At 36.9% G+C, this 72,089-nt stretch overlaps 1 protein-coding gene across 6 annotated transcripts; it reads right to left on the minus strand.

Annotated features, from left to right (window-relative positions):
* Positions 1–9,166: 9,166 nt before the first annotated feature.
* On the minus strand, positions 9,167–36,651 carry LOC149208311 (uncharacterized). 6 transcript variants are annotated; one of them, XM_089396003.1, is made up of 3 exons: positions 36,441–36,648; positions 24,519–24,788; positions 9,167–9,425 (listed from the first exon to the last, which is right to left on the minus strand). In XM_089396003.1, exons 1-3 carry the CDS (start codon positions 36,522–36,524, stop codon positions 9,411–9,413), a joined length of 369 nt encoding a protein of 122 aa, XP_089252129.1. In that variant the 5' UTR covers positions 36,525–36,648; the 3' UTR covers positions 9,167–9,410. The 6 variants fall into 6 exon arrangements, 5 of the variants coding, with proteins under 5 accessions (XP_089252129.1, XP_089252125.1, XP_089252126.1 ...); XR_016252729.1 differs by lacking the exon at positions 9,167–9,425 and adding an exon at positions 18,140–24,367 and having other exon boundaries at positions 24,519–24,837; positions 36,441–36,635; XM_089395999.1 differs by lacking the exon at positions 9,167–9,425 and adding an exon at positions 18,140–19,573 and having other exon boundaries at positions 36,441–36,651.
* Between the last annotated feature and the right edge of the window lie 35,438 nt (positions 36,652–72,089).

Below are 72,089 nucleotides of genomic sequence, written 5' to 3' on the forward strand. Positions count from 1 at the left end.
AAAATTTGCTACATCCTTCTTCATGCTTGCCCAAAAGAAAATTTGTTTTAAATCAGCATACATCTTTTGGACTCCCAGGTGAGCCATATATGTTGCACGGTGAGCTTCTTTCAAAATGAACTCACGAAGCCCATCTTGATCTGGAACTACAATCTTTTTCATGAATCTCACCATACCATCGTCATCATAAGAATACCCTTCTACCTTGTTTTTCTTAGCCCCCTCCCTAGAAAGAGAAACTTTAACTTCCTTGCACCATTCATCTACATCTTGTGCCCTCATGATGCGCTCCCGTAAATCAATCTTCAATGGAATTACTGAAAATATTCGTGGTCTTCGACTGAGTGCATCGGCTACTTTGTTCAATGTACCCTTGATGTAAGTTATGTCAAAATCATATTCACTTAGGAGTTCTGACCACCTTCTTTGCCTAGCATTTAGACCACTTTGAGTAAATATATTTTCAATTCAAATTTTTTTCCCACCAGATAATGTCGCCAAAGTCGTAAGGCATGAACTATAGCTGCTAGTTCTAGATCATGGGTTGCATAGTTTTCCTCATGCGTCCTTAACTTCCTAGAGGCATATGCAATCACCCTACCATCTTGTGATAATACCGCACCCAATCCATCTTTTGACGCATCGGTACATACTATGAATGGTCTATCCATATCTGGAACCTTAAGTATCGGAGCTGTAGTCAAACATTGTTTGAGCTTGGAAAATGCTTTCTCACACTCATTTGTCCAATTAAATCGTACTCCCTTCCTAAGCAATGAAGTGATAGGGATGGCTATTTTTGAAAACCCCCCACAAATCTCCGATAGTATCCTGCCATACCCATGAAGCTACGCACTTCATGCACATTAGAGGGTGTTGGCCATTCTGAAATTGCATCGATCTTTGCTGAGTCAACAACAATGCCTTCACTGGAGATAATGTGTCCAAGATAATGGATTTTTGATTGGAAAAAAGAACATTTGGACATTTTTGCATAAAGTTTATTTTCTCTTAAGCATTGTAACACCAATCTCAGGTGTTGCTCATGCTCTTCTGGGGACTTTGAATAGATTAGGATGTCATCGAGGAACACTTGTACAAATTTGTCCAAGTAATTCCTAAATACACCATTCATCAGACTCATAAACACTCCTGGGGCATTAGATAACCCAAAAGGAACAACCACGAACTCATAATGACCAAAACGAGTTCGAAAAGCAGTTTTGGAAATATCCTCTTCTTTAACTCTAAGTTGATGATATCCAGATCAAAGATCGATCTTGGAGAATACGATGGCTCCCTTCATTTGATCAAATAGATCATCAATGCGAGGCAAAGGATATTGATTTCTAATAGTTACTCAATTCAATTGCATGTAGTCAACATAGAGCTGAAGGGATCCATCCTTTTTCCTTACAAATATCACTGGAGCTCCCCAAGGTGAAACACTAGGTCTAATCATACCCCTGTCCAATAACTCTTCAAGTTGTACTTACAACTCACGAAGTTCAACAATAGACATTCGATAGGGAGCTTTTGATATAGGTTCGGTACCAGCCTTTAGCTCTATGGAGAAGTCAATCTCCCGCTTTAGAGGTAAACCAGGAAACTCCTCTGGAAAGACATCGGAGAATTCTGAAAGGAAAGGATATTGTTCAAAGGATGAAAGCTCTCCCTCATTTAAAGTCATTACAGCATACATTTGACATCTTTTCCTAAGACTTCTCTTCATCTGCAAGAATAAGATAAGTCTTAAAGAAACAGGTCTCCTTTCCCCATGGATAACCATAGATTAGCCCTCATCACTCAAAAAATGAAGGGTTTTTCTTTGACAACTAAGCACAGCCCAGTGGGCTTCAAGCCAGTCCATCCCAATTACCACATCATAATGACCAAGTGGCGTCACATAAAGATTCACATTTGTGACACACACTCCCAAGTCTAAAGGGCACTCTTGCACTAAGCATTCAATCTTTTGAGATCACCCTAAGGCCATTGTAACCTGATCAAAATCATTTTGCTCTATCGTCACTAATTTACATTTCAATAAAGCATTAAGAGAAATAAAACTTTCAGTTGCACCAGGATCAATCAAAATACTAACAACCATACCATTTATATTACCTGATGCTTCAAGCACTGTAGACTGATGCTCGACCTAGAGATTTTGCACAACTACATGAATCCTATGGGCTCTACCCATATCTCTAACAGTGGCTTGTTCCTGCTCTGATTGTGCTTCATTCTTCTTTTCAGGGCAATCTCGCTCATAATGAGGTCCTCCACAAGTCCAACATCGATTAGTGGGAGTAGTTTTCATAAATTTGACCCTTTTATTAGGTGATTCTTGAGTGCAAGCATTACTTTGTTGAAGATGTTTCCTTGGGTTATTTCTTTGGTTCTTAAAAGTATAATTCTTTTGAAATCCCTGATGATGTGAACCACCTGACTTATGTCTTACATAGTAGCCTCCCCTTCGAGGAGGTTTCCCATGGAATGATAGATTTGGGGTTTTATCCCCCCCTTTGTTCCCTAATAATTCTTCCTTGGCTATTATTGCTTGTTGCACTACTTCATGCAACATAGTAGGCCTCAAAATGTGCACCTTTTCCTTTATAATAGGATTCAATCCATACAAAAACTTGTTTACCTTGAGGGCTTCAGTATTTAGATGGGTAGCATATCTAAGAAACTCCATGGATCGTGTTTTATATTCAAGGATTGTCTTAGTTCCTTGCTTAATATCATGGAACTCATTCAATTTCCTCTCCAAGTATTCAACAGAAAGGTACTTTTCTCGAAATTCCTCTTCAAATCGTTCCCATGTCAAGGTAGACATGGAGTATCCCAATTGGGATTCTAAGTTCCTCCACCTTAATAGTGCACTCTCCTTAAGTTGGTATATAGCCAACTTTGCCTTTTGGTTGCTAGAATAATTCCACAACTCAAAACATAGGTGCATGTTTTCCAACCAAGATTTTGCTACCTCCCCTTTGGTGGTACCCTTAAAGATAGGAAGCTTAACTTTTTCCAACTCTCTATGTACATCTCCATCAGATGGTATTTCTTGCCTCTCTAATTGAGATGAAGAACCAGGCACTGAAGGATTTCCCCCAACCCTACTAATCAAGACTTCAGTCATCTTTTGGAAAGATAACATCATATCCCTTACTTCCCTGATGGATATTTGCTCAGATTCTTTATCTTGCGGAGGTGGAGATGAGACTTCCTTCCTCCTCCTTGATGTTCTCTCCATGATTACTTAACCTGACCAAGGAAAAATTTAGGTAAGTAAATAAATATCAGCAGGCAAGCCCTAGGTCCTAGAGTTTTAACCTGCTCTGATACCATATGTTAGGTCCCACCTTAACAACCATCAGTATTATATTAAGGCTGAGTCAAAATGCTATTTAAGTTTAAGTTTTTAAGACGTAAAAGTTAATGCAAGGTTATATATCTATATTTTTAGTTTTAGATGGTATTATTTACACTACATACTAATTTCTACTAACTAACTAACCCATGGTAATATTAAACTTCTCATTAAGGCCACAGGGTCATGGTTCCTCAAGATCCAAAACTTACAACCATAAGTCTTAAAATCACATTTAAATGATAGAGTCTTTAGTGGAACAAATAATATCAATATTTACAAACCACAATTTCCAATAAGCTAATTGTTCATTCTATTGCAATTAAGAGTGTTTAAGAGTGACTAATTTGATTTTGTTCTAGATAATATGCCTATGAATTCTTTGGTAAAACAAAGGGAAGAAAAACAAGATAATTCAACTTCTAAAGGAGTGGTTTCCAATTATTATGAATTCATATGTGAGCTAACAATTACAACATTTCACCTAACCAATTTTCCTTCCATGGATTTTTACTTCAATGGAACCATCCTGCTTATTCTTTGAGATATCTCCAAAACACCTTGGTTGCAAATCCTAAATTTACTTAGTCATTTTTTAGACAATTCGTAGATGTAATTAGCTACAACCATTGAAGCATTATGTCAAACAGTTTGCAAGCATGAAATGTATAGCCCTTGAGGCATTTTTTCAAACACTTACAACCATAACCCTTAAGGCGATTTCACCAAAATTAACTAACATGAATCTAAGATTACATAATTTCTTTTTCTTTGTCAGTAATGCCAAGAAGTGAACCTAATACATAAGTAGAACTGTCGTGCATCTTGATGGCTGCATATACAAAAATTTAGGCACATAATGGCTATAAATATTTAAGAATTTTTACAAATAGCTCGCAGCGATGTAGCTACAGCCATTGGGAATTTTGAACAACGGTTAACAGTCACAAAACAAGCTGCTAACTATTAAACTATCAAACAAGTAGTCACAAGTTTATTAAACTATCAATGTATTAACCATTAATACTTTAAAATAATAATTCCAAGTTTATATAACAGACTGATTTCATAAAAAGAGATTACCAGGTAAATCACAGCTACAAAAAGAAGCAGCAAGACAAACCACCAGGCAACAGCAGCAAATCTGTAAAATATAGAAGATTACAAAACCGGATTCTGAAACTCTGTTTTTTGAAATCAACGTTGGGGCGACATGGCCATAAGGTACCGATACTCCCTGAAGTTAAAATAAATTGAGACAAAAATTCCCAGAAATGCGGTTATTTAAAACCACAACCAAAAACAAATTTATACTATCTCATTTATCCCTTTTGTCAAACATATATTCTGAAAACTTATCTACAGCTGTAAAAAGAGAAGGAAACCCCAAATTTGTGCTATTAACATGTTTTCATAAAACTCATGGCAGCCTGAATGCTTCAGCCATTAAGACATGATGTAAATCAAAGACATGATGTAAATCAACTTGCAATGAAACTATACAAAAAAATCTTACATAAAATACACTACAGTTATTGCAAAATTCCTTTAGCATTTATTGTGCAGCATTTGATATACATCTAAGTTTCAGTCAACAATCAGATAAGAAAAACCATGTAATGAACTACAAAAAGAAACACAATATAATGTTGCCAACATACCTAGCAGTGAATTTATACAACTCAAAAAATGGGAGTATGCTCCAGCTTCAATGAGAGTATGCTCCAGCTCCAATATCCTTGCCAACTCATTGTGAACCACCCGGTTTTCCTCCCAACCATATCCAGGAAGAACTTCTCCCCCTAGAACCCCCGAGCTGCAAAAGCTCACAAGCAGTACCAAAAGACAACAGTAGAGAGATTTGCAAGGCAAACTAAGGAAGCAAATTTTCACTTCCTCTCAATACCACTCATGGCCAACCTCAATAGCTAGAGATCTTAGGATTTTAACAATAATTTCAGATTTATTATGGAAGCAATTGGCTACTCTCCATATCTCTCCCTCTCACTATTTTCCTCAAGTCTCTTCCACTCTTGGCCTCCTAATCCCCAAGTGAGAATACATGAGACTCATATATAGGAGGAGCAACCAATTCTTGTCATAAAGGAGGAGTAATGTGCATGCATTGGATTCCATTTAGAGGAGTGTAACTTATGCCATTAAGGAGAGGTATGCATGCCTTAGTTAAGGAGAGTGTAACATATGCATTAAGGAGATCGTAAGAGGAATATTTTATGACATATTTTTAATGAGTGAAAAGGAATATGCCATTCTTTGATGAGTGCATAAAATAGAGTATAATGAATTATTTAAGAGAGAGAGAGAGTCATGAAGGAGATGTGTGAATTGATTGAGGAGATAAAATTGACTTGTAATTCCTTTTTAATAATAATATCAGTCTCGTAAAAGATATTAATAATATTGAGTATTCAATCAGGATTGAACTATTAGGATTGATTAATGATAAGTTAATTCGTTTTTCTTCAACTCTGCTTGATTACCAATTTATGTAAAGTTATTTACTATTTTTGGAAAGTCGTGCTTGAGATGCTGGACATGACTTTCTATTTTTAGAAAGTCATTCCAGAATTGTAAGGATGAAATTTTATTTAAGGAAATTCATCCACGAGTGGTATTTTTATTCTGGAGAATAGGGATTCTGCACCCCTATTTCATGCATCTCCGTGCCTTAGTAGATTGAGGACTCCGCACCCTGATCTACTCCAAAGATCCAAGCTTCCACAACTTGATCTTTTTTAAATATTCAAGACTCCACACCCTAAATATACAAGACTCCACGTCTTTATCTTTCTTGGATTTAGGACTCCACACCCTAATTTCCATGCCCTCTCATCTACTATGCTTTGAAACTTTGTGTTTCTCCTTATGGTACCGATTGTGAGCTTTTCCCCATCTGATGGTTCGCTGGTAAGGCCTTGTTCAAAGACCTGCACACATTACAATCTCATAGATCAAAGGAATCAAATGAATTTCATAATGAAATTTACTTAATCACATTTTACCCAGAATGGTGCATGGCTTCCACAGTCATTTTGGTTTTGAAGAAATGACTTCCATAGTCATTCATAATTGAACATCCTTGTTGGAAAATGACCAGGTACCCTACCACATCCTGATTGGTACAATATAAGACATATATAATCACACAAATCATGTATCATCCATAAATCATAATTAACAATCTATTCCGCATAACTGTGAGAATCCATGGGTATATGTGTCTCAATCTTGGATCACCATCCATGTCATACACCTGCTTCATAAATCAGATACAAACAAAAAAAACATATGTATAACATTTTACTTAACCAAAACCATCTAATACAGATAATCAATGATGCCACATATAAGAGGAAATATAACTATATAAAACATTTTTCCCAATCCAGTGATCAATCTATCATACATAAACATAAAAGGAAATATAACTATGTATGTAAAACGTTATTCCTTAATCAAGTGATCAACCTATCATACATATATAACCCTTGATAGGAGTAACAAAACTATACTAAAAAAATAGGACACTAAATCTAAAGTTGAATGAATTAACTGGAAATTTATCTCAGAATTTGTTTAAGTACACTCTGTTTTGAACAGTTGATTATTTCCATGTTTTCTTCTGATATCCGGATCTGAGAATCCTTAATTGCTCTCCCATCCCAGTTGACCTCTTTCACTTTCTTCATAATCTGGCCTAAGGAACCCTTAATTTCTCCTTAGATCCGATTGAAAACCACTTCACCATCTAGCCTTGAGATCTGAAGTAACTCTGCTATCTTGCCTTGTAGACAATGTTTTTAGAACTTGATCCAGTCCTGTTTGCTTGACATTTGACCCCATAGCCCAATGGTAAAAGACACCTCTCTTTTCATCTAAGTAAGTGATCCCACCACCAAATCCAAATCAAAACCCAAGTACAATCATAACTAGCCTAAAATCAAATAACTAAACAAAGTTAAAACATAAAGAGAGAGCCCTCTTTGAGCATTAGGAAGGCTAGATCCTAATCTCCAAAGTAGCTTTGTGGTTACCTCCAATCATTTCTTTCTAATCAAATCCAGAGAAATATTGGAGTGATAACATATGCCACTGGATTTTACCACCTACACCATGAGGAATTTTCCTGTCTCCTAGTCCCTCAGGATTTACCGCAATCCAACTTGGAACACAATGCCCTAAACTGAAACCCACTCTCCAATATTTACCGCATATCCCAAGCCCGGGATTACTAGGCCCAACAGAGAGAAAACCACCTCTTGGCTTTAACGTATATCTTTCCATTCACCAACAAGGATTCCTAGGTCCACGAAGGCAACACAATCCTGGATTACCACAACCCACGGTCTGGCTCAGGGTCACTAGGCCAGTGACTTTACCATGATCCACAGTCTGGTTCAGGGACCACTAGGCCATGTGCTCTATCATTCGGAGATCCACCCCACTCAACTTCGAATCCATCCGGAAATCCAACTCAACCAAAACATGAGAACCCCATCACACCATGGCTATTCGGAAATGGCAAGGCTATGATGAAAAACACTGTTACACCTGACAAAACTCATGCCATGATAAAAAAGAACCACATGCAATGCCATGCATGCCAAATATAACAAGGAAAATACACATGAAATTCGATACCTGCAATGAAGCCAGTTGTAGTTGCTTGATCCTGCCTTTCCCTGCTTGATCTTTGCTTCCTCTTGCCTTCTTTGCCTTTCTTGCTCCAATGCCACAATTGCTCCAAGAAAACTCTAGGAGTCCAAGAGTGAGAGAGAGAGAGAGAATAATGAGAGAGCTCCAAAACACAACTGAAAAAAGGTTACCAACTGATCCTTAGAAGCCTTTTTATGAATGAGGCATCTATTTTCTTCATTTTCTATCATTTTCCTTCAATTTTCTCCTCACATGAACTAGTACAAAATGGCTAATTAATTACTGAAAAACGACTAAAATTGTATATAAATGACCATTTTTCAGTCGCTGACCAGTAGTAGATAATTTACAGTATCTTATAACACAACCAATTTTTAGTCGTTTTTATCTATGTCATTAATTGGTTGTCTCGATTTTATCGTCTAGTAGTATATTTAGTCATTAATTGTCACAATTAATGACCAAATATACAAAAAATTATATTACTATATGATAATCCGAGAAAACCAATTAATGACCAAAATGTTGGTCATGTTATAAGATACTATAAATTAGCTACTAATAGTCATATATATGCAAATTTTAGTCATCGTTTCAAACCAATTAATGACCAAAGAAATATGACTACATTTTGGTCGTGTTATAAGATACTGTAAATTAGCTACTAATAGTCATATATATGCAAAATTTAGTCATCATTTGTAATCACAAATTTATCATTTGCAGTAGTCGATTATTTTTTTTTTGGTAGTTTCATATTCATTAATTTAGTAGTTTATATTTATTTCATTTACTTTAATTAATAATCATTATAAATGACTAATTTAGTCATATATTCATTTTATTTGTGTTCATCATTAATCAATATAAACTACTAATTTAGTAGTTTCAGATTGATTTTATGTGTTCATTATTAATCAACTTAAATTAATTAGTATGATTTAAAAAATGTCTTACAATGTGCATGTTCATCTAATATGAAAACGCAAAGTTGCATATGCCAATTACAATACTAAATAATATCAAGGACAACTATAAATGATTTCAACCACATAAATTATATTATATGAAATGTTAAAGTATTACAATATAAGTTTCCAACTTAACATTGGTTGGACTACAATTTACCCATGAAATTATATATCATCATTTCAAAACATTATCATTGTGTTGTCAAAGCATTGCAGGTGAATTCAACAACTCTGAAGACTTGACCATCAGTCTCTATGTGTGTTTCTTATGCGGGATATTGGCTCTAAGGGTATCACTAGACCAGTTCTCTTCTCTCTCTCTCTTTCCATTTGTCGCTCCAGTGCTATTTATCTCCTCTTTCTTCAATTCCTGCTTCTTACCATCAATATTAAGTTCTTTTTTTCTGAAAATAAAGAAGATACAATACAAAGTGTAAGACATGAGAGACAATGAACACTAAATTATAAACTAAAGTAGGCTATAAACAGTTTATACGACATATTCCTGGACATCAGCAATGTTAAAGCCATTTTCCCCCATACAAGTAAGAAACTCGAATAAGTTTTTTTCAGTTGGGCAATAGTGGCCACTATAATGTGGTCAAATGCCCTGTATAAAAAAAAAAAATAAAATGTCAGCATAAAAAAGAACACCCTAGTAACTTGGTATTAAACCTTCAAGGAAATCTTCAGCACAATCATGTCAACTAAGTTACATGCTAAAAATCTCAAGTTGTAGATAACTTGTGAAAACAAATAATCTGAGGTGTGATTTTTAATCCTTGTCATTTTATTCGCAACAAAATTTCATTTTATAATGCATGAATTTGGTCAAATATATAAACAACATGTGTTCAAATAACAACATGAAAGTAAAACTTTTCTAGTAGCCATGAAAGTCTTTTAACACAAACTAGCTACAAGGATTCCAATCAATATTGTGTAATACTAATTTCATCTTCAAGCTTTGGTTGTTGTTTAAATGGACACGATACCACGTATTTTCAATCTCATAGTTAAAAGACAAAACAAAATCAAAAGAAACGTCCAAAATACAATCAAACAATAAAAAGAGGATATCACGGAATGGACACTATAATTATAAAAATATGTTTACTTGTCCACTGATGTCGTGTTTGGCATTCCTAAAACATTTGTTTGCCCAAAATAATCATGAGGTGAAATAAGAATCCCTACTAGAAACATTTCTAAAGTCGGTGGCTCGGGTGCCTAAAGCATCTCTAACAACAAATGAATCATATCCAATACATGCTCTGCATTGTCTCCCCATCCTTTTTCCAATCACATTTCCTATAACCTACCCACAACAAAGTCAAGTAACAATCAAACGAAGGCATTGACATTTTTTTTAATCTTTTATATCTATAAAATTTGAATCTGATTTGTTTTAGGAACATATTAATTCATATTTAAAGCGTTCTTGACATATGTGAATGTGTCAATCAAGTAGGACATCAAAAAAATCGACATCAATGAGGTCCTCAAACAATTTCTACAATATCAATATTTTTCTTATTGTGATATCTTGGGTAGAAAAAAAAACATATCAGCAAAAGAAAAATCCATATATTACTTATGTTCAAAGTCTGTATATGGTGTATTCTTAGGCAACTTTTTAAGATGTTCCTCCACCTTTACCAAAGTGAACTATAGCTTGGTTAAAATTTGTATCCTTTCATTCAGCATCAATTTCTGCAAGATAAATGTCATACATTATTCTTTCCCATTTCTCAACATGCTACATATGATAAATTGAAAGTCACATAAAACCAAGAGCAAACCCTTTTCTAACCAAAAAGAACAAACAAACAGTGCCTCTAATAAAACTTCATTTTAATATCAGCAGATGAAAAGGGAGTGGACCATTTTTGCTGCTTGACTTTATCTTTTTTTGTTATGAAAGTGCTCGAGCTTCAAGAACCAACAAATGTGAGGGAAGTTATAAATGTGAAAAAAAAAATTATGTTGACCTTTGTAAACTTCTTCAAAATGATGTGAATGATGCCATTTTTGGATGTGGTAAATCTCATAATAAGAAATGGCCACATTGGATGCAGAGATTAAATATAAAAACTTGTGGACGTGGCATGTATTCTAATAAATTACATTGCAATGACTACCATGGGTCTTCACGAGTTACATGTCCTCAGTATGTTAGTATTGAAGATGAAAAAGAGATGGCAACGATAAGTATGGGTGGTCCTAGTTTGTATGGTGGATATCTTCAAACCAAGGTCGTCATCTTAATGAACTTAGGTTCTGACATGGTAAACCTGGATCTGGTCCTCACCCAATTTCATTCCATCATACTTTGTCAAGACTCAAGAGGACATAATGGTCCTTCAGCTTATAATAGGGTTTCTTTTGAGGTTATATATAAATCTTATAAAAAGAAAATGGATTTTTGGGCTCCAAGAGATATGGATAATTTAAATGATCACAATCATATGTTTTTTTCCCAAGATTCAAATGTAGGGATACATTTTGTGGATTTTACTAATAGATAGAATGAAATAAGTAATCCATGAGGAGGATTTACTGGTCATTGTGATTAGGGAAATACTCAAAGATAATAAGACTCATGAATTATGATGTGATTTTCATTGAAGACTCTTCTCATAAACCTGTTATGGATCACAGAAGCCTTAATTCAACAAGACTATTTAGGTTCAAATCAAAGATGATGTTGATTCTTGTAGCTCCTCAATTGTTGGTAGTTTTTAAGGTATGAATTTCGGTTCTTCAAGGGTATGTTCCTTCAACTTAATTGCATCTACCTTGGTCCTATCACCCAAAAGCAAAACATAATCAACAAACAATAAATATGTTAGGTTTAGGGCTCTTCCTATTTGCATAGTTGTCAAGCTTATATTTCTTTTTTACTATGTTATAGCTCTGTTGAGACCACCTACTCTACAGTAAAAAATAGCAGAGGATCCATTAGTCATACCTACCCATGGTCTCGTGTAGGCATGATAGAAGAATAGGCTGAGCCATTAATTAGAATTGCAAATATATTGAGGAAAGACAATTCATTATCTAGTTAACCAAGTGCACATTGAACCCTATATGGATGAGTAGCCCTAAATAAAGCCAGATTTTTATATCATGTGCCTTGGAAATATAAACTCACTAACATTGTTTGTAATTTCTTGGTTTGAAGTTATAAATTTATTCTTGGGCTACTTATATTTCGTAATGGATTTGTTTCCCAAGAAGGATGCCAAATTGTTCTAAGGACATGGAATCAGCTTAGTGACTTTTGAACCTACATGTAATAATTTTTGCAATGATTTTGTAGATGCAATTACATAGTGATATGGGTCTGAAATCATCAAAAGTTTCATTCTTGCCTAATTTTTGGGATTAATGTAGAATATTAAACAAAATTAACACACATGAAAAAATACCAGAGACATAGAAATGGTGAAAAAGGCCTCAGCCTTATTTTATTCCTCTCATAATGCAATGTACAAATAATGATAATAGTACAAATAAATACATGAGGAAGTTTGTCTCAAGATAGTAGGTCTATCTTAGACACTATAGTTGAGCAAATATCTCAACCAAACACTAATCTAGGAGCCTAACTAGTCTCAACCAACTAGGCCTAAACTGACTCCTAACCATGAGGAACAAACTCAATCTAGAAAGGTAGAATTAAATCCAACTTTCTTGATTTTAATTAATTTAATTGTTTTGGACTTATAATTGTTTTCATCACATGAGAGTGAGGCTAACATTCCCCCCCTCAATGATAAGTCCAAAATAAGAACTAGGAACCATCTTCCAAGTTCTCATGCTGAAACCGTTGATCCTCAAAAATGCTGCCTGAAAAACTGGAAAAGATGGATGCCGAAAAACTCCAATCTAAAGAGAAATTGAATCAGCTGCAAGTCTGATACATCTCTTGAAAACTCCATCAGGTGCTAAGCTGCAAAAGGATCCATATGTCCTTTTCTTTAAATCAACATCCTTTTTCCACTGACAAAATTTTGATGACGCCCACTAGCAAATTTGCTTGTCCACTGACAAAATATTGAGAACGCCCACTAGCGAATTTGTTGATGTTGAAACTACTCACTGTTGTTTGTTGAAAACTACTCACTGGTTGCTTTGAGGAAGATGATGACTTCCCACTGGCTACTTGATGTTACTACTTCTTGTTGATTTTGTCGAAAATTTTAGTATGACAACCTTCAATTCCATTATTATCATTTCCCCCCATTTGTAAGCTGAAAGGAGAGACAATCAACATTTGATTTTGGAACTCCCCCCCTTGAGGTGTAGGAGATTTCACCATCTTCATTTTACTGTATAATTTGTCTTCATGTGAAACTAAATCCTTCGGTAACACATAGACAACTATTTGACTGTAGATGACCACTTCCAAGGATCAATCCATGAGTAATTGATCTTCACTCTAGGTGGTTGATTTCTCTTGCAGCATCTTTCGGATGAATGATTTTTCTTGCCACAATGGTGACAAGGATGGAGGTCAAAGGATTTACTCTCCATATGGCCATTTCGTTTACAATGGTTACACTTAACCATATTCTGATCATTGTCGAGAAAACCAACACTTACAAACTGAACTGGCCTTGAGAAATTTGGAACAAACAAAGTGTTTTATTTGTTGTATCCTAGGCCATGACAGTCTTTGTTGAAGGATATTTCTTCCCAAGGTCTGATCACTTTATTGGAAAGACTATCCTGTTGTTGTTCTTCATACTTGTTGCTTCTGCTAACATTCTCTCCTTGATTTATTAAACCTTCTATGTCACGTTCGACATCAATCACTAACAGTTCATCGATTTGACATGTTGCATCAAACTGATCAATTTGATCTTTGGTACTACTTGTTGCATCATTAAGTAGTACAACTGGTTGGTTGAGATCACTCATGTCACAACTTATATCAACCTGATTGATTAGTTCATCTGTGCACAACTTATATCAACTTGCTTGATTAGATCATCTGTGTTGTAACCTTCATTAATATGTTGAATAAGATCACTTGTATCACAACTTTCATTTGTTGTTGTGATGAGGTCTTTTGTGTCACAACTTGCATCTATCTTCTCTACACATTGTGCATCAAGTAAATCTTTCTTTTCACTTAACTTAATTTGAAGTGCATGAATGAGTTTTTCTTTCACTTTGAGCTCAATTTGAAAGTCTTTCATTGCTTCTAATGTACTGGTCATTTCATTGAATAAGGTTTGACTTTGCTTCAACTTCCATTCCAGTATTTCAATTTTGTTCTATAACTCATGATTGCAATCTTGCAAATCTTTAATCTCCAGTTCTGCACTTTGAAGACGTTTTCCTCCTTTACCCATTATGGGTTTTGACACGCTCGCTTGTACTCGCTCACTTGCTTGCTTGATTTTGCTTGATGGTTGCTTGTAACACTTGCGGGATTTGAAGATCTCGCTCGCTTGAATTCTTGAACTTGTGTGCCTAATTTAGTTTATCAATGGAATGGTTGAACTCACGCTCGCTTGAACTTTGTGAATGTTTCAATCGGCTTGACGCTTACTTGAAATTTCTGTTAACAAATGAACACACGCTCGTTTGAATTTTGTACTAGGATGAGGGTGTCGGATACCACCGAAAATGCACCCAATGTTTACAATGACAAGTTCAAATGATATTGACTCACTTGAAGAGAATTGACTCACTTAATTGACTCAGTTGAGGAGAATTGACTTACTTTACCTCCTATAAATTCACAAGTTGGGTGTCGGTTTTGACCGAAAATGCACCTTTACAATTCAACTCAATTTCATTTGAATTTGTTTACAAGTTAACTTACAAATTATGATTTTTCAAGTTACACAATGACCAATTGTCGTTGAATGTTGATGTAGTCTTTTGAAATGCATGAGTTTGTAGTTGCATTAACTTGATTGCCTTGCATGAATTTGCTTGTTGATGTAGAATGTTGATGTTGCCAACTTTGATTATGTGTTGTAGTTGCGCAAATGCATGTGATTGTTTGTGCTTGATTGAATGCTCATTGCAGCTTCTTAATTTCAAGTGCTTTGATTAATGTGCTTGTTTCTTTCACTTGCTTTAGACTCCTTGTGTGTGTTAGCTAAGATAATTGTAGTGTCAAAACTAGACACAAAACATGCATTTTCAATCACTACACAAGGTGTACCTAAGATCTCCTTATTCAATTTCAGGCGGATCTAGGACACATCAACACCACAAAAAATATTTTTTTATTAAATATTGAAATACATCAACCTTCTATCTTTGAAACTTCTCAAAATTCCAAAACTCCTTGAAAATTTTCAAAACTGCTTGGAAGCAAATTGTCTTCAAAACTGACTCACCCACTTTCTTCAACAAAATATTAAAATGACCTCCTTAACAAATACACCTTATCACTCCATTACAAGGAAATAAGCCCTTACTTTATAAAAATCCCACTTGTCACTCCACACTAAAAAAATGCACACTTATCTCTCCACTTTTAAAAATTGCACCTTCCTTTTACTTTAGACACGTTTGTTACAATGCTATACACTTTCTCACTCTATTTATAAACTTAAAAAAAAAAAACTTTTAAATTCCCATTTAAAAGAATTTTAATGAGTCGCTTTAATAAAGTGAGTTAAAAATTGAATTCAGGTTTATGGAGTTATTTGAAAAAATAACATGCATTCACAAAATTTGATCGAAAGCTACTGCGGCACATGAAATTCTTCACTGAAAGCGCCGCCTCTTTGACTGTTTACTGGAAATTCTTCGAAAGGATCAGGCACGTCCTCCATTACAACCAACGTCGTCTTCATCATTTTCTGCGATTTTTAAATTCTTGCATATCAATGTAACTGTCTCCCTTGGGATTTGCTTCTTGCATATCGCTACAAGGTCTGTGCGCTACAAGCATCTTCAAACTTGACCGGTGTACCTCAGATCTTCAAGAATAGGTCCAAGTATCCATTCGTTGAATTGGATGCTGGAAGGTCAGGATAATTCCCATGTTAAGAAACACAACCGCGAAATTCACACACCATTTCCTATGCAATCATTGAATTGTTCGTTTTATTTTTGCACACGACTCCAAGCTCCATGCACAATGTGTCCATGCAACAGCTTATTGAACTGGCCACATCATGCTACAATATCCTCACTCACATGCTGCTTTGTTCATACACAGAGTTGCATACACCTCCGTGCTCCTCCCACACGCAAAAGGAATTCACACAATAGGTTGCATGCTCCGTAGATCTTTTTAGCTCTAATACCACATGTAGAATATTAAACAAAATTAACAGACATGAAAAAATACCAGAGAAATAGAAATGGTGGAAAAGGCCTCAGCCTTACTGTATTCCTCTCATAATGCAATGTACAAATAATGATAATAGTACAAATAAATACATGAGGAAGTTTGTCTCAAGATAGTACGTCTATCTTGGACACTATGGTTGAGCAAATATCTCAACCAAACACTAATCTAGGAGCCTAACTAGTTGGAGAGAATCTCTCAACCAACTAGGCCTAAACTAACTCCTAACCATGAGGAACAAACTCAATCTAGAAATGTAGGATTAAATCCAACTTTCTTGATTTTAATTAAATTAATTGTTTTGGACTTATAATTGTTTTCATCACATGAGAGTGAGGCTAACAATTAAATCCTGAAGTGTTGAATTGAAAGCTCCCAAATCATGCCTATGTATTTTAATTTGTCAACAATTCTTATTTGGTATGTCTGAAGGAAGTCATAGAACCCCTAAAAGAATTATATTGTCCTGTTAAGTGGCTAAAGGTTCTTATCCTTTTGGAAACAATGCATAATTGTTTGTAATTATTCCTTTGATATTGGATCTATCAGTGCCTTATTACCCACCTCACCTACAAAACTGGGAAAATATGAAGTCATATTTAACTCTCTCTAAAATTTATTCTATTATCTTCTTTATAAATTCCCTCAAAATGGCCTGTTGATGAGAAAATTTCTCCTCGAGATGAGACACCTTCTCATGAGGAAAATTTTGTTGATAAACAACATATTGAGGCAATTGTTAATTATAATTATGAGATGTTCTAAGAGAAAAAAGCTCTGCTATTTAGTAAAGGCTATGCACGAATGTTAGTGATTTGGTACGAGGAAAGACATGGGCAGTGAGGGAATTGTGGAGATTCCCTACAACTCTTTTCTCAAATGTGACATGTGAGGATGTATGCTTATTAAACAACTATATTTGAGAACAAGCACCACTTTGAAGGCAAGATTGTTTTGGATATAGGCGTAGGAAGTGGTAATTTGGTAATCTAGTATGCACAAGCTGGTGCAAGGAAAGTTTATGTTGTTGAAGCAACCAAAATGTTAGAACATGTATGTCCACATGTAATAAAAAATGGTGCTAGCCACATTGTTGATGGAAATGAAGGATCTATGGAGGATGTCATGTTTCTTGAAAAGTTGATGTCAATTCCAAAGAAAAATAAATCCTAACTCGAATCCTCCATGTTAATGATGACTCTTACCAATAACATCATATGTTGTTAGACATGTTATGTAACGTCAAGTACATTTGAAGGCATAATATACAGAAAGAAAGCAGAAATGCATTTGTAAAAGCCAAAATAGTTCATGAAAGACAAGATTCCAAACCAGAAATCTTCATTCCCATAAACATATTCATTCCCATGGACAACCAGTTTCTTCATGATCTAAGCACACTTTAGAAGAAAATGAGAAAAAGAAAATCATATATATGGTATTGCTAGACTTTGTCAAAATTTACAAGAAAAATATCATCACTATCAAAACTATCAATTTTGAATACACTAAACTAGCAGAAAATAGTTTGAGGGATCTAGACTAAACTCAAAATTTAAGATGGAGAGAGTGTGTGATTCTTCTTAGCATGATAACTATTTGTGAGGTGTTTTCAATTTTATTCTTATTCCAATATTCACTTATTATTATTAGAGTGTATCTTCTTTAGTTCATCTAATAGCTATCAAAACAAAGAAACAAGAACACAATATGTTGGCATTATGCCAGGGCCAAAACCTCTCCCTCTTGGAGAGGAAAACCGGCAAAAAATTCTTCTTATTGAGATTCCAATTGACAAATACCAAGAAGATGGCCCTTGACCTACTAGGCCACTCCAAGACCAATACACCAATCCTCTTCCTTGTCACTGATGAGATCATCATCATCATTACTATACCATGACTGCTCCTTTATCTAGATCACTGATGCACCATGACTGCTTCTTCATTTAGACCTTCATCATTATTGTGCCAATGCTACACCTTCATTGAGAACTTGATGTGCCACTGCTTTTCCTTCACCGAGAATATTATAACATCAATGAGATCTCCACTTAGAGGTATATATATAGCTATACCAAAACCTTCATCTTTGTTAGGATCATGACTGTTATCATGCTCACAGAAATGTTGAGGACATGCTGTGTCTAGGATATATATAATACACTGAGATCCTTTCTCTATCAGTAATGCCGAGATTATGATTGCATCTTTTTCTGTACTATGATTTTCACTGAGATTTTAGCCATGTTCTCCTTGCACCGAGGTCAACTGCAACTATACCAAGATTGTATTACAATGACCCTGTAACTAGGCCAAGATTGCAGTGAGATCACTGTACTTATCACCGAGATTCTGTACCTTCTTGTAACCATATGATATTGTAGACCTGTCTAAGATTCTTGACTGTAATCATCACCGAGATTGTACCTTCCTGCACCTCCGAAGTTATAGAGGAATCTAAAATTATGTCTTCTCTTTTTTTGTGCAGACCCTGACTGGGTATATATGGTGGTTTTCCCCTGTATTTGAGCTGACAAGTCCACCAAAGAGATGTGTCTCCATATGTGAGTTGACTTCATGATAATATTCATTTTGAGGCCGACTTAATTGTTCTCTTCATCGTTTTGCTTGTAGTCTTCTTCACTGGAGGACAGTGCTTGTCTTGGAGGGCTACTTGACACTAGGTTGACCCATATTCATGCTCAAGAAGAGATATTTAACATGACTTTGATCCTTTGACTTTCCTAGACATATGAATGAGGAAGAAACTCGTTCGAATAATATACAAAAATAATCTTTCTTTTTCTTGTCAAGTACAAAGATCAAAATTACATTTACAAATATGGAACCTAGTTACACTTTTGTTCAACACCAAGCTCCCCAAGATGAAAAAATTACTTTTTATTAATGAGAATTACAAAGAAAAAGAATCCTTTTGACAGACCGAAATGCTCTTCTTCTCCCAATGAGCTTTACAATAAGAGGTATCTTTACAAAGGTCTCCTCAAGAATCAAATAGGTCCACCTATGATTACAGTTTGAAAAACACTTCAAAAGAGTAGATCAGATCCTCCTTAGCTCACACTCTCCAAATAGAGATGATTTGACAACCAAGCTTGCTCACTGTTTAGGAGACAAGAGCCTTTGAAAATCTGAAATCCCAGCTCAAGAATGAGTAATGAATCTCTACAAGAGTGATGGCTTGAAACCAGTGAAGAACTTCCTACAACAACCAAAGATTAGTAGCTAAATAAATTCACACTGGATAATAAAGATTCCCTCAAAGAAAATTGTGTTTAGGTCAGCAGGTATATTGTATCCTCTTTAATATAGCTCAGAATTTCTCCAAGGATGTGACCTCAACTGCTTTTTATCTTTCAACAAAGTGATGACATTCATAGCAGAGATCATTCTAGTGCAACTTTCTTTTGTTAAATATGTTGAATATCAGCCTTACAAGATGCTCAAAATGTCAATGATTATTATTCCTACAAAACAGATATTAGATCTTTGCAAAATATCTTTATATCAGTGATCTAGAGACTCTCACAGCCAGGGATGAAACAAGCTAGAGACACCCAGGAGAGAACCTGCTACCAACTCCAGAGATGAACTCAGACTTGAGTTAAATTTTAATTAAATGTTAAGTTTTCAAGGCTTGAAATACTTTAGAATATTTTTGCAAATAATCAAGTGACCTCAGACCTTAGAGGCCTCTCACAATAGGTAAAATAATGGGTCTTTAGGCTCACAGTAAGGGTAAAAAAATAGTGTAGTTTCCTCTAAGAAATTACAATGTAAACCCAACTTCAAAACCTGACAATTGTTTGCCTTAAAATTACGATAGAAAGCCTTCTAAAAGTTTGGTCAATTTCTGCCAATAAAACAGGGTTGGTATATCAGATCCAATGCCAAAATCATATGTATAAATCCTCAAAAATATTGTTGAAAAACGCCTGCAATGATCAAAGTTGGAAAGTAATGAAATATGGAAATGAAATGATGTCCTAGAGGCTGAAAAAGGTCTCAAAAAATATTCAAAGTGAGAAGACTGATGTTCAAACCCCTATGGATGTTAAAACAAATCCTCTGAGGTAAGTGACTATGACAGAAAAACCTTCAGACTATCAAAACTATCAATTTTGAATACATTAAACTCCTAACACATCATACTCAAAACATAGGACAGAAAGTACAAAGTTGAACTCTCAAACGTGCAACCTACCATTCATTAAATCTAGAAAACCAATACACTACTAAAGCTCAAAAATACCTTGCTATTCACTAGCACATAATTCAATCTCACACTCACAAAATTTGCAAAAATATTCACCTCCACTCCACCTTCTTTACAGATAAGGAAGGCTAGACGAGGAGACAAAAGTAGCCCATCCCTGTGGGCTCAAAAAGTAAAACCCCAACCTAATTCTATCTAGGGAAGTGTGCCCTCCTTTAACTAGAAGTTTCTCTAGCTCATACGCTTGAGCTAACTTTTAAAAAAAGCTCATTGAAAGGCCTATTTCTAAATCTGGAAGTCAAACTCCAAAAGAATAAAAGCATCTCTTATAAAATTGGAATGCTAAGTTTGGCACAGTAATTATAAAACTAGAAGTGGATGAGACTAATGCATGCATGCCGGAGGCATGCATGTGCCCTCTCAATCTTTCTCCTACATATCTACAGCGCATTATGCCAGAAAACTTAGTGAATTGCACCCTCATTCTCCTCATTTACACCCTCATCATGATTGTACAACAACATTGAATAGGAATCCATACTACAACACGGAATTTGTGCACTTATAAAAAGGATTTTGACCGCTTATGAACAATCCAATCTTAGAAGGAAACTGCCTAGTTTGGTGGCCCATGACACTTTCAAAATTTGGGCCAGTATTTCAACTAGTTGAACCCCAAGAAGTGTGCTTCCTGGGGTATTTCTAACCTAGGATATAGGCATGTTCTTCTAGTGAAATTTCAGGTTCAAAGTATTATTTCTAATCTAGGGGAATATTCTTCTACTGAAATTTCAAGCTCAATGTATTTCTAAGTCAGTCATGATCTTTCCTTCTTTCAAAAATCTACGCATCTATGGTAGATAAAGGGAGAGTCAAAAGACTCATCTCCCATATCAGGAAAGGTCGAGAAAAGGACTGCAGACGATACACCCTCACTTCTCCTAAAACCTTAAGTTTTACTTCCTCTTCACATCGAACTAATATGGTCCTAAAAAGGTCTTCACTGCTTGAGCTACTGCTGCAAAGGGTTCAACCCAGTAACATCGGGTTAGGATCTTCAAATCCATCTGAAATAAACAACCAAACCCCTAGTAAGACGAAGTTAAGACCTTACCACCTGCTTGAAAGGATCAACTCAACTCAATAAGACTGGCACAACCAAGGCCTTAACTGACTCAAAGATTGACACTCCATTAGAAAGGGTAATCATGACCTTATTGGATTGACTTCCCTGAGAATATTTCAGGGGTTAATATTCACCATTTGGCTAGCTTTTACAAATTCATCCCAAAAAATTTTCCAATTCAAAACAAATATTGGCCCAAATGTCTATAATATCAAATTATTTTGCCAACATTTTTCTATAAAATAGATAGAATCTTTAAAATATTAATGAAAATTACAAAATCCTTGCCAAATATCAATACTTCACACTTTTAGAAACATAAAGATAAGCTAAACTTTATACACTTACGAGAAAATTATGATTCATTAAGAAATTGGCATGTGGTGATAGGAGACAGAGAAGCAAGTCTTTGTGATTGTTTCCTTTGTGAGAATGAAACATTGTTCGATGATGGTGTCACAGGTGACAGGAATTCAAAGCTCAGGGTATCAGAGCCAAGGGAAGATCCAAAATTTGCCCAATATTTTGGTACCATTCCTAATGGAATTTTTATACCTGCTGACTTAGAGATTTTCTAATACCATGAAAAACAAAATTTAGAGAATGGCAGGGACATTTTTCACTTTGAAAAACATAACAGCTAAAGCAGAAAAATTTCAGACCATCAAAACTATCAATTTTGAATACACTAAACTCCTAACACATCATACTAAAAATATAAGACCAACCTGCAACCTACCTTTCATTAAATCTAGAAAACCAGTACACTAATAAAGCTCAAAAAATACCCTGCTAGTCACTAGCACATAACTCAATCTCACACTCACAAAATTTGCAAAAATATTCACCTCCACCCCACCTTCTTTATATAGGAGGAAGGCTAGATGAGGAGACAAAAGTAGCCCATTCCTTTCGGCACCAAAATTAAAACCCCAACCTAATTCTATCTAGGGAAGTGTGCCCTCCTTTAACTGGAAGTTTCTCTAGCTCATGTGCTTGAGCTAACTTTCAAAAAAAAAATCTCATTGAAAAACATATTTCTAAATCTGGAAGTAAAACTCCAAAAGAAGAAAAACATTTATTATAAAATTGGAATGCTAAATCTGGCACAGTAATTATAAAACTGGAAGTGGATGAGACTGATGCATGCATGCTGGAGGCATGCATGTGCCCTCTCAATCTTTCTCCTACATAACTGCAGTGCAATATGCCATACAACTTAGTGAATTGCACCCTCATTCTCCTCAGATACACCCTCATCATGACTATTCAACAACCCTGCACAGGAATCCATACTACAACATGGAATTTGTGCACTTATAAAAAGGATTTTGACCACTTATGAACAATGAACCAATCTTAGAAGGAAACTGCCTAGATTGGTGAGCCATGACACTTTCAAAACTTGGGCCAGTATTTCAACTAGTTGAACCCCAAGAAGTGTGCTTCCTGGGGTATTTCTAACCTAGGATATGGGCATGTTCTTCTACTAAAATTTCAGGCTCAAAGTATTTCTAAGTTAGCCATGATCTTTCCTTCTTTCAAAAACCTACGCATCTATGGTAGATAAAGGGAGAGTCAAAAGACTCATCTCCCAAATCAGGAAAGGTCGAGAAAGTGACTGTAGAAGATACACCCTCACTTCTCCTAAAACCTTAAGTTTTACTTCCTCTTCACATTGAACTAATAAGGTCCTAAAAAGGTATTCACTGCTTGAGATACTGCGGCAAAGGGTTCAACCTAGTAACATCGGGTTAGGATCTTCAAAGCCATCTGAAATAAACAACCAAACCCCTAGTAAGACGGAGTTAAGACCTTACCACCTGCTTGAAAGGACCAACTCAACTCAATAACACTAACACAACCAGGTCCTTAACTGACTTAAAGATTGACCCTCCATTAGAAAGGGTTAATCATGACCTTATTGGATTGACTTCCTTGAGAAAATTTTAGGGGTTAATATTCACCATTTGGCTAGCTTTTACAAATTCATCCCAAAAAATTAGCCATTTCAAAACAAATATTGGCCCAAATTTCTATAGTATCAAATTATTTTGCCTGCACTTTTCTATAAAAAAGACAGAATCTTTAAAATATTAATGAAAATTACAAAATCCTTGCAGAATATCAATACTTCACACTTTGAGAAACAGAAAGATAAGCTAAACTTTTACAATTTCAAGAAAATTATGATTCATTAAAAAAAATTCCCTCCTGCGCAAGGCCTTACCAAAGCTATGATCATGCAATCTGGTTTTGATTCCTTAGTCTGCCAAGATTTCAACATATTTCGTCCTGAAGTAGGAATGGGGAAATAGGACCAGCATTATCCATACCCAATGGAAGCTAAACTACTTCCTGATTAATTTGAAAAACTCTAGTTTCTGACAACAAAGAATGGTTATCGATTCAATGCAGATCGAACTTGAATTGTTGTCCCCAGGAACAAAAACTTGAAGTATTCTCAACCTTGATTGTGAAGTTGGGCTATTATTTTGATGTGACTGGTGAGGAGGCTGACCCATTACAGGTCGATGTTCTAATGGATCTTGACTACTTTGCAGCAAAGATGATGTCTCAGTGGAAGTATCTCTGATATTTCAAGACAAAATCCCTGATTACAGAAGAGAAGATGGATGGTTCTCTTTAGACTCCTACATTAAGAAAAATATCATTATCATAAATCCTTTATCTTTACATGTTAAGGAAAACACTAAAAAAGCAACAATGAAAAAAGAAAATGGGTAATAATTTGTCATCAAACTAATTAGATCAAAAAAGAGAGCAGGGAGAAAGGAAGCATACCCTTCTAGGAGGTTGTCTCTCCTTCTCACTCATAATATGTCTATCCACATGAGACAACGGTTCATGCATACGCCAATCACTGTTAGGAGTCTCTCTCTCTAAGCTTGACCACTTCTTTGGGTCACCAGGAAAAAAATCATCTTTCCTTGAGTTATCACTTCCTCTTCCATGATTTTCCAATCTTGGGCTCATATCTTCCCATAAGTATTCTTCTTCCTCATAATTTCGCCAGCTTCTAGACACCATTCTATTTCCTATTATATCAATTTCCTGAGGTGGTTGTACAAGTGAAAGTAGTCCACACAGAGATCTCTCACCCCTGTAATTTCCATAAATGTCAAGGTCAAAGCACGAATTGTTAAAATAAATATCAAGCTTCACAATAGAGCACTTCATCATAAGAAATAGAGTAAGAAAAAAAACATTCAAATAATGCGGGAATGAAATTAGAATTCTTTCCTTAACTAATGTTAAATGGCATTGACAACCAATATTTTTTCCTGATGCAAGTTAAATTAAACAAATTTCAGATAACAAAAATTGCAAGTGGCATCCAACAACAAGCCTTGTTAAGCATGACGTAAATGATCCCTATGTTACACCAAGTTCTGATGATGGGGAGCTGGGTTGACAACTTTTGGACACATCTAGTAGTTACCCCTAGTTTCCAAGGGCAAAGAGGGCTCTCTCTCTCTCTCTCTCTCTCTCTCTCTCTCTCTCTCTCTCTCTCTCTCATATTACTAATTGTCAATTGAGTCTAGCCCAAGTTGTTGCGATGGAAAATTATCATTCCCCCCACTTTTTATTCCCGTAAGTGACCTGTTGAGTTCATAATATGTATTGTTGTAACAACTTTGAGCCTTGTTGTTGACCTGGCTTTGGTTTCTAAGAAACATAGGGATTACCCTGCCGACCATGTTAGGAATGAGGGTAAGTGCCCCCAGGTTTTGCCTAGGATATATTACCAAGAATATATATGTGTGTGTGTGTGTGTGTGTGTGTGTGTGTGTGTGTACGTATGTATGTATGTATATCCTTGGAATGAGGGTAAGTGCCTCAAGGTTTTACCTAGGATGTATTACCTGGAAAATAAATAAATAAAAATTACGCACACGAGGAATTAAAGATGTAAAATTCTACATAAAAATGTTAAATACTGAAATTAGATCAAAGAAAATTTGTTGATATTCACAAGAGATAGAAAAATAATAGATCAAACCAACACAAAATCCAAATTCCATAATAAAGAGGAACATACACTAGCACTTGGGCAGCACAACTCTTGAAGAGAAATTGCCAAGATGGATGCATCCTTAAAGAGAGAGTGAGCCCAAGAACAACAAAGATAGACAGAAATAAACACAAGTACAAGAGAGTGAAACACTTGACAGGTGCCATCAGGTAAAATACTTTATTAAGAATGAAAGGTAATGACATAAGGATTAATCCCAAATGAGAGTTGTGTATTTACAATTTCATGTTGCCCCAAAACACATGATTTACTACCACTTAGACTGCCCAGAAAATTGCTTGTTCATATAATGCATGTACATATATGTTAATGAGTAGAAGATACACCTTCCTCCCCACGTGAATTAGAAATTTAACTGAAAACACATGCATGGCTCTAGAAAAATGAGTTGTAATGCAACATCATCTCGCAACATCTTGCATAAGTCATCCTCAATATAGTGTTTTCATTGCTTGTTAAGTTTCATGATTACTTCACCAAATGTTACTGATTAGTTATGGGTTGTTCCTCTTTCCAAACAAGGTAACCACATCCCGCTATTTATAGTTGAATGTTGTGTTTGGGTACATGTATATCCCTACATATATCCTGCCCTGCACCTCCTAAGTACTAAAACAACAACTCCACACCTAACTAAGCATTTATTTTTATTTCATTAAATGCATGATCCACCCTTTGCTAGAAATATCACACCATGCATAGGTTAATTCACTGGAGATAAGACAAAACTATTCTAGGCACTGCAACCAACCTGTTAGAAATCTACAATAGGAACATCATTGTACTCATTCAAAGAATAATACCTATGGCAGCTTCCACCAGTATATATAAATATGTATTATTCTAAGTATGCATAGGTCAGCCCCACATAATGACCAAAGAAGTTGGCTGTAGAATAATGACAAAAAGGTCAGCTCCAAAATAATAACAAACAGGTCTAGCCCATCACACCATGGAAATTCAAGACCACCCTTTGATAAAGATACTTCAAGGTTTTCTTCGGTTGACATAAATTTGACAAAGTAAATATTTTCGTTTGTAAGCCTTCAACCATCTTTCATTTGGGCAATTTTCGTCATTAAATCTAGACTACACATTTCTTTGTTTTTAGCCTTGTAAAAGTCTCTGTTGTAGGTAGTCTTCATAACTAAGTTTTACCACAGTAGAGATGCAATCCATTTTCAATCTCTTATTTTCAATAGGCATTTTTGAATAATCAAGAGCGCGTACTTCATTCAGTGCCTTAACAAGCATTTCAATTAGACATTTGATTGCCATGTGTGCTAGAAAGGTGCTTTTGTCTGAATTTTCTATAGTTGGTTGTGTGCCTACATCTATCAAACACATCTCTGAATATGCCTACAAAAACAATAATGCTTTTGGTTAAAATCAAGTAAAATGTTTCAAGCCGTAAATTTGAAATTGGTTGAACATAAACATCCAGGGGAATATTTTCCCACCCGGATTAGAACTCTTCCCATAGGCGTGGTATCAAAAAAGGCCATGGGCACCCTGAACAGTGAATATTGAATTGATCATTCCAGGGAAAAGGGCCTTTGAAGCTCGCAAGCTAAAAAAAACAACAAACTGAGCCCTTGCATAGACAAAAGCTCCACTACATAATGAAACATTTGCATATGTTCCTGTCAAAAAGAGCACCATCAATATTTGGATTTAGGATTGCTGATGCAAGCCAATAGTTTGATGATATTTGGACAATAGTAAAAGTTCATTTTGATAGTACAATGCAGAGGAAGAGTAATGCCCTTCCTGCTACACGAATGCAATCACAATATGGCTGTCATATTACACCTCCCATTTCCTTCTCTTCTTCTGCAATTAACTGTCCCATGTTTCAAGAAATATCTTCTACACTTTCTTCTCTAATCAGTGCATTTGCACTCTACATCCTCAGAAATTCTAATGGGCTCATATGAGTTTGTTGAGATCAAAATGAAGCAGGATAATTTGTTAGGTAATCAGAAAATTGGTTAAGAAATATGGATATTCAATCTAAGGGAAAGGACTCCTAGAATCAGAAACTAACTACCAAACAGGCAGAGAGGACTAGAAAAGGAAGCTCCATATTGCTATAGGTGATATTATGACAGTTATATTCAAAGGTGAGGTGGAACCAACAATAAATGAGTACATTCAAATAATTCAAGTACAAAAATGTAAATATCTTCAATGCTCAGATCCGTGTGTCCTGAAGGTATAAAGATCACTTTCAAGACACGACGTTGGGTAGAGTGATCCTTTGAATTTTGAAACTCCAGCCAATAGGGCTCCAGATTGAAAAAATATTATAAGCGGGACACGGATGAGGTACAAGAGACAATAGGCAGCAATAATATTATGAATCAACACTTCAGATAGCAAAGGACCACACTATCTACAACTCTTTATGATAACATTAGCATATATATCCTTAAGGCAAGTTTGGGTGCCAAGTTTGAGTTCCAGATGGATCCCTAGGATCTTACTGAACCTCACTTGAAAAAAGAACATTTTGCGCCAACCATTTCACTGAGAAGGAAATCATGGAAAATTCATTCCCCCATTACAACAACAACACAAGTCTTAGATTTGGTTTATCTCTCATGCTGAAGGCTCACTGCAAATGCCCATCTAATCACATCACCCAAACTCCTTCAGATTAGAAAAGAATACTGGAGAGCCATTTTAAAACAATCATGAAAGGACAAAGAAATAGATTATCCAGACATCCTTTCATTGTCTTTGCCTACATGGTTTAGCAAAACACTAATTATCGAAATGGTGCACCTGAGGCCTCCCAAGGCCATAACAAGAACCCTCCAAGTCCTCAACATAATAGCTCTAGCATTAAGTCATACATTGAGATGTCCCAACAGCTCCAGCTCTATGTCAAAAGCTGAGATGTCCCAACTGGACAAAAATGAGAAACCATTGCATGAGATCCATAGACAATTGATGATTCAATGAGGCAAGTTCTATGCCACCTGAACAACGTTAGACAAATATCATCTCAAAGTCAAGATAAAACTATCACCAAATGGAGTGCCATCTAGACTACCCCAGGACAGATGAAGCATGACCACAATCCCTAATAAATGGCATTAAGTGGCGAGGACAGATGGAATTGAGCAGGTTCAAGTTTGGGCATGCATTACATAGATTGATAATGATAAGTTGTACCAAAGTCAAGGTAGCAGTGCTCAAATAGATCAGAGGGAGATAAACATATATAGGAGGCCAACGTAGATATTTTTAGAGGATGATAAGGTCATTGGAACTGTATTCCATATATAGGAACTAGCAGAGGCAATGTTTAACATATACATGTAAGCAGTTGACATATACTGACAAATAAAAATAATGATGTGTAAGGTCCTAGTTGAAAGGATCAAACTGCAACAAGAGATTTTGATGTCTATAGATTCCATACAGCTACAGGTGTAGAATTTGGACAACAAGGTCACTCAACTCAAAAAATAAGTAGCTAATCGAGGCTTAAAAAGTCTCGAGAAGAGGATAAACCAATGAATGCTAGTGATGTCACAATATATGATTAGGCATGCACAGTATTTTCTTTTTTTGATATACTTCTATTTCATAGTATAAATGATATCTAAACTAGTATAGTTATAATGGATAGAACAAACTCTGGTTATGAGAACAATTTGGAAGCTATTTATTTTAGTTTAGCATCTAAATTAAATAAATCAAAGTTCAGCTATAACAAAATTTCGGAAGCTATGTTCTCTTGGACCAAAAGACTTGTTTAGTTTCCCTAGTACAAGAGTAGTAGACACACATGTATTTTTTATCACCATTGGATTAATATACAATATCAAAAAGGAACTTGCACCCTTAAAAAATACAATAAATAAAAAATAGTCAAGATAAAATTCTATAAAATATACTCTTATATTGTGGATCAAGGGACCAATAGAAGAATAGAAGGCAGAGAAATAAGACCATCTCAAGAAGTAAGAAAATATGGCAAACTTGTCCACTTTTTTGCACATTTTGGTATGGATCATAGGCTCTCAAGTTCTAAGCGCATATTCTTTAGCTTCCCATCATACCAGAACCCACATAGAGGATCACGCATTTTTCAGGGTACTACCTTCAGACAAGGGCACAACGAGAACGCTTGATACCATTTCATATCCAAATTCACCCCACCACATGAGATCTCAACAGAAAAATCGTCTCAGACCAGTCCCTGGGAGACGGACTAGGTCCTCCAGACCTCAGTAGTGTGCGAACTTCCCCAAACAACAATTTAGTGGACAGTCTGCACCTCCCACTGGCCCTTCATCGGGTCAACAAACTTTGTGGAGCTTTTTTCAGTGTTCTTCAGTCAACCTTGGATGTTAGGAGAGATGGGTCTCATCCTCAGACCCATTAGCCTCTGGATCTTCTCCGTCAGGGCATTCCATACATTATATCTTTTATGTTCCTCCATTGTACATTTTAAATTCATGCATTGTATTTTTTATAGGAGACTGTTTGGTTCTCCCGCATTGTATGGACATCATTGTACTCAACAATCCCTTTGACCTACTTTGTGGTCATTAGTTGGACATAAATATAAATATCTTATCTTATCTTATTTGCCTGCAGTATCCCATTTTACTAGTGTTCCACTTTATCCTGTAAGTATCTAGCAATTGAAAATTAAGCACTTTAGTATTTTGGAAGGTTGTAAGGAGTGGACTAAGCCCTTCCTATTGCATTTTGCCTTCGAATACTCATCGATAGTACTATATATGCTTTCCTACAAGTTGACTCCAAAATTCTAACTGTCATGCTCTAATTGGGAAATGGATCCATTTAGCTCTAACCAAACAATTTTTTATCGAATTGATTAGTTTCTAACTTGCTATACATGTACCCCGAATGGATATTTATAGAGTTTTTCTAATGGTGTTATGTATAATACTATAATGTTATTTACTTGCATGGCTGGTTCTTTAATTGTTGACTATAATGTTAATATAATCCACGTTACAAAATCTATTGAAAGCACAGGTTGTAAGGTCAATAATTTGGTTTTGTTTCCAATAAAAAAGAAAATTAGATAAGTGACTTGGACATGTATAAGAGATATAATGGATCATGAGAACACAACTGGGATTTTCTGCAAGTAAAATTCATGAGTTGTGAACACAATTGTCTTTGAATCATTTGGAAACAATTACTGCACAACCATTCCAGACTGTTGTTCCTAATTCAAATTACAACTCAACTTCCCTGTTAATTCTCATACACATCCCTCCATTTTATTAAATTTGAATATATAATACACAAATTTTTAATTCTATGAACCAAACTATAGAGCTACAAATCTGAAAACCATCTATACAGTTCTCAAAATAGTAGATTGTATAAACTCAAGATTCTGATTTGTATATTCAAAGGTATAGACACCACATAATACGAAAAATTAGAACACAGTAGAGAACTAAATCTGTAAAATATTGTTCTGGGAATAATGGACAACAAACAAAATGTGCAGGAACTCAATCACATAATTTTCCATTACTTGCAAAAAAGAATTTTAAAGCAATTTTTCATAACCCTCACTGTTTCACTACTCTAGTGAAACACCCTGTCATTCTTTTATAGATAAATAAGGCTCTGGTTTACAAGGAAATTCCATCATTGTTGTGGTGCGTCTTCTCTACAAGATGCAAAAACACTAACTCTAGATACCTGGAAAGAGTGCACCCAACTTGCAAGAGAAGATTACCCATAATAGAGTGCTTCCTTACCTAGGAAAGTGTGCCCTAATCTAAATCTAACTACATTCTCTTCCATGCACTTTTCCTAGAGATGGAAACAATGCCCAAAAGGCTGAAAAAGAACTGAAACGACACTTCTAAAAATGGAATTCCAGTGCCTAACTAAACTCAAAGACATTCTAAATATGACTATGTCAAAGTTTGCAACAACACCTCACTCAAGATAGAATGGATCTGAGCATGTATGTATGCATTAGCCATAAGATTCCTACAAAAGTAATGTGCCTACTCTAGTGTGCATAATTAATTCACTTCAACCATCCATAGAAAACACTACAGCACAGTAACCAAGTGAACATAACCTGTTGGATATGATGCATTGGATCCTAAAGTAGAATGCCTTCTGATCTATAGGCAAACTAACACGTTGCTAAAGTCAAGGACCCTTCAAAGCTCAACCACCCTTACTTTCTTTGCCTCCTTACCTGCCTTCGGAAAATGCAATAGCTAAAAAATTTCATCCGGGTTCTTCTATAGTTGATGACCAGTTTCAAACCCTGTTAGGCTTGCTACTGCATGTTACCGTGGACCCATGATAATGTGGAGCAAGTGGAATGGGCAGGTGCAAGTCCTATGTGAGCCACAACTACTTATTAGCCCAAACAGTTCTCTGAATTTGATAGTGTGCTATCAATAGTGTTCTCCCTATTTATGGATGCGAAAGAAAATAAAATCTGAGTCCAGCCACCTATTCCTACTCATTAATACAGAGATATACACTTATTGGCCCAAAATTTATGTTGATTTCTTTTCTTTGTCCATGGTCTTGTTTGTCAATTTGATTCAACTTTGTTGAAAAGATCAGATGCAACTATTACTATAAAACATATCCATTATGCCAACTTCGTTGTAATACTTTGCCCAAAATTTGACAGGAGGTTATGGTGCCCTACTACTTTACAGTCCACTAAAAATGAGAAAGGAAAAAGGGGCATTCCTATACAGGTTTACTTGCCAATGGGATGTTGATTTAGTAGTGAGAAATCAATAGTTGGTTATGCCATAAGCCATACACCAAGTCTCCTATCGAGGGAAAGTCCTCCCATCACCGTCTATGTAATTAGGATTGGATGAAAGTGCCACATGACTTTGATGGAACAACTCCCTCTATTTTTTTTGAGATCTTAGATAAATATAAGTTTGACCCTTTCCCAAAGGCTGTTGATTTCAAGGCAGCTTTCATAAGAACTTTAAATTCTAAAGCTCAGTTGACACAATAGAAACTTTAAAATACACAGTTTACCAGAAGTTTTCAACGACAATAGAAACTATAACCTAACTTACTACTCTAGTGGATAAATAGCCCAAATCTCCACTCAAGTACACCAATATTAAGATCTATGAAAATGGTACCCTGAAATCTAGACTTTTCTACAGAGTTGAAGCATAAACTTAAGAAAAATGGAGCAGAACCTTTATTGCGCATTGTGCAACAAAGGAAAACAATCTTTAGTGATGCATGTATATCCTCACACACAACATTCTACCGAACGGATGGATGATGAGTCAGTCAAACGGGATGAGATCACCTAGATTAACTTTGTCATACATAACCATAATGGATACAGAACAACTGCAAGATCTACACTCCTTCAACTTTGTTGTTTACAAGGTTTACATAAGTTAGTGGAGTGATGGATTGTTGAATAGTAACTATGGGTCATTCATCTGCTCTTTCTTGTAGCTTTGCAAGCCAAGAGGAGATTTTCCCTGACATATGTAGGTTGGTCTAAGATTACTTCCCTAGATTTTGAAGAATGAAATAATACACAGAATAACTGAGAAACCTATTCCCCAACAAAGTGATAATATTTCAAAGGACAATGGAGTTTCCCAAAGCTTAGAAACTTTTATCAAAGCTATATCTCTCAAGCTACTGTTATAAATATACACAGATCCAAAAATTTATTCACATTCCTGTGCACTATGATGTTCTCCATACAAAACCCTATAGAGGCTAAGATAACATAACACCAATGAAATGTAATCATACTCAATTTTTCAATAGAGCCCATTAGGTCCGAGCATTGAACCTAGGAGCTCTGATACCACTTGTAACACACCATCACCCTTTGGCTTTTTTTTAGGGGGTCTTCCATAAGTGTTCAAGATGTTTCCTCACCTCTAATGTAGTGTCTTCTCTCACATGAGTTAAAATAACAATGCTTTCTGATCCTTTAGGGTTTGTCACAATCACAAGTTTTCTTACCTCCTTTAGATCAAATATTATCCCTAGTATAATTGTGCACTACTTTAAGACCTAGTACTCCAGGACATGGAGATAAGGTGATGAAGAGTGTCAAGAGAAGGAGCAGGTCCAATGTGCTACCCATCTCTAAGATAATATGGTCAAAACAATGTATAAGAGGTCCCTCTCCTTCCCCTGTTTATATAAGAGGACAAGAAATCCAACGATGTAGGGTAAGGCTAAGCCTCTGCAAGCAGCCCAATCTTGTACAAAATCGTATGCCCTCAATAAAAAAAAAGGGTTGTAGATTTCTAGGATAAATAAGGAGAATATTAAAGTACTGAGCATCAACAGACCCATCTCTGAGTAGCCATGACTCATGATAGCCACTTGTCCTCACTCTAGATTCATTCTGTAATAGTCTTTTGTAGACAGTCTCTGAATTTCTTGCACATATTCCAGGGGAAACCATTATTTGTGATTGTTAAATATGTTTGATTAGCTCTTCCCGAAGAAGTGAATGGAAATTTGTAAAGAGACTCATTGCAATAGGAAAAGGTCCATTCTGGGTATTTTTCTTGGCAGCAAAAAGCCTGGAGGTGAAGCTATTTGTTAAGATATTCCCTTTTTGTATTCATTAGTATTGGACCATACCTTGAGTATGGGGCACCCATGTCTCTTTAAGGGAAATCATTTGTTTTCATGTTAAAAGAATGATGATTGGGAGCTCTTTGGAAAAGGGACCTAGAGTCATTACTACTCCAAGCATTTGGTTGGATTGTTATGGAACACAAGCACTTGATTTTCAACATCGTACAATTCGTGTCCTTGGCTAGGGATCAACTGTATGCATTTTGGAAGCCACTGAGGTAGCTTTAAGAAAACAAGTTTTGCATGTAGAGCACACTTTTATCTCTCTGACTGTCAAGAATAAATCAGGCATTGTTTGCAACCCTCCCCTCAGCATTAGGCAACCATTTTCCCTTAGAATTTGAGCATTCAGAATCCCCATCTATGGTTGGCCTCTCAAAGCTTATATCATTACTACTACGTGAGCTAGATTTGGGATCATCATCATGAAAATCACTATTGTTACAGCTCCAATCAATGTAGTAGATTTCACCTAATATCTATAGCAGGAAACATGTTTATTAACCAAACATATATTATTCTGTTCAATATTTCTTTACAATCTAGGTAAGAGAGGGAACAATGATTTGTTTTCTGTATCTTCACATATCAGTGCCTTTCACATAGCACATGTTCCAGTGGTGCTATAATCTTGTTAATGCAATCTAGTGTTAATATGATGCAAACAATCAACAAAGATAAAAATTGCTACCCCTAACTTTATCAGCCCCGCCGCAATTCATCAACTATTGAGAAGTCAATTCTACGATCGATAAAAACCTCAAAACTAACTGGGAAACCAAGCTTGAAATGAATGCTCGTTTGTTCATTTATGTAATTCTTCTAGTTACGATGCAATTTCTGGCACTAGTTCCTCGTGTTTGAAATTGAACGCATAAAACTTCCAACCCAGCTAACCCCAACAGAGTCCAAAATATAAAACAACAAACCGAGAAAACTTAATCCCATTGGAGCCTGGTTGGGTAGTAAACTAGAGTCTCAATTTAAAGCTAAAGTGGGGTGTTTCATATCTACAAAATGCGGTCTACAGAAAATTGATTTCGATCTTTTGATAGTTGTTGGCCCTTAGTCCCGAAAGTGGACTGGAGGAGAGCCAATGGAAACTTGAAAAAGGGCTCGACACATTAAACGCCAATGTTATTGGCAAGGAGGTCTATGTGCCCATATTTGTTAATCTCAGTCCACACTGCGTCGGCTACACTCTAGTCTGAGTGTTCATCACCATCCAACAAGTGCACAACAAGATGCTTTTCAATGCCAAGGATCGAGTCGTGGCTACAATTCAGCATTTCTGCTAAGCAACCCAAGGGCCAACATGTAGTTAATACCTCCAATTGTGCATCTTGTGACTATCATCACATTGGGTTGCTCTTCCATGGAGAGAAAAGATTCAGGTCTGGTTTTTTAGTGCTATGTAGATTTGAATCGCAATCCATGGAGGAGTTTGTTATCCCCTTACTACTCCTCATTGATGCCCTCAAATGGTGTTACTGATAGCTGGATCTGGTGTATAAAATTCCTAATAGAGTTAACAAGGCCTTGATTCACTATTGAGATTGACAGAGTGTTCAATTATTTACCAGAATTCCATTCTTGTTGTGCTTTGCCTTGTTCAAATGGCATGCTCAAAAGAGATGCAACCAGATTGAAGCCCTGCATGCAAATTGTGGAATAGATATTCCTCACATCTGGAATATAAATCAATGGAAGTATGTGTTATTTAGTGTAGTGCCTCGGGGTGTGTTTTGGGAAGAACTTCTAACAGAGAAAAATAAGCCAAAAAACATGAATCCTAACAAGGTTCCCTACCCATTAATAATTAGAGATTTGATCCTAGAAATAACATTAAATGAAAGAGTGCAAGAGGAAGAATTCACTAAAAAAATATTCTTGTTAAACCATAAAAAATGGCTATTTGTCTAACTCAACATTCATTGTTTATTGTAAAGTTGGTCTTTATAATCAATCTATTTTCAATATTCAAAGAAGACATTGAACGATGATAGAAGATTGAAACAAAAGTTGTTTCTACTTACCATGTTAGAGTTTAAAGTGGTGCCCTTGCATATAATCAGTGACTGAAGAATTTCCATTGCGACATTCCCAACATTTGTGTTCATGATTACTATTGTTCCTCTCCCCAACCATTCAAACTCTGTTCCCAGGAATTCATGATAATTGGTTAGAAAGTGACACTAAACTTGTATTATAAACTTGTAAATGCAACTCGAAGTAGATATTATAAATCATAACAAAGGAGAACTATCAAATCTTCTGGGTTCCTTCAAGCCAAAGACCACAAAGGAACGAGATGACCACCAAGACTATTGAACCTTAAAGAATCATTTTGCGTTGAAGAAAAAAACCAAATAACATTGGATGTGGAGGTGAAATCCTTAGGATAAATGTGCAAGTCACTCTCCTTTATGAGATTAGACTAGGCAAAGAATTGAACAATGTACGGTTTATGGCACTTGTATAGTACCTAAAACTCTGTTTAGACAAAGAAATTTAAAAAGTGTAGGTCTATAGAATTCAATATTTGGAAAGAAAAATTATTATAAGTGAAATGTTTGCTTGTTGAGGCAAAAACATTCAAATGTATTTTTTATTTGTTGTGATGTTGGGTTGTTCCATCTTTGAGGAAGAACGACTTTTCACTATGATCTTGCAAGTTCGACTTTTAAACTGTCAGGATCTCTAGAAATATTATTCTGGCCATGTGCTTTTCCAATGTCCTCCATTTCCCCCTTTTGTCACCTCACAAAGGAAGTGCACCCATGAGGTCAGTCTATACCCCTACTTCACATCCAAATAATTCTTTACCATTTTCAATTTATAAAACAAATGACGACAAAACTGCTGCAGTAAATTCATTTACAAGGATGATCATGACACCGAGTCTCGAACATAGAAACCTTTTCCTATATCATTAATTTTTAGTGCAAGAAAACAAATGAAGGAGAAATGGTTTGATTCTTCACAGTACCTGAACAAGACCTAACTACGAACAAAGTGTGTTCAAGAGCTAATCTGCCATTTCTCCACCTGTGCCATCACCTCTCTCAATGTGTGGACTGGATTTAAATGCGATGCATTCCTCCTGAAAATTTTGTCGAATTATACCTATAGCTCATCAATTATCCTTGACCATTTTCCGTACCAAATTTATTCAAACCAGATCAAATACAGATCATGTCAAGCACAAGAAAACCAAAACAGCAGTTTCCCCAACACTGAATCCGGTCAAAGCATTTTCATTAGTTTCACCAAACACCCTGAAACAACAACAGAAAGAAGCAAAAACCCTAGGCACATCTCGTTAAATTCACTACATCTTCATTTTCCCTTTGCTCCAAAGATTAATAAACATTTTAGAGCTAGCACGCTTATGCTTTCTCTATGCATTGACTCAATTTCATATTTCAACTACATGGTGCCTAAATATGAAAAAGTTTTATTTTGTAAAAAATCATTTTAAAATAATATTTTAAAATGTTTAATTAACAGAATGAATATATATGTAATGTAATTGGAAACCTTCATTATATAGTATTTTTTTTATATTACAAGGTATAATGTCATAAAGGTAAAGAGTTTGGATGTCAAACATATTATAATAGTTGAAATTGGGAATATTTTTTTTCTATAGTAGTTTATATCTTTTTTAACTCAAGATCTACTAAGTGCTAAGAAGGATCTAATTTCTTGAGGTATAAATTTTATTTAGAGTGAAAAGAGATTTGATCCTTCTAAATATTTAGTAAATCTAGAGTTAAGATGGATCTAAGCTAAGATGGATCAAAATTATTTAGTAATGCATAAAATTTCTAGTAACTTGTTAACAAAAACAAAATTTACATCAGGTACCAGATTAATTTTTAAATTTTGTTGTTGATAAGCCCTTCTTGTCCTCTCATCCTTTCTTCGCACATTAAGGTCTAGGAGAATAGATAAACCTCCATGTATCTTATGCTTTTGAGCATGATGATATTCTAGTTTTTTAAGTAATCAAACTTTTTTTTTTTATTTTTTTTGGTAACTAGGTAACGGTTAGGCTGGGGTCAGCCTACTTATTGGTTGTAAGAAGACCGGTACACTCAGAATGGGATGCTTATCACCAAGATTGTGCAAGGCTTTAGTCAAGCCTGGACACCGTTGGGAAGTTTAATTCCCCCAAAGTGGCTTCCACTCCTCTGCCCCTCCCCATGATGCTTAAAATTGTGACCAAGCAGGGACTAAACCCCATGTAAACCTACTGGTCTATACCACTTGTTAGTTCGTCATATTTTTATTCTTGGACTATAATAGTCATTTACATTAATCATTTTTAATTTTTAATTATGTCGCTTATTATCTAGTCATATATTTTAGTCCTAGACTAAATTAGTCATTTAAGTTAGTCGTTTTTAGTTGAGTCACTTAATATCTAGTCATATATCTTATCCCTAGACTAAATTAGTCATTTAAGTTAGTCATTTTTGGTTCAGTCACTTAAAATTGCTCAAATTTAATAGTAATTCACTTGAAATAATTGTGGTGACTAACTTTTTTAGTCGCGTAGTCACTAATCTCCCATTTTGTACTAGTGATGCAACCTGTGACCTTTCACCTCCCTTTTCTCCTAATTTCCATTATTTTCATAAATAAATGTGCCAAAAATGCCATATTGTCATTCCAAAGCATTAGCCATTGCCTTTGCCAATTTCCTTAGCCATAAACAATCAAATGAAAACCCACTAGGATGTCTTGCCAAACATTCAACTTGGAATAAGTGTCCCATCTATCATGGTTATTATTTTTCCTTTATTAACTTGTATTACATGGAATTTCACCAAACTTGTTACGAACCCTCCCCCTTGGGGAACACCATCCTCGGTGTTATACCACACCAAGACCTTAGCAAAACTGTTGAAAAGAAAACATACTACCCATGGAACCTTATAACATAGCTCGATGCAATATTTACAATGATCACCCTGCTGAAATAAAACCATCATGACAACATAATAACACGACATCGTAATAACATGACACCCATACCACTAATTGGAGCTTTATAACTTAGCTCATGGAAGTATTTACATCTTTATACATATGTGCATATAGAAAAATCATCAAAACATATACCAGAACATATACCAAAATCACACCAAAACATTAAGCCAAAACTGCTTTGCCTCAACCGGCAAACAAGGAAGGATACATAGCCCACATCTGATCCACCATCTCCCATGTAGCTTCATCGGGCCCAAAGTGCTTCCATTGCACTTTAACTTGCTTGATTGCTCAGTTCTTGAGCATGAACACCTTTTTTTTCAATAGACACTAAAGCTATGGCTGGAATTCTCCATTCGGTTCCATCTACAATATAGACTGGTCAATCACATGATCAACATCCTTAACATACTTCTTAAGCAAAGATACATGGAAAAAATCACGGACTTCCACTATTGGAGGCAGTGCAAGGTTATAGGCTACTGGCCCAATCCTCTCAATGATACTGAAGGGTCTACAAAACTATGGTGTCAGCTTGGCACATGATCCAATCTACAAGGATCTCTTCTTTGGTTTGATGCGCAAGTACACCTATTCCCCGACTTGAAACTCCTTGAACAACATGTTCCTATCTGCATAACTCTTCTGCCTATCCTATGTTGCCTTTAGATTCTTCTTGATCACCTGCATTTCCCATTCCATGTCTACCAACATATTTGGTCCAATCAATACCCTGCTAATTGGATCACTCCAACTGATAGGAGTGTTATAACTCTACCCATACAATGCCTCAAAATGACTCATCCTCAATGAACCCTATTAATTGTTGTTTTATGCGAACTCTACCAAAGGAAGATACTCCTCCCACTTTCATTTTTGGTGCATCACATACATCCTCAACACGTCCTCCAATATCCAGTTGACCCTCTCTGTCTATCCATCTATCTGCAAATGATAAGTTGTATTGAAGGCAAACTCTATGCCCAAACCTAAAAATAACTCCTTCCAAAACTTGGAAGTGAACTTTTCATCCATGTCTGACACAATCCTCTTTAGAACACCGTGCAATCTAACCACATCTCTGATGAATATTTATGCTACATTGCTAGCTGAGAATGTATACTTCACTGGAATGAAGTGTGAAACCTTCGTCAACCTATCCATAATAACCATGATAGAATCATGCTGTCTCACTATCTTCAGAAAATTTGTAATGAAGTCCATGGAAATGACCTCCCATTTACACTGAAATTGTAATCAGTTGTAGAAGTCCATATTGATGTTTACATTCTGCTTTCACTCCCTGATAATCAAAACATCTAGCCATGAACTCTGCTACATCTCTCTTCAGATTCATCCAATAATAGAATTTTTTTCGTTGTAGTCAATGTCTTTTGATAACCTGGGTGACCTAAATAAGGTTCCGCATGAAACTCTCTCAAGATCACCTTCTTGAGCTCACTATTATCTAACACATATATCCCGTCTCTGAATCTAACGAATACATTCGTTGTAAGACAATAATCCATACCCTATACACATGCACCTGTACCTATACCTGCACATGTACCTGTATGTGTACTACCACTTGTACCTCTACCAATACCCTATTGCAACCCGTGCACAATCTCCATATACCGGACATCATGACATCCTATCCTATAGATTTGTCCCATATGAGCTCATATCTGCTAAGTGATTTACCTGTACCCACCTGCTGAGAGCATATGCCACCCTATTCTCTTTACCTTTGATGTACCTAATCTCGAAATCAAGCTCACTGATCGCGGCCAACCATCTAGCCTGCCTGGAGTTCAAATTCGGTTGGTCAAACAAATACCTCAACCCAATGTTGTCACTCATAAGTACAAACCTCCAGCCAAGAAGATAGCGCCTCTACATATTCAATGCATGTATAATCGCTACTAACTCAAGATCATGTGTTGGGTAGTTCTACTCGTGCTCATTTAGTTTTCGATACTCATAACACATCACTTGTCCATCCTACATAAGAAATCCACCAAGTCCTCTCTAGCAAGCATCTGTGCATACCACAAACTCTTTGTCCGGATATGAAATCTATAGCACTAATGCATGTGTCAATAACTGCTTAAGCTGCTCAAAGTTAGCCACACACTCCTTTGTCCATTCAAACTTCTTACCTTTCCTCTGCAGTGATGTGATAGGATAAGAAATCTACGAAAACTTCTTGATGAACCTCCTATAATATCCTGCAAGACCCATGAAAGATCTCACCTCATCCACACTCTTAGGAGCTACCCACTCCATTATGGCCCTTATCTTCTCGAAATCTACTGCAAATCCTTCCTTGGAGACAACATTCCCCAAGTAGTGCACCAAAATCTGAAAGAAATTTCACTTGCTAATATTAGCATACAACTTATTCTCTCTCAACAACCTCAACACTGCTGCTAAATACTCAGCCTGCTCTTCCTCATTTTTAGAATATACCAGTATATCATCAATGAACACAATAAAAAATTATCCAAATATGGACGCAACACACTATTAATCAAGCACATAAATGTGCTAGAGCATTAGTTAAGACAAATGGAATGACAACAGACTTGTAATGCGTCCTGAACGTAGTCTAGTAAATGTCATCCTCTTTTATGTGTACCTGACGGTATCCCGATCTCAAGTCGATCTTGGAGAACACTATTACTTCCTTCAGCTGATCGAACAAGTCATTAATCCTCGACAAAGGGTACCTGCTCTTGATAGTCACTTTGTTCAACTGCCTGCAGTCAATGCATAATCTGATAGTACCATCTTTCTTCCTTACAAACAATACCAGTGCGCCCCATGGTGATACACTTGACCTAATGTATCCCTTGTCCAAAATTTCCTTCAATTGCAACTTCAACTCAACCAACTCAGATGTGCTCATCTTGTAAGGTTATTTTGATGCTAGAGCTACCCCAAGCACTAACTCAATAGAAATTTATACCTCCTTGTGAAGTGGCAACTCTGTAATGTCCTCAGGAAATACATCCTTAAACTATTGTAAAACTGGGTACTTTCTCAACACATCCATATCCCCAACTTCCTTACCCTTATCACTAGAAAAGTGCACTGCGAATAACTTACACCCTTTCCTACAACTATGCTTTACTTGCATAGTTGTCACCATCCTAACTGATGTGGCTTTCTTCTTGCCTTGCAAGACTCTTGGTTCCCCATTGTCATCAACACACTCAATGGCTTTGTCATAACAGTCTACCTTGGTTCTATGAAGATAAAACTAATCCATTCCCAACAACATACTATATGATCCAAATGGTAATACATTTAGATGTGTTGCAGTAGGTATACCATTCAAATAAAATGCACAAGCTCTTACCCAATGATGAACTCGCTTCTTTGTACCTGTAGCCAACTACACTAACCAAGACTCTGCATGCAAGTCCTTACTCAAACCACAATTATGCACTAAGTCAGGACTAACATAGCTATAATTAGATCCAGGGTCATTCAAAATAGAAATAAATTGATCAAAAATCTTACCATCCATCTCAATGATAGATGCGTGTTTTTCTTCCTACCTGTTGTCAACTGTGGTATAGATACGTGGAATACTCTAACCAACATCCCCAATAGTTTCCGCCTCCTATGCACTGCATATCTTAGGCCTACCATCCTAATTTTGTGGACAATATCTCTTAAATTGTTTTTTGCTACATGTCATATATTCCAACCAACTAGTGCCCTCACCTCTGTGCTTTTGCTGTTGTGAACCGTGTCCATGTCTAGTTGCATTAAACTTATTTTTCGGTGCCACATTCTCTTTCTCATCTACATGCGGTGGCCTTGTCCTCTTAGGCTACCATTTACCTTTGCCTTTGTCTTTTCCCTTCCATCCTTGCTGAGATTCATTCTTAGGATTTGACTGTTCATAGCAATGCTTCAATTTCCTAATAAATTCCTCAAGTGACCGAGGCTCATCATACTCAATCTGATCTCTAAATGCTAATGGAAAACCACTGACAAATCACTGAACTTTAGCCTTCTCATTAGTAAGATACGATACATACCTCAATAGCTCTAGAAACTTGGTCGTGTACTCTTCATCTGCCACTAATCTCATCTTTAGCTCATAGAATTCTTTTGCCTTACTTTTGTAGTACCTCTCTGACAAGTACTTCTTCCCGAAAAGCCTCTTGAACTCCCGCCAACTCAATTCTTCTGTCATGATGTCTCTAACCCGCTTAACATCTTCCCACCGGATGTTTGTTTTACCTTTCCAGCTGAAGATCGCTTCTTTGGCCTTCATGTTATCTTTGTACTCATGAAACTCAAAGAATTTGTTCATCCCAATTATCCAAGCCTTTGCATCTTCCGACTTCTTCACATATCCATCAAAGGTAGGTGGTTTTTCTCTCTTAAATTCATCTGGTAAGTATCCCCTATCATTCCTCTTATAAGGATGATAGTGATGACGATCATGATGTTTATCAGAACCAGAACTAGAATAGTACATGTATTCATCGCCCCTTTTATCCAGAGTGTCCAATAATCTTCCATCTCTCACTGTATCAAATCTATCTGACCTTTGTCTACCAGGAGACCTACTGCCATATTCCCCATTAGTTTTATCCTCATGTCCATGGATGATCTAAAGTAACCCTTATCACTACAAGTCTGACAAACTTTGAATAAGTATAGCATTGACCTATGTTTGTTTCCTTTGTGCCTGTATGCTCTGGTCATTATCTTCCTTACAACTCCTTATCTCTTCGTTCAAGCTTCTCAGTGTATCTGCCAAATCAGAAGTGTCCTCCACACCAAGCCGCTCATCTGATGCATAGGGGGATTCTATGCAGTCTACCACCTTGCTAGCCATTTGATCTTTTTTGTACAATGCATAATATGTCAGATAAAACAAATCAGAATAAATCAACACACCTTAGCATAATTCAGGGAGGATACCTCGTATGTTAGATCAACAAATCAGCATGATACATGTATAACATAATCATAACATCATATAGCCGTATAACAAGTAAGTGCATTAACACATAAATATCATTCTAGCTAGGGTCTAGTCATCAATGCAAAACCATATCAACAATGCATGTTATGACCCCATGCATGACAACAACCATTACTCCATTGTACACATTGCCACATGCAACCATCAACATGCATAAGCAATGCATAATCAACTACACATATGCATAATCCATGTAGCGGAGCATAAGCGATCAATTCTTGTAATCAACCTACAAGGCTAACACATGTAATCAAAACATTCAAGAATGCACCTGACATACAGGATAAAAGTAGGTGACATACAATCAACATGTAAGCGACACATAACAATATGTAACCATTCATATACTCATGACGATGCATTCCACAAAATAAATCATCAAATTCTCCATGACAACCTTACTTTGACCATAATCAATCATCAAGAAAATATAACAAGCACATGGAATGTAAGTGTAAGAGACACACATGCAATTGGCATGCATACATGACCAATGCACACTGCTCATCCAGTCTGAGGGGTGAACCATGCTCCGATACCACTCTGTAACACCCTCCTCCCACATTTACCCAAGTAACTAGCCAATTGGAGTAAACATGAGACGAGAGGCTACTATGATTGGATTTGACCTCCTATGTGACCTTAAGGAAGTGGAATCAACGAAAACATCACACATAGTCATCCAACATCAGCTTTAGAATCCTCAGGAGACAAGTCATCCACTCAGACAAGTTATCACTAGGTCCCACTACTGTTATGGACATCTTAGGCATCAGTCGCTCCCATGCTATGGGAAAAAGAGTGTTGAGAAACCCAAAGTCGCTCACACAGGCTTGCCTACCAGTGACTAGAGACTAAAATTGTTAGTTCTCTGCCAGCGAACATGGGATTTAAGCCACTTTTTCAGGCCCAGAGCCCAGGTCACTACCCAAAATGGAGTGATAGCTTAAAATCATTAAAAGTATAGGAAAAAAATGATGCCAAAGAAATCATTTGAGCAAGACCTTAACCAGACCCCTACTAGCTATGACAGGAATTTCGCCAAACATATCATCAACATGTAACCTACAAGTGTAAACAACAGAATTAAGTGTGTGGATCTCATACTTATCTGAGAATCGCTATGAACCATTGTTCCCTCATGTCATTTGTTGAATTATCATCTATTAGGCCTTAAACAATGTAAACTTTGAAACGGGAACTATAAACTCAAAACAGGAACTCTGGCCAAAAAACCCCAAAAAAACCATCAAAAACAGTGCTAAAAACGAAAAGTATGTATACTGGAACGATGTTTTTTTTTTTTAGGTGTCAATTTTGAACGTGTTTTAAAAATGGCAGTGACTACGAAATTTTCTATGAAATTTTCGTGCAAAATATAGCTTCAAAACGGAAGTGTTGATACTGGAATAATGAACTTTTTTTTAGGGTCAATTTTCAAACTTTTTAAAAAATGCTAATAAAACCAAATTTTTATGTCTCAAACAAAGTTAAATTTTAAGGAAAAAACACATTAATGTTTCTGGTAGAATATCATTTTTCTTTCCTAAGTATAAATTTAACATGTTTTCAACCACAACATGCTAGATACAAAAGAAATTGAAATTTTTTCAACTATAAAATTAAAAAACCATGAAATTATGAACAAATTATATCACTGAATGAATTCAAAAGTCTTTATTTGTATACTGAATAAAACAGACATTATATCTCTAATTTGATATTGCATTGTAGATATTTAAACAATAAAATTTATCATACTTAAGACATAATCCAACAACATAAAAATACTTCATAACTTCTCATTTAACAAAATATGGAAAACATTAATTTTATTTGAAGATACGATGCATACATCAGTTATATAAACTGTCTTAAACAATTATTCAAAATCACTCATATTTTCTTGCACACCATCAAAATTCACATCTTCAGATGAGTGACTGGATGCTGACGAAGATGTTCCATATTCTTCTCTGTCATCAACTAGTGCCCCATCTGAGTCCACATGCATGCCCAACATTCCAGGTTTCAAAAGTCTTCTAGATCTACGACTAGTTTCAGCAGACTCCCATGTCAACATTGTTCCTTCTGGTAACAACCTTTTCAGAATCTCTGTCGTCTTGAAGCGAAGAGTTCCTCTCTTTGTTAAATTGAAGTCATAAACAAGTATGTCAACATCCTTCAATTGTAATATGTCTGTGCGGCGGCGATTTATATTTGTACCCTTTCTTTTTCTTTTTCCACCATTTTTTTTGTCAACTACCATCTCTGGCTTATACACACCATTGAATGGGTGTGTATTTGTGGCATACCAATGTACTTCAACACCTGTAACATCCTCATTTTCTGTAAAGACCTTTATAAATTTAGCAACCCAAAATGGATAGCCATTGGGATCTCCATCTGCTAGCACTACAATCATGCAACCCTCCTTAATATCCTGTACTAAACCCCTATAAAGGTCTTCCAGGGCTTCACGTTATGCACGAGATCTTTTGGAACCTATATACATCTCTCTTTCCTCTGCCTGTGAAGAATTAATAATACCTTGAGATTGTTGTTGTTCAACAATGTTTACTTCCTCATGTTCATTCGACACATTTTTTGGCCAAATAAATGAATTTTTCAAAGGTATATCTTCATTTATTGTTGTCGAAATGAGATCACTTTGATTATTGAAAAACGACTCCCACCAAACTGAATCAGCAATGTCAAAGTACTCATATGTATATCTAATACATTTTTTAATTTCTTCCAGGAAATCAGAATAATTTATAGCCCTGTTCTGTCTACGTGCATTCTGAACTTCACCAACTGATTGTAATAACAATATTTTTGATGCAAATATTGGATGATCTGGAATGAACTTCAAAAATTGCAATCCCGATGACGGTGCCCACGCTGTAGTAGTTGAATACTTCTTGCCCCATATTAGTGTTTTCCCATCAATTTTTTTGATACGAAATTGATGTTGGAAGCTAATGTCATTAAGTTGTTCAATGCATTTCCCCTCACCATATGATCCCAGAATAAACCTTCGCATGTCAACAGTTTCTTCCAACACTTCAAAAGCAGGCTCTCGCATGTATGATTTCTTAATAAATTCAATTAGTGATGGCAATCTCCCAACTTCCTTCCTCCTCAATGTGACTGAAAAACGACTGAACATCTGATCAATATGGTCATGAGTGTGCCCAAAAAGAAGGAAACCAACCTTTACCTTTTGAAAAATTCTCAATTCAACAAGCATGTTCAGATACCCAAAAACAACCTGATTTTTGTTTTCACGGCAAGTGTTGTCCAATTGTAGATAGAAAACTTCAGGAAGATTACCAGACCAATGAGAAATCACATCATGAATTATGGTTATGGTCAGATTTGCATAATTATGAATTTTTGGAGCTGTGAAGTACACCCTTTGCAATATTTTCCCATTGAAGACCATACAACCGACCAAGTGAAACTGAATAAAATTTTCCTCTTGTAGATTTTTGGGTGTGCGAACAAAATGTGGTAAAAGTGTTTTCTTCTGGTCCATACCATCAATTATCAAATCCAAATATTTATTTGGATTATCATAACACTTCTTTCGATGCTTGTACAACTTCTTCCTTTCATTTGTTTGTTGTTTGCGATGCTCCTGAAGTTCTTTGACAATTAAATCTACACAACATAAAAGAAATTCATTAAGAAATATGTTTTCATAGTTGATGACTATACAATTTTAAAAGTAAAAGTTATGAACACTTACCTCTTTCTGAGCCTTCACATTTGTCCCTTTTTGATTTAAGAGAAGCACATGTACTGCAAATCCCCATCCTTGTCTTCTTAGGAATACGAACATTATTGAATTCTTTCTTCCATATCTTCACAAAATATTGATATGTAATAAATTGGCCCTGTCCCTCAGCACTTTCTGCATATTCTTTGTATAAGTTGTAGATTTCTCATCTTGAAAAATTATCTGGAATATGTATTGTCTCTCTATTTGGCATACACTCTCCATGCTTTGAAAAGAAATCTTTCATCCATGACATTACAGTATTTGATAATGGCCCAAACTGTCTTTTATAACGTACTTCTGAATAAAATGTGGGATCCTTTTCCAAATTTTCTTGAATTCTCGAGAGACGAAAATTCCCAATTGAATGAAACATTTTGAAAGCTTTTCTACACAATAATAAATTCCTAACATGATAATCATAACCTGACAATGTAGATTGCATGCAGCCAACTAAATATGAGTTTTGCATGCTTTTATTCATTGACAAATATCTCTTCCTGCTTTCTAAAGAAAATGTGAAATCCATACGTTTCAAGCAATTTTTTTGGCAACATTCACTTGAAATGAGAGCGCTGATAGAACTTCTTCTCGTCAGATATTCTGCTCTACCCCTTGTATAACTAGAATAGCTTGCATTGATACGAAAAGGTCTGCTCCTACTCCTCGATACAATATTTCTTGGCAACATCTCCATCATTGGATCATCATTTTTATAAGAATTTTCATCATCATTAAGAGGAATGTTATCCACACTATGATCAGCTCTGATTTTCAAATTTTGACTGAGAGGATACCCTTCATCTTCCCCTTCTTCAGTGCTACTGTCATAGTCCTTAGAATTCAGACTAAATGGAAAATTTGACTCGATGTTTAATGGATATTCTTCCTCATGTACATTGTCAGTGCTACTCTCATAGTCCATAGAATTAGGACTACATTGAAAATGTGGTTGTTTACTTATTAAAGATGCTACATCCTGTCCTTTGTCACTGCTACTTTATACTGATTAGAATTAGGACTAACTGCATCATCCTGTTCTTCATCACTGCTGCTCTCATAGTCCTTAGAATTAGGACTAAGAGGACATTGTGATACTCCAATCTTTTGAAAATCATCATCCCGCGCTTCATCACCGCTGCTCTCATAGTCCTTAGAATCAGGACTAAGAGGACATTGTGATACTCCAATCTTTTGAAAATCATCATCCCGCGCTTCATCACCGTTGCTCTCATAGTCCTTAGAATTAGGACTAACTGGACACTACGACACTCCATACTTTTGAAATTCATCATCATGCTCTTTATCACTGCTGCTCTCATAGCCCTTAGAATTAGGACTAAGTGAACACTTTGACACTCCATTCTTTTGAAATTCATTATCACACTCATCATCACTGCTGCTCTCATAGTCCTTAGAATTAGGACTAAGTGGACACTTTGACACTCCATTTTTTTGAAATTCATTATCACACTCATCATCACTGCTGCTCTCATAGTCCTTAGAATTAGGACTAAGTGGACACTTTGACACTCCATTATTTTGAAATTCGCCATCATGCACGTCAAAACTGATGCTCTCATAGTCTTCGGAATTAGGACTAAGTGGACACCGTGACCCTCCATTCTTTTGAACTTCACCATCACACTCTTCAAAACTACTACTCTCATAGTCCTCAGAATTAGGACTAAGTGGACATCGTGACACCCCATTCTTTTGAACTTCACCATCATGCTCTTCATCACCGCTGCTTTCATAGTCCTTAGAATTTGGACTAAGTGGAATCTGTGACTCTTTATTAATTTGAAATTCTCCATCCCCTCTTTCATAAGTGCTACTCTCGTAGTCTTTAGAATCGGGACTAAGTGGAAGAATTGACTTTCTATTCATAGTGGAATAATTCTCGCTATATTCATCAATATGAATAGAGTTGTTACACGATGAAGATGTTGATGGTGTATAAATCGAAACTTCACCATCAGAACAATCCATCCCTTTCAAATAGAAGATGTTGAATGATACAAATGGAGTCTCCTAAGAATATTATATAGCTTAAAGAATGAAATATTCCCTCCAAAATTATTCCCTCCAAAAATTTTCGCGAAAATATTTCCCTCCAAAAATTTTCGCAAAAATATTTCCCTCCAAAAGTTTGTTAGATTTATTTACCTTTATTATTTTATTCTACAATTGATTGAAAAACGTAAACTAATTTTTTTTATGAAATAAATCACTAAAATTCAAATTGTAAATTACAACTTGTACATTAATTATTCTAATAGTTAAAGTATATAATATTTACTTAACAATTTTTTTTTTTTTAATTTTTATAATATATTCTCAAACAAATTAATCCCACATTCAATCCGTTGTAAAACAACTCTACAATATTCGCTCTATAATAATTTAAAACAAATTATCCCACATTAATCGTATGGAAAAACATCTTCGTAATTTCACTTATATACTAAATTTCGCTATCACTATTACTCACCTCACATCTAGGTTTTCTGAAGTCCCTTGAAAGACTCGTGAATTTGTGGAGCAGCTATATTGCTATCAACAACATATTCAACGAAGAATTATCGCAATTGAAAGGTAAGTTCAATTATTTTTTCAAAATTTTCATATTAAATTACTTTAATGAAGAATATTTTTTTTTTAAATTAATAAATTTTCCAAGCCAAAATAACAATTATGTCAATCCCAACTCCTCCCCCCTCTTTAACGCCGGCCCCATGGGCCCCACCCCTAACTCCTCCCCCCTTCCCCCCTCTTCACCCCCTTCTCTCGCCAACGCCACCCAAACGCCCCCATCGCCCGGCTGCCCCCCCCGCCCCCCGACCCCCCCCCACGGCGCCCACTGCCAACCCCCCCAAACCCCACCCCTCGACCCCCCCTGCACGGCCTCTACCCCACCCCGCCCGCCACACCTCCCCCCTGCCCCCCCAACTCCCCCCGGGCCCACCCCACCTCGCCCCCCTCCCTAACTCCCACCCCAACACCCCCACCCCCCCTCCTAACTCCCCACCCCACCCCACAACCCCACCCCTAACTCCCACCCCAACCCCCCTCCCCTGCACCCCCCTCCTAATTCCCCAACCCTAACTCCCACCCCAACCCCCCCCCATCCCCTCCCCTAACTCCCCACCCCCCCTCCTAACTCCCCACCCCACCCCCCTAACTCCCTGCCCCATGGCCCCTCTCCCCCGCCCTCAACTCCCCCCCCCACCCCCCACGCCTTTCCCCCCTCCTAACTCCCCACCCACCCGGTGCCCGGCCCCACCCCGACCCCCCTGCCCACCCCTCCCCGCCCGCCCCGCCCCTCCCCTGCCCCCCCGCCCGCCCCTCCCCCTCCTCGCTCGCCCCTCCCCCTCCCCCACCCGCCCCCTCCCCGGGCCCCCCGCCCCTCCCCCACCCCCGCCCCCTCCCCGGCCCCTCTACCCATCCTGCCCGCCCCCTCCCCGGCCCCTCCGCCCACCCCTCCCCCTCCCCCGCCCCCTCCCCAGCCCCTCCGCCCACCCCGCACCGGGCCACCCCCGGGCCATCCCGCCCCGCTCGAGCGGCGGCGGGTCGATTCCCGGAATCGACCCGCCACCGGTGGAGCGAGGCGGGGTGGCCCAGGGGTGGCGCTACGCAGCGCCACCCCCGGGTCGCCCAGCCCCGCCCGACCGGCGGCGGGGGGGCCGGTGGGGGAGGGGGAGGGGTGGGCGTGGGGGTCGGCCGAGGAGGGGGGCGGCGGGGCCGGGTAGGGGGCGGGGGTGGGGGAGGGGCAGGCGAGGTGGGCGGGGGGGGGGGGCGGGGAGGGGGGTCTGCGGGGTGGGGAGGGGGGGGGGTGGAATGGGGGGGTGTAGGGGTGGGGGGGTAGGGGGATGGGGGGGCGGAAGGGGTGGGGTAAGGGTAGGGCGTGGGTAGGGGGGGGGTAATGGGGTAGGGTGTGGGGATGGGGTGGGGAGGGGACGGGGAGGGGGGGGTAAGGGTAGGGTAGGGGGGATAATGGCGTAGGGTGTGGGGATGGGGTGGGGAGGGGGCGGGGAAGGGGGGTGTAAGGGTAGGGTGTAGGGGTGCGGATGGGGGGGGGGTAAGGGTAGGGTGTAGGGGGTGGGGATGGGTAAGGGGGTAGGGGTAGGGGCAGAAGGGGTGTGGGGGGGGCGGGAAGGCGTTAGGGCGCGGGTAGGGTGTAGGGGGGGGGATGGAGGGGGTGGGGTGGGGGCAAAAGGGGGTGGGGGTGGGGGTAGGGGGATTGGGGAGAGTAGGGATAGGGGTAGGGCGCGGGGATGGGGGGGCGGTAGGGGTAGGGGGGGATGGGGTAGGGCACGGGGATAGGGGTGAGTGGGTGGTGGGGAAGGGGCGACGCGGGGGGTGGGGTGGGCGCTCGGTGTGGGGAGCGGTGGGCGCAGTGGGGAGGGGCGGCCGCGGGGAGGGGTTGGGGGTTGTAAGGGGTTAGGGGGGATGGGGGAGGGGGGTTTGGGGGCGGGGGCGAGGGGGGATGGGGCGCGGGAGTGTGGGGGGATGGTAGGGGGTAGGGTGAGGGAAGGGGGGGGGAAGCTTAGGGGGTTGTGGGGGACACGCGGGTAGGGGCTCGCCCATACTTGCCTAAATGTCCACTTAGCCTCATTATCCCTCACCTGACCTCCCACTCGCCCATCAACCCGCCTGCCCGTTAGAGGTGGCTGGGCAATTTTGATTATACAAATAAACAATTTAAGGTATATTTTTGTTGTTAATTTAAGTTAATATGTTTTTTTATTTACTAATTATGTGTTTTTTTTTAGGAAAATGGCATCAAGGAAAATTTCTGTGAATCTTTCTGGACCAAAGAGTCTTAAAGGTGTATCTTCGAAAAACATTAGTGAACGAACTCCACCTGAGCTCATGCCTACAAATATTTCAAGTGCTTTAAGTGATAAGAAGCTAATCTCAGATTGGAAAAGTTCAAAAGAGGTGAAATTTCCATCAAGACTCTGGTATGTGAAAGAAAGAGAGAGCACAACTGTGAATATATATCTATACATTGATATACCCCATAATAATGAAAATTTGGAGGTGATGGGAAGAGTCATAGATATGTGTTCGGTACCAAACACTGAAGTTGTTTACTTACTTACAAAAGCTCCCAAGTCACATGAAAGGATTAAATACCGACTATCATATTCATTATATGACACGAGAGAGGTATCTACAAAGTTGTGTAAACAAATCGTAAATGAGATGACACAAAACATCGTAAGTATTGTTATTTGTATTTTCATTTTGCGTTTTGAAAGTGTCTCGCTATATTTTTTTAACTTTGTTTATATTAACATATGATATTTTGTTTGGCAGAATTTTGTTGAAAGTTGTTCAATTAGGTTGGGAGGCATTCATTTCATAGAGCATGATATCATGAAAGTTGTCAGCCATTTTTACTCAGTGTCAGAAGAAGATATGGAAAACATGGAAAATGTAGTAATTGATGATGCTACAATACTACATCCAAAGAATCAGAAAAAAAGGCCTCTGGTGGATAAATCTAGCAAGGGTAAACAAGTTACGTTTGAGGACGATGAAGTTGAAATTGACAATGAAGCATATGTTGCCATTACTGAAGATGACATTGGAACTGAGGAAGGTCATAAAAGACCAAAAGTAACAATGTCCAAGAATAGATCTCTTGAGAATGTTATGACAAAAAAAAATAGAGTTGAAGATCTTGAAGTAGTCATTACCAGCAGTCAAGAACCTAGTGAAACTTCAAAAGAAAGCAGAGAAATCATTACACCAAGAGCTGATTTAGATGATGGCATTATCAAAACAAAACAAAATGCCATTCGACAAAATTTGACAAAGAGAAACTTAATTGATGGTGGTCATACATTTCAGTTAAATGTCAGACAAACCTATAAGGCAAGTGAAGGACAATGCCAATATCAAGTCAGAAAGCCACATCATCTGCATGTTCACAACTTGAAGACATTGATGAGGTACAATCCATATGCTCATGTGGTTAGTTATGTGCTTCTTGTTGATCCACTTCAAGTTCCCAACAAAGAAGCATTTGATAAGTCAAAATGTTTTGAATACAATTATTATGTGCTTGGGGGGAACCATTCTGTTGAAGCTCAAAGACAATTGATGGAGGAATATCCTAATAACCCACGTTTTGAAACAATGAAATGTATCATTTATGCTGGTTTAAATGAAACAGAAGAAAAGTTAGTGGCATGGGATCATAACTCAGATAATGAATATAGGATGTCTATGACTTTGATCCAAAAGGTCATATTTATTCATAGTGAATTCCTAGAAAAATGTGGTGGGGATAAGATGAATATTACTGCAGATTTCCGAAAGGAATGTTGTATGGAAATATGTTATCAAATTGAAGAGAAAGCCAATTCAAAAGGTGGAAAAGACAGCAGATATAGCAATTTATTCAGAGGTGTTGATAACATTTTCCAATTGGCATTTAGAACTGGAGATATTTGGAATTTGATTGATGACATTTTTAGCATGTGGGAAGACATTGGAATTAAAAACCAGAGGGTCAAAAAGTCTAAGCCATTGATATGTAGCAACAATAAATCAGCTCTTGAACTGAAGCAACTTCCAGACGATATGACCATCACGCCTTGGAGGGCGATGCAAGGAGTGAAAGATGAAAAAATTGTCAAAACAATATTATCTCGTGTGAGGTCAGGGGAATTATCATTGGAAGAAATGTCTGAATAATTTCAAAAGTAAGTTTGCTGAATTATTTTTACTTATTTCCAGGATTATAGTTATCTTTTAAATAAAACATGTTGTTATTGGTAGTATTTGTTATACATATCATTATATTAACTTTTTCTTACTTTATCTATGCAGTCACAAAGTTTACATGAAAATTCAGGAACAAATGGTTAAATTGTTGAATGAAGATAGTTGGGATGATGTTGTACGCAACTATCCAGATTCAAGTTCTACATCAACATTAAAAGCTTTTTATCTTGCATTTAAAAAGGTAACTTGATTTATACATTCAGTTTTAATCCTTTGTGTACTATTTTTAATTTAAAACTTACACATACATTTGTTTGTTTGGTAAAAGATGAGGAAAGATGATAATGGAGCACCAGACAGTTTCAAGACTTTTATTGAAAAAATAAAGATTGAAAGACTGAGAAAGCAACGTATTAAGAATGTTGAACTTGATCCAACTCTTAATGATTTCATTTGGAATGGGCTAGACACTATTTAATATCAAGTAATACAAGGCGACTGTGAAGACATTGCTAAACTCGTACCAAAAAGGGATTATGCCCTGGTTATTGTAGATATTCCCCATGGTTTCAATATTCCAAACATTTACTATGATAGTGACCCTTATACTTATCAAGCTTTTAATAAAGTGGTGGCGGGATTTATGGAAGTGACGTCATCACCATTATGGAGATTTGTGACATTTCATTCAAACACACAATTGGCAATGGTATTGTCAAGCTTCAAGGGGAAAACAAATTCAAGGATGCAGCGTACATGGTAAGATGTTTAAAGGTATATTTGATTAATGTTGAAAAATTCATTTATGTACAAGTTAATTAAACTTTTACTATTTTATGTTACAGGCAAAAGTCAAATCTTCTTGACAATGAATATCAACAATTTATAAATGACTGTGAGTTCATTCATATTGATAGTTGGGAAAAATATGATAGCCATATGTCTATGATTTTTAATCGGGTGGACAGAAAGAGTCATAGCCAAATACTGACTTATGATGTTGTTGTGAGAAAACTAACATATGAAGACAATGAAATGAAAGGAGAGATAGTTAACATTTATCAGAAACCACAATTATTGATTAACTATCTTATAGACATATGTTCAAATGAAGGAGATTGGGTTCTGGATTTATTTTCTGGCTCAGGTAGGTTTTGCCACATGGAATTGAATTTCAATATGTTCTTCTTTTTAATTAATATGTCATTGTACTTATTTACTTCATTATTTTTTTGTGCTTGATAATTAGGTACAACACTAGCATGCTGCCTTCAAAAAGGAAGAAATTGCATTGCAATTGAGAAAGATCCATTACAATGCAATTTCATTCAGCAAAGAATTAATGCTCTTCAATTTCTTCCAGATACAATGCAAGAAATTGGGTTGAAGAAAGGGGACTTTAGTGAATCACGTGTGGCAAAAAAGGCAAAGGAACCCCAACCACCATTACATGGAATATTTGGAAAGACATATATTGGGAGATTTGCAGACATCAAAGACCCATTAGAAGAGGAAATTGCGCAAAAGGAAGCAGAAAATATTGTGGAAGATGACAATGATGAAACTCTAGAGGACGAAGAGTTTGGATTACGTGACATTGTTGATTAAATTTAAGCTATACCTGGAAATAAGGCTTTGCAATGTTTTGACTCTGACATTTCATGAAAATAATAATCAATGAATTAAAGTTGTTATGTGTTCAATATTTGTAATTTGTGATTTTCGCATTGATTTTTAAGTTAATTATTATTTTTTGAAAAAAAAGTAGTTATTATTATTTTTTTGACATGAAATTCATAAAAAAAACTATTATTTGACCATTTTTAGTTAATATTTTTGTATAAAAATTGTGATTTTGACATGTTAATTCTAGCAAAAAATTATCAAAACGTTTAGTTTTTTTGTTATATTTATGTTAAAAATGGTTATTTTTTATGTCCATTGTTAAAAAATGTTGTTTTTTAGAAACAATTATTTCATGTGGATTGAAAAATTAATTAAGGATGTATAAATATGTAGATTATCTAAAATTCAAACTATCGACTTTCTAATTTAAAAACGCAAAACAATAAAAACCCCACTAAAAAAAAAAAAAATTAAGATAGAGAACAAGAAAATATGAATAAAATGACCACTTCAAAAACTATCAAATTTAGAAAATAATTTTTTACATTTCACACACTAGAAAATTTAAAGTCAAAAAATAGGTCTTTTAAAAAAAGGGTGTGATGCAGAATACTCACTTTTTAAAATCAGCATGAAAATCACTACCATTCTAAAACTTAATGCACATGAAAAAATTAAAGTTCCAAAAACCATGTTCTAAAAAAAACATGTGTATTTTGCATCACCACTTTTGAAAATCGGGTCATTTTTTTGCTACCTCTACGAAACGGGTAACAGTATCAGTTCCCGTTTCAAAGTTTACATTGTTCTTAGATACATTATCCATTCATTTACAAGTAAAAGCATGTTGAGAGCCATACATAGCTACTATCATAAAACATACATATATCCAACATAATAGGGAAAAAAATATCATAAACATATCAACCATAGAGTCCACATATACATCAGTACATTTACACATGAAAATCAAGGGAATGAATTTCTCATTAATGAATGCAATAAACCAACCGAAGATGGGACTACCACGATCCACCCGACCATAGAATGGTTGAGCCAAATTCCTCTTCAACCATTCACCCCTGTACCATATTCCAAGCATGAATATGGGAATCAAACTAAAATAACCAACCAGGTCATACCGAGGCTAAACCACCTCACCCTCATCAATAGAAACCAGGCGTTACTGTAATGCATTTTGTATCACTAGGCCAGCACAATGAACACACCATAATAGGCTTTACCGTGAACTCCACTTGGTCACTAGGCCAAACAAGCATGGATGCCATCGAATTTATCCACCTACACCGTGAGGAATTTTCTTGTCTCCTAGCCTCCCAAGATTTACCGCAATCCAAACCCGGATTTCTAGGCCCTAAACCGAGACCCACTCTCCAAGCTTTACCACATATCCCAAACCCAGGATTACTAGGCCCAACAGAGAGAAAACCATCTCTTGGCTTTACCGTATATCCTGCCATTCACCAGAAATGATTCCTAGACCCACTGAGGCAACATAATCATGGCTTTATCGCAACCCACAGTCTGGCTTAGGGGTCACTAGGCCAGTGGATTTACCGTGATCCACAGTCTGGTTCAAGGACCACTAGGCCATGTGCTCTATCATTCAGAGATCCACCCCACTCAACTTCGAATCCATCCAGTAATCCAACTCAACCAAAACATGAGAACCCCATCACACCATGGCTATTCGGAAATGGCAAGGCTAGGCTGAAAAACACTGTTACACCTGACAAAAGCCATGCCATGATAGAAAAGAACCACATGCAATGTCATGCATGCCAAGTCTAGCAAGAAAAATACACATGCAAGTCGATACCTGTAATGAAGCCTGTTGTAGTTGCTTGATCTTGCCTTTCCCTGCGTAATCTTTGCTTCCTCTTGCCTTCTTTTCCTTTCTTGCTCCAATGCCAAAATTGCTCCAAGAAAACTCTAAGTGTCCAAGAGTGAGAGAGAGAGAGAGAGAGAATAATGAGAAAGCTCCAAAACTCAACTAACAAAAAGTTACCAACTGATTCTCGTAAGCCTTTTTATGAATGAGGCCTTTATTTTATTCATTTTCCATTATTTTCTTTCAATTTCCTCCTCACATGCAACATGTGACCTTTCACCTCCATTTTCTCCTAATTTCCGTTATTTTCATAAATAAATGTGCCAAAAGTGCCATTTTCCCTTTCCAAATCCTTAGCCATTGCCTTTGCCAATTTCCTTAGCCATAAACAATCAAATGAACATCCACTAGGATGCCTTGCCCAACATTTAACTTGGAATAAGTGTCCCATCAACCATGTTTAGCATTTTTTCCTTTATTAACTTTTATTACATGGAATTTTCACCACGACTGTTACATCTACAAAGTGGAGTTCCCATCCAACTCAAGTGTTTGGAGGCATGTCAGGATCTAGGATATTTCTAGGAGAATTTTCAAAGTGGAGCACCAACCCAATTGAAGATGTTGGAGGCATGTCAGGATCTAGACTGTATGGGAGCGTCTATAGAGTGGAGCACATGCCCAAGTCAAGACGTTGAAGACATTGGAGACATTGGAGGCCTGTCAAGTTCTAGAATAAGTTTGGGATCGTCTACAGAGTGGATGACACGCCCAAGCCAAGACTTCGAAGGCCCGTCAGGTCCCCCACGAAGTCATTGCATGTTTTTTATATTTGAAGTTGTCTTATAGTTTATTTGTTCTAGATATAAGGTACACATTGGAAGTTCTATGGTTATGGCCATATCCAATTCAAATCATTTGTGCTTATATGCATGGTTACATGTCAAATTCCAATATGGAGCACATTACATTGAATATGCCTTCAAACTTTTTAATTGTGAATATTGTCTAAAGCCTTTTCACCAACTTTGGGGTCATTTTGTTTCCATTGAAGGTGTTCTTCAAATACGCAATATAAGCCTCTTTATATTGAAATTCAAAGTACTCACTTCAAATAAGGCCAATGACCTTTGTTTTTTAGGAGCCTATTATCTTATTTAATCCAATTGAGTGATACATTGAAATCAAGTGATATGATTTTTCAAAGTAGGCTTGATGGCTTGTTCCATATTTCAAAATGGCATGATCACATCTTCAAAGAGGCTCAATATAGAGGGCCAAGTTTTCAAAAGCATTTAATGAGCAATATTTCAAAACAACCAAATGACCTATTTCCTTGTGTCAAGGAAAGATTTTGAAAGCATCTAACGAGGGATCTTTCAAAATGACTTGGTGGTCCATTTCCTCCATCATGATGATATTTATAGAGCACCTAATACATGATCTTTTGAAATAGTGTGATGGTTTATTTCGTTGCATTTTGTAGACCTTTAGAAAATGCCCAATGGATGATTTTTCAAAAATGGCATCATGGTCCTTTTCTTCACATCTCTTTCAAAAGTGTTTGATGGACAATCTTTCAAATGACCTAGTGACCTTTCATTAAGGGAATTTTGAGGTCTAAAATGGACCTCCTAAGAAAAATGTACAACCAAAATAAACTTTATAACAACCAATAGGATTTAATATAATGATGTCAACCATGAGGGATGATTCACCATTTTGGAGTAAAAAATAAAAGGATTAAAAAATAATAAAACTATTTTTTTCAACTTATTTGCCTAAGGTTTTTATCAAATTTTGAGCGGGAGTACTCGTTGGATGCAAAATTTAATTCCTCATCCAAGAAGTACCCAAGTTGCATACTTTTGATGGACCTTGCCACACAAAAAATGAGAAATATATGAACAATCGTGATTGCAATCATGTTTTTAATGTATTTCTCATTTTTTGTGTAGCAGAGTCTATCTAAAGTATGGAACATGGGTACTCCTTGAATGAGGAATCAAATTATGCATCCAACGAGTGTTTCTCCTCAAAATTTGAGTAAACCCCTAGGGATATAAGTCGAAAATACAAGTTGAAAAAACAATTTTTTTCTTTTTTCTCTCTAATATTTGATGATGTAATCTAATATTATTTTATTAATTTTACTATTATTTTATAATTTCCTTAGGAGGTCCATTTTATACCTCAAAATTCCCGTAGCGTTCCTTACATTGGGTTGATCTTTCAAATATCCTTACAGGAAATATTTTAAAATAGCTCAATAACATATTTCCTTCATTAGGCAAATATTTCGAAAGTGCTCAATTAGTGATCCTTAAAAATAACCCAATGACCTATTTCCTTTCTATCCAAAGCAACTTTCAAAAGAGTTCTTTGGATCAATCATTCAAAGGGAGGAGTCACAACTTTGTGTTATTGAAGTAATACCTCAAATGGGCCCAATGTGAGCATGACAAGGGAGTTGTGCGTAAACTCTGACCCACATATTGTGATTTAATTTGAATTAAAATGAGTATAGAAACCCAAAAAATCAAGTCTACAGAGAAGTGGAATTTTTTTACTATTACTCAAATGTGGTCATGAAGAGAGATGGTTACATGGAAATTTTGTAACATTGTAAAGTTGGAAATATATATATATATATATAGATATATTCAATTTGGTTTCAAAAGACAAATTTTTATCCTCTCCACTAAGCTCAAATCTTACTTATAGCCGATCACTCCTAATGAGTCAATTGTTTTTTTAAAAACTCTTTTTGAGTTGTGAGTAATATCTCTCTCACTTACAAGTGGGTAAATATATATAGATATGAAAAATTACATGTAGTTTCTATTCTACAAAGACTGAAGATGCCACCTGTTATCACTCAAGAAAAAATAGTTTAAATTCTGAACATCAATTTTTTAAATTTGTCAAAGGGTTGGTGTCAGTTTTGGGCCTAGTCTTTTCATCTTGTTTTAGAGTCTTGTTAGTATGTCAAATGGGGTCAATTCTCTATTTTAGTCCATCACTGGTCTCACACTGCACCTAAGCTCCATATGTCAATCCTATTTCAAAGTCCATAGCGCAAAAACATCGGTCGAGGTGATTTCGTAGCGCAAAACGCCGATTTTGCACTAACTGCGCTACGAAATCAAGAATTCGTGCTGATCCATAGCAAATCTCACCCCATCTGTCATATTTTCTGCAAGAAGTTTACGGGGATAGCATGTGCAAGGTCTTACATGTCGGTCTTGACGCGTGTTATGTAGCCTTCAATTTTGATTCTTGCCTGTACTATTCAAATCAGGATTTCCATCCAAAACCAAATCTGAAAATTCTCTATTAAGACCGAAACTTCTGATTCTGGTTTCGATTTGTGATCAATTTGGCAGTATGACTTCTGGGAAGAACGGGTTCTTGCCACCTTCCTTTGTTTCTAATTTGCAAAATGTCTTGAAGAACAGAAAGATAGAAAAACCCACAGAAGAAGATAATTTCAAATTTGAAGGAAGTAAATGTGGTAAAGGTGCTTCAGCTTGAAACGGCTGCAGGTGCTGCTATAAGTTTTTTATCGTGCAATTGGTGTCAATGTTCCAAGATCATGCTTTCCTCCAGTGAAGGCAACTTCAGATTTACTACTTGTGCAGTCTATTTTGTATAAATTAATCATGGTTTCTGATTTCAATGTTAAAGTTGTTCAGCAGGCATTACTTAAAATGCTAAAAGGATCAGTTGTACATGTTCCTGAAAAGGGAGCTCGCAAACATCCTTGTGGTGATCATATTCAGATCGATACAAATGATATTCCCTTTATATGTGTTGGGTCCCTATAATACTAGTGATTACCCCATTACTATTGTAGTTATACCCTTTATTTATATTGTTATGCCCCATAGAATCCCTCCCCATATTGTTATTTCTGTGCCCCATAGAATCCCTCTATTGTTATTTTTGTGGCTTTATATTATTATTGTTAGGTCGGCTGGATAATATTGTGACTCCTTAGACTCCTATATATAGAAAGGAGGTTTTGTCATTTGAATCATCAAAGAATTGTTCATTTATGTAATGTAAAGGAGGTTGCCCCTTCGAAGAGGCTGAATTCTAAGGTGTTGATCTATCTTTTCTATCTTTTCTTGAGCTGGTTTCATAACATTTGGTATCAGAGCTTTGGATTCTAAGGTTTCGCTGCTCCAAACAGGTCATCGTGGCATTTTCGCTATAACTTTTTTTTTGTGACGTTTCAGAAGTCGCAAAAAAAACCCATTTGAGAAGAAATCGCGCTGAACCTTGGGTCTGAATTTCAGAGCTTTTCGCGTGATATTTGTGGAGATATGATCTGAGAAAGTTGGTCTTTTTGCAGACTCCTGAATTACATTCAAAACAGGTGACTTGGGGAAAATCAACATAAATTTCTCTTTGGGTATCGGATTGAAATTTCGTAAGAAGGTACAGAAACAGGACAGACTGTAGTTTCTTGCATGCATTTTTCAGATCCATAGGTTGAAACAGTGACTCGTGGCACGTCGTACAAGTTTGCTCTACTGAACTAGTATATAATCAAGTCAATGTGGGAGATTTTACATAACTCCTCCTTGGAGAAACCAATTTGGGTCAGACTTGTAGCATTGGAAAGAGGACGCAGAAGGCTACTACAGGTTGCAATTTCAGAACTGGATGATCCGAAATTACAGAGATACATCAGATTCAATATCAGGCTTCTACAAAGTGAAGAAAGGTGTGTAGTTTTTTTTTAATTTTTGCATAAGCTTGGTTTGAAGGAATTCAAAGGGCATAGTAAAGCATTATTATTGGTAACTGATGCCCCGAGGAAATAAAATGCAAACACCTAGTAAAGAACCTGAAAGCTCTAGCATGACTCATGAAGAAGAGGAAGAAATGCTACATGATATATCAAAATTACAAGAACAAGTGCAACAAATGTCACGCTCACAAAAGCTAACAGAATCTAAGATAAATGACGTGGAATCTAAGATAAATGGCATGGAATCTAAGATAAAGGGCGTGAAAGCTAAGATGGATGATTGGAAGATAGATTTGAAGACAGACATGGAAGAATTGAAGATAGATTTGAACACAAACTTGAAGACAGGCATGACATATATGAAGACAGATTTGACAAATTTTCTACAAGAAATACTTACTAATGGTGAAAAGGTAGTAAAGGAAACTCATGATGCGAACAAAAGAAATGTTAATCATGATATCATAGACTCTAATGTTGGATCGAAGACCCACCATATTCCAAAAATCGATATGAGGAAGTTTGATGGCAAGGATCCTGCAACATGGATATTTCAGATGGAGCAATTTTTCGATCTCAATAATGTGCAAAACACACAAAAGGTACGTACGACAACTTTATATTTGGAACCAAATCAGTTTGTATGGTATCAATGGCTTTGCTCTCGTAAACAATTTATCACTTGGGCAATTTTTACGGAAGAATTGATAGCACATTATGAGGATACAAAAAACAACACTTTTTTTAGCCAATTGATAAGTCTCAAACAAAAGGGATCAATAATGGAGCACATTGAGGAGTTCCAAAAATTGAACATAAGGATAAAAGATATTCCAGAGGAGCATAGGATTGATGTGTTCATAGTGTCTTTAAAGGATAATATCCAACATGAAGTTCGCCTTTGGGAACCTGATTCATTAGAGAAGGCATTCAGGTTAGCAATAAAAATGGAAAGCAAAATTATGGAAACCAGGAAACATACCACTGATAACTATAAAGACGGAAGTGTTGTTGCCCCTAGTCTTCCACAACCTATAAGGTTGACACCACAACAATTGGAAGAAAAAAGAGCAAAAGGGCTTTGTTACAGTTGTGATAGCAAATACACTAAAGGTCATAAGTGTGCTGAGAAGAAATTATTCTACATAGATTGTGAAGATGAAGAAGAAAAGGAGCAAGAAAGGTCAAAGGAAGAGGATATACTCCAGGAACAAAGCCTAGATTAAGAACAAATAAATCTGACCATATCTTGTAATGCATTGGCGGGAATTACCACTCCTCAAACCATCAAGATAGAAGGACAAATCAAGAAGAAAAAGGTAATAGTGTTGATTGATTCATGAAGCACCCACAATTTTATTCATTGTAGGGTAGCAAAAAAATTGAATTGCTTCCTATATCCAGCACTAGAGTGTCAAGTGATCATTGCAAATGAAGGAACAATAAATTGCTCTGGAAAGTGCCATAATATCAAGCTATCAATGGGAGAATATGTATTAACTAGCCCAATGCTTTCTATTCCAATGGGAGGTGCTGATGTTGTACTAGGAGTCCAATGGCTACAATCCCTGGCTACAATAGCTTTTAATTTTTAAGAACTTTTCATCAAATTTTCTGCGGAAGGAAAGGAAGTTGAATTAAGGGGTATTGCATAGAAACCAGGAAAGATAATCAGCTCTAATGGTATGACAAAGCTTCTAAAAAAGGAACAAAGAGGTGTAATTGCACAATTATATTCGCTAGATGTTTCCACATCGGAATCATCTATTTCTCTAGATCTCCAAAAAGTCCTAAACAATAATTCCAAGGTATTTGAGACTCCTAAAGGTCTCCCACCTTTGCGTGATCATGATCATGCTATTCATCTGATTCCAGGAAGTGTTCCTCCAAACATCAGGCCGTACAGATATCCCTATGTCCAAAAGAGTGAAATTGAACGTATGGTTGCAGAAATGATAGAGGCTGGTATAATTCAACCGAGTCAAAGTTCTTTCTCTGCTCTAGTAGTATTGGTGCACAAGAAGGATGGATCATGGCACATGTGTCCGGATTATAGGGAGCTCAACAAGCTCACTATTAAAGATAAGTTTCCCATTCCTGTCATTGATGAATCACTGGATGAATTGCATGGATCAATTTACCTCACCAAGTTGGATCTTCGTTCAGGATATCATCGAATCAAAATGAAGATTGAAGACATTCCGAAAACAACATTTAGAACTCATGAGGGTCATTATGAATTTTTGGTCATGCCTTTTGGCCTTACCAATGCAGCTTCAACATTTCAAGGTTTGATGAATTCAATTTTCAAACCATTCCTGAGGAAATTTGTGTTAGTATTTTTTGATGATATACTAATCTACAACAAGTCTTGGAAGGTTCATGTTGAACATGTTGACAGGGTGCTACAACTATTGGAGGAGAAACAATTATATGCAAAAAGATCCAAATGTTTCTTTGGAGTCCAGGAGGTGGAATATTTGGGTCAGTTATGAAACCAGCTCAAGAAAAGATAGAAAAGATAAATCAACGCCTTAGAATTCAGCCTCTTCGAGGGGGCAACCTCCTTTACATTACATAAATGAACAATTCTTCGATGATTCAAATGACAAAACCTCCTTTCTATATATAGGAGTCTAAGGAGTCACAATATAATCCAGCCGACCTAACAATAATAATATAAAGCCACAAAAATAACAATAGAGGGATTCTATGGGGCACATTAATAACAATATGGGGGCAATAGGGGCACAACAATATTAATAAGGGGTATAACTACAATAGTAATGGGGTAATCACTAGTATTATAGGGACCCAACATGCCCCTCTCCTTCAAAAAAGTGTTGTCCTCAACGCTTGAGTAGTTTTGGATACTTCTGCATAAAATTCTCATCCTCCCATGTGGAATCTTCAGCGGATAAGTTCTTCCACTTGATAAGATACTCTGAAATTGATCGATTTCGTAGCTGTCGAGTTCTTGTTTCTGTGACTGCTTCCGGTTCCAATATAATTTTTCCTTCCTCATCAAGTTCTGGCAATATTGTTTGAACTGGGAGCTTGTCGCCTATAACCTTCTTTAAACATGAAACATGGAAAACTGGGTGCAATCGAGAAGCTGCAGGAAGCTCCAATTTGTATGCCATAGTACCAATCTTTTGCAACACCTTGTACGGACCATAATACTTTGGTGATAATTTATTATCCTTCTTAGCTTGCTTGAGGGACATTTGCTTATATGGTTGTAGCCGTAGGAATACCCAATCACCTACATCAAAACTTCTTTCACTGCGATGTTGATCTGCCTGTTGTTTCATTCTATTCTGTGCCAACACGAGGTTATCCTTTAAGAGTTGGAGGACTTGTTGTTGATGTTCGATGTGATGTTCCACTGCCTGAACCTTAGAATTTTCTCTTAAATATGATGTGATGGATGGTGGTTGATACCCATAAAGTGCCATAAATGGGGTCATTTTTGTTGCTGTATGGAAGGAAGTGTTATACCACCATTCAGCCAGAGGCAACCATTTGACCCATTGTGTCTGTTTATCAGATACAAAGCAACGAAGATATCCTTCCAAACATTTGTTTACTATCTCAGTTTTCCCATCAAATTGAGGATGATAAGATGAGCTATGAGCTAACTGAGTACCAAGACAAGAAAATAATTCTGTCCAAAAATTTCCAGTGAAAATGGGATCTCTGTCACTTACAATAATCTTTGGGTTTCCATGTAGCTTTTGAATTGTTTCCATAAATGCAGTAGAAACTGTACTGGCTTTAAATGGATGTGATAATGCACAAAAGTGTGCATACTTGGTAAGTCTGTCAACTACCACCATGATGACACTCTTTCCCTCAGACTTGGGTAAACCTGTGATAAAATCCATTGAAACCTCCTCCCAACGTTGGCTTGGAATGGATAAAGGTTGTAATAGACCCGGTGTCTTAATTGTTTCAACTTTATTTTGTTGGCAAACCAAACATTCCGCCACAAACTTTTGAATATCTGATTTAAGGCCATCCCAAAAAAATCCTTCTTAACCCTGTGGTAAGTTTTTAAAAATCCTGAGTGCCCTCCTAAGGGAGAAGTGTGCAATTCCATAAGAATCTTTTGTTTTAGCTGGGAATTCTTACAGAGGTATAAGCGATCTTTGTACCATAACGAATCATTTTGCCAGCTAAATGTATCAGACGTACTGGAATCTTGTTGTAACTTTCGAATAAGTGCCCACACTTCTTCGTCATTCTTCCATTCCTCCCTTGCTTCATTTATCCAATCTGGTTGGATAATAGAAATGGCGCACAACAATGCTTCCACATCCTCATCCTTTCTTGAGAGTGCATCTGCCACCACATTTTGCTTCCCTTTTTTGTAGATGATTTCAAAGTCATAACCCAACATCTTTGTGACCCACTTTTGTTGCTCTTCAGAGGATAATCTTTGTTCTAAAAAGTATTTAAGGCTATCATGATCCGTTTTTACCTTGAAGTGTCTTCCCATTAGGTAGGGTCGCCATTTCTTAAGTGCATGGAGTATTGCCAACATTTCCTTCTCATAAATAGCTTTGCTTAAAAACTTTCCCTTGATTGGACGACTTTCAAAAGCAATGGGTCTTTCATCTTGCATTAGAACAGCACCAATTCCATTTCCTGAAGCATCACATTCCACAATAAAGGTTTTTGTGAAGTCCGGTGTAGCTAAGACCGGTGCTTGGCACATTGCCTCTTTAAGATGTTCAAAGGCCTTTGTTGCTTCCGGAGTCCATGAAAATGCATCTTTCTTCAATAATGTTGTTAGAGGTGCTGCTATTCTCCCATAATTCTTAACAAACTTGCGATAATACCCTGTCAACCCAAGAAATCCTCGCAGATGCTTTATGGATGTGGGGATTTTCCATTCCTTAATGGCTTTAATTTTGCTAGGGTCTACCTTAACTCCTTCATGAGATACAATATGACCCAAATATTCCACCTCCTGGACTCCAAAGAAACATTTGGATCTTTTTGCATATAATTGTTTCTCCTCCAATAGTTGTAGCACCCTGTCAACATGTTCAACATGATCCTTCCAAGACTTGCTGTAGATTAGTATATCATCAAAAAATACTAACACAAATTTTCTAAGGAATGGTTTGAAAATTGAATTCATCAAACCTTGAAATGTTGAAGGTGCATTGGTAAGGCCAAAAGGCATGACCAAAAATTCATAATGACCCTCATGAGTTCTAAATGTTGTTTTTGGAATGTCTTCAATCTTCATTCTGATTTGATGATATCCTGAACGAAGATCCAACTTGGTGAAGTAAATTGATCCATGCAATTCATCCAGTAATTCATCAATGACAGGAATGGGGAACTTATCTTTAATAGTGAGCTTGTTGAGCTCCCTATAATCCGGACACATGCGCCATGATCCATCCTTCTTGTGCACCAATACTACTGGAGCAGAGAAAGAACTTTGACTCGGTTGAATTATACCAGCCTCTAGCATTTCTGCAACCATACGTTCAATTTCACTCTTTTGGACATAGGGATATCTGTACGGCCTGATGTTTGGAGGAACACTTCCTGGAATCAGATGAATAGCATGATCATGATCACGCATAGGTGGGAGACCTTTGGGAGTCTCAAATACCTTGGAATGATTGTCCAGGACTTTTTGGAGATCTGGAGAAATAGATGATTCTGATGTGGAAACATCTAGCGAACATAATTGTGCAATTACACCTCTTTGCTCCTTTTTTAGAAGCTTTGTCATACCATTAGAGCTGATTATCTTTCCTGGTTTCCCTGCAATACCCCTTAATTCAACTTCCTTTCCTTCTGTAGAAAATTTTATGAAAAGTTCTTGAAAATTAAAAGCTATTGTACCCAGGATTGTAGCCATTGGACTCCTAGTACAACATCAGCACCTCCCATTGGAATGGAAAGCATTGGGCTAGTCAATACATATTCTCCCATGGATAGCTTGATATTATGGCACTTTCCAGAGCAATTTATTGTTCCTCCATTTGCAATCATCACTTGACACTCTGGTGCTGGATATAGGAAGCAATTCAATTCTTTTGCTACCTTACAATGAATAAAATTGTGGGTGCTTCCTGAATCAATCAAAACTATTACCTTTTTCTTCTTGATTTGTCCTTCTATCTTGATGGTTTGAGGAGTGGTAATTCCCGCCAATGCATTACAAGATATGGTTGGATTTATTTGTTCTTCATCTAGGCTTTGTTCCTGGAGTATATCCTCTTCTTTTGACCTTTCTTGCTCCCTTTCTTCTTCCTCTTCACAATCTATGTAGAATAATTTCTTCTCAGCACACTTATGACCTTTAGTGTATTTGCTATCACAACTGTAACAAAGCCCTTTTGCTCTTTTTTCTTCCAATTGTTGTGGTGTCAACCTTATAGGTTGTGGAAGACTAGGGGCAACAACACTTCCGTCTTTATAGTTGTGAGTGGTATGCTTCCTGGTTGCCATAATTTTGCTTTCCATTTTTCTTGCTAACCTGAATGCCTTCTCTAATGAATCAGGTTCCCAAAGGCGAACATCATGTTGGATATTATCCTTTAAAGACCCTATGAACACATCAATCCTATGCTCCTCTGGAATATCTTTTACCCTTATGTTCAATTTTTGGAACTCCTCAATGTGCTCCATTATTGAACCCTTTTGTTTGAGACTTATCAATTGGCTAAAAAAAGTGTTGCTTTTTGTATCCTCATAATGTGCTATCAATTCTTCCGTAAAAATTGCCCAAGTGATAAATTGTTTACGAGAGCAAAGCCATTGATACCATACAAACTGATTTGGTTCCAAATATAAAGTTTCCATACGTACCTTTTGTGTGTTTTGCACATTATTGAGATCAAAGAATTGCTCCATCTGTAATATCCATGTGGCAGGATCCTTGCCATCAAACTTCCTCATATCGATTTTTGGAATATGGTGAGTCTTCAATCCAACATTAGCATCTATGGAATCATGATTAACATTTCTTTTATTCTCATCATGAGTTTCCTTTAGTACCCTTTTACCCTTAGTGCCCATTTCTTGTAGCAACTTATTCATATTTATCTTCAATTCGTCCATGTCTGTCTTCAAATCTGTCTTCAAATCTGCCATGTCTCTCTTCAAATCTGTCTTTGAATCATCCATCTTAGCTTCCATGCCCTTTATCTTAGATTCCACGCCATTTATCTTAGCTTCTGTTAGCTTTTGTGAGCGTGACATTTGTTGCACTTGTTCTTGTAATTTTGATATATCATGTAGCATTTCTTCCTCTTCTTCATGAGTCATGCTAGAGCTTTCAGGTTTCTTGCTAGGTGTTTGCATTTTCTTTCCTCGGGGCATCAGTTACTGATAATAATGCTTTACTATTCCCTTTGAATTACTTCAAACCAAGCTTACGCAAAAAGTTTAAAAAATTGCACACCTTTTTTCACTTTGTAAAAGCCTGATATTGAATCTGATGTATCTCTGTAATTTCAGATCATCCAGTTCTAAAATTGTGATTTGTAGTAGCCTTCTGCGTCCTCTTTCCAATGCCACAAGTCTGACCCAAATTGGATTCTCCAAGGAAGAGTTATGTGAAATCTCCCACAGTGACTTGATTGTAGACTAGTTCAGTAGAGCAAACTTGTACGATGTGCCACGAGTCCCTGTTTCGACCTATGGATCTGAAAAATTCATACAAGAAACTACAGTTCGTCCTCTTTTTGTACCTTCTTACGAAATTTCAATCCAATCCCCAGAGAGAAAGTTATGACGATTTTCCCCAAGTCACCTGTTTGGAATGTAATTCAGGAGTCTGCAAAAAGACCAACTTCCTCAGATCATATCTCCGCAAATATAGCGCAAAAAAATCTGAAATTCGGACCCAAGGTTCAACGTGATTTCTTCTCAAATTGGTTTTTTTTACGACTTCTGAAACGTCACAAAAAAAAAATTATAGCGAAAATTCCACGATGACCTGTTTGGAGCAGCGAAACCCTAGAATCCAAAGCTCTGATACCAAATGTTATGAAACCAGCTCAAGAAAAGATAGAAAAGATAAATCAACACCTTAGAATTCAGCCTCTTCGAGGGGGCAACCTCCTTTACATTACATAAATGAACAATTCTTCGATGATTCAAATGACAAAACCTCCTTTCTATATATAGGAGTCTAAGGAGTCACAATATAATCCAGCTGACCTAACAATAATAATATAAAGCCACAAAAATAACAATAGAGGGATTCTATGGGGCACAGTAATAACAATATGGGGGCAATAGGGGCACAACAATATTAATAAGGGGTATAACTACAATAGTAATGGGGTAATCACTAGTATTATAGGGACCCAACATGGCAGGGCTTTCATGGATCTAGAGAAAACAATTTCTGAGAGATAGCAAGATTCTTCTATTGGCTTTGGAGCGCCTGTACGAGCTAATATGAGGGCTGGTGGCCTGACAAATTCTGCGATGACATCATCCTTGCTGGAGTCGGTTGAGAGTAGTGACCTTATTGCATATGGCTTAATACCAGAGTTCATTGGACATTTTCTTGTGCTTGTTAGCCTCTCAGCGTTGACTGAAGACCAACTTGTTCAGGAGCTCATGGAGCCTAAAAATGCACTAGGAAAGCAATACAAGAAAATGTTTGAGAGGAACAATGTGAAGTTACATTTCACTGAGGATGCCCTTAGGCAGATTGCACAGAAGGCAATAGTCAAGAGTACTGGAGCCCGTGGTTTGCATTCTATCCTCGAGATCATTTTGACAGATGCCATGTTTGAGATTCCGGATGCAAAAACAGGGCTGGATTTATTTGCCTATGTTAACAGAACTACCGATAGAAATGCTTGCTTGTGCTCGTGTTGGTGTTGTTCATTCGGTTGTATTTGCTAGATTTTCAACAGAGTCC

This window comes from Pinus tabuliformis, chromosome 1_2 (assembly GCF_031772625.1).
Source record: "Pinus tabuliformis cultivar Carrire ecotype Pingquan chromosome 1_2, CPIR1, whole genome shotgun sequence".
Taxonomy (NCBI): Eukaryota; Viridiplantae; Streptophyta; class Pinopsida; order Pinales; family Pinaceae; genus Pinus; species Pinus tabuliformis.

Bases quoted from the DNA above. Each gene is read 5' to 3' on its own strand.
- LOC149208311 (XM_089395999.1), bottom strand. From the start codon at position 36,524: ATGAACACAAATGTTGGGAATGTCGCAATGGAAATTCTTCAGTCACTG. The intron at 24,789-36,440 runs GTAAGTAGAAAC...CAACCACCTCAG, and splicing joins CCACTTTAAACTCTAACATG to GAAATTGATATAATAGGAAA. The intron at 19,574-24,518 runs GTATGCTTCCTT...TGGTTGTTGTAG, and splicing joins AGAGACAACCTCCTAGAAGG to GAAGTTCTTCACTGGTTTCA.